The sequence below is a fragment of the Pseudorasbora parva genome, chromosome 20 (assembly GCF_024679245.1).
Source record: "Pseudorasbora parva isolate DD20220531a chromosome 20, ASM2467924v1, whole genome shotgun sequence".
Lineage (NCBI taxonomy): Eukaryota > Metazoa > Chordata > Actinopteri > Cypriniformes > Gobionidae > Pseudorasbora > Pseudorasbora parva.
In genome coordinates, this window is record NC_090191.1 from 11,162,952 (window position 1) to 11,235,040 (window position 72,089).

At 39.3% G+C, this 72,089-nt stretch overlaps 2 protein-coding genes and 1 pseudogene across 2 annotated transcripts in view; all 3 read right to left on the reverse strand.

Moving 5' to 3' along the window:
- Nucleotides 1-27,973: 27,973 nt before the first annotated feature.
- On the reverse strand, nt 27,974-49,145 carry LOC137049278 (uncharacterized; annotated as a pseudogene).
- On the reverse strand, nt 31,014-34,795 carry LOC137049918 (uncharacterized). The gene is made up of 5 exons (XM_067428664.1): nt 34,650-34,795; nt 32,830-32,866; nt 31,362-32,675; nt 31,222-31,279; nt 31,014-31,132 (listed from the first exon to the last, which is right to left on the reverse strand). Exons 1-5 carry the CDS (start codon nt 34,793-34,795, stop codon nt 31,014-31,016), a joined length of 1,674 nt encoding a protein of 557 aa, XP_067284765.1.
- Nucleotides 49,146-67,347: 18,202 nt separating the features above from the next.
- The window catches only part of LOC137049251 (zinc finger protein 595-like), an 11,121-nt gene continuing 6,379 nt past the window's right edge, over nt 67,348-72,089 (reverse strand). The window contains exons 2-3 of the mRNA XM_067427744.1: nt 71,903-72,043; nt 67,348-69,382 (exon numbers count right to left, since the gene is read on the reverse strand). Of these exons, the coding sequence (XP_067283845.1) occupies nt 67,854-69,382; nt 71,903-71,987 (1,614 nt within the window). The 5' untranslated portion in view covers nt 71,988-72,043 and the 3' untranslated portion in view covers nt 67,348-67,853. The remainder of the gene's footprint in view (nt 69,383-71,902; nt 72,044-72,089) is intronic.

Here is a 72,089-nt window from a genome sequence, read left to right on the forward strand (position 1 = left end):
TAATACAGCGCCTGCCCCCGTGGCACTGGCATCCACTTGCAGTTTGAATGTTTTTTCAAAGTTAGGGGCAGCGAGCACCGGAGCGTTACACAACTGGTCCTTTGCTGCCTCAAAAGCTAGCGAACAGTTACTGTCCCAGACGAACATTCGCTTACTACTTAAAAGATCAGTGAGTGGGGATACTACTGCGGAAAAGTTTCTGCAGAACCCGCGGTAGTAGCCTGTCATTCCAAAAAACCGTGTAGCTCTCGTTTATTGCTGGGGGTAGGGAGCTGTAGGATCGCCTCCACTTTGGCCTCAACAGGTCTCACACATCCCTGTCCCACTTGTTTTCCCAAATAAGTGACTACAGCTTTACCGAACTCACATTTGGCAGCATTCAAAGTTAGCGAGGCTGTAGCCAACTTCCTGAACACATTTTCCAGTGTTTTCACATGCTCTTCCCAGGAATTTGAATAGACAACCACATCATCAATGTAGACGTCGCAATTTCTGACTCCTGCAGGACTTTCTGCATCAGGCGTTGGCAGCCTGTTAGGTAGGCAAGACTGTTAGGCAAGTCCTTCAGAATCATTGAATTTTTAAGCTTTCCACCGGAGCTTGCAGGGACCTTGTCTACCAAGCCATCCTCAGCAAGACAATAACTGGCACTAGAGACAGTAGCTGCGGGGGCAACCCTTGCAGTAGTGGAAGAGGTTGTCTCTTGACGTTTTAAATAACGTTTCAACATATTAACATGACAGACACGTTTGCGTCTCTGTCTGTCAGGAGTGGCAATCACATAGTTAGTGTCACTCAGTTTTTGTATAACTGTATATGGCCCGAAGAACTTTGCAGCAAACACAGAGCCCGGAATTGGCAGAAGGACCAGAACCTGATCACCAGGTCGGAACTCACGGTCAACACTCTTCTTATCAAAGCGGGACTTCATTTTTACTTGAGTAGCACCCAAATGCTTTTGTGCAATGTTCCAGGCAGCATGCAAACGCTTCCTAAAAGAACTGACATATTCTGCCACTGGTCTAGGTGAATTACTCACAGACAATAGCTGCTCACTCAGCATCTTCAAGGGCCCGCGAATCGTGTGGCCAAACACAAGGTCAGCAGGACTAAACCCAGTTGATTCCTGCACAGACTCACGGGTGGCAAACAGAAGAAAAGGAAGTCCCTCATCCCAGTCTCTTCCAGTTTCAACACAGTATGCACGTATCATTGCTTTTAGGGTCTGATGATAGCGTTCCAGGGCACCTTGTGATTCAGGATGGTATGCAGTTGACATCCGGTGCGACACGCCCAATGCACCCAATGTTTGTGTGAACTTCTTCGAAGTAAAGTTCGACCCTTGGTCTGTTTGGATTTCTTTGGGCAACCCAAAGGTGGTGCAAAACTTTACAAGAGCTTTGATTACAGCTGGGGACTTAATTGTGTGTAGGGGAACTGCCTCAGGGAACCTAGTTGCGGTGCACATTATAGTAAGTACATACTGGTAACCACTTTTGGTTTTGGGAAGGGGGCCTACACAGTCTAATACCAACCGCTCAAATGGTTCAGCCATAACTGGCACGGGATGTAGAGGAGCAACAGGGATTTTCTGATTTGGCTTGCCAGACCTTTGACATATAGGGCAAGTTCGGCAAAACTCTGCTACTGAAGACTTGCAACCGGGCCAGAAGAAATACTTGGTTACCTGGTGAAAAGTTTTATTGACCCCTAAATGTCCTGCAAGTAGATTTTCGTGGGCAAGCTTCAGAACCTGTGGGCGATAATCAGCAGGGAGAACTATTTGATGAACTTCACGGCAATCAGAATCATCATCCTCTGGCTTCCATTTCCTCATTAATACTCCACTATCATAGTAATAGCCAATTCTCCTATCAGGACCATTTTTACCGCTGAGGGCTGCCTCAACACAAGGAACAAGGGATAGGTCTGTCTTTTGTGCAGCAACTAACTGATCTCTATCAACACTAAGAGTCTCATGGGGGCTGTTTACCTCCATCCGCTCCCTAAGCTCAGGCTTTATTGTTAAGTCACATTGGAGAGGTTCAGAGGAGATTTGGAAGAACGAGTCGGTAAGACTTACAACATCTTCAAACTTTTTGGACTGTGCTCGAGTGACTGCACACACAGGAAAGGTAGATGAGAACTCTTGGGAAATAGTACAAGTTTCATCAGTTTCACCCTTATTTGTCACGACCGGTCTTGGGAAAACTTGACCACCTGCTAAATCATTTCCTAACACGAGACCTACGCCATCAAATGGTAACTGTTCACGCACTCCCAGATTAACTAATCCATTCACAAGATCAGAATTTAAGTGTACCTGATGGAGAGGAACACTATCACACCCCATCTCAATACCACAAATTAAAACATTTGTGCCCGTGTATGAATTTTGTGAGAAGGGTAGTACCTCTTTTAAAATGAAGGATTGCGCCGAGCCGGTATCTCGCAAGATCACGACAGGCTGATGTGCAGTGTCAGACAAGGAAACAGAGCCAGGAAAGAGAAACGGTTGCATAGACTCATTCTTATCCATAGCCATTGCGTGCACCAAAGCAGTTTTTTTACTTTTGGCTTCAGCATTTTTCTTTTTCCAGGCCTGACACTCCGCAATCAGATGTCCTTGATCAAGACAGTAAAAACAGGAACGTCCATCTCTTCCCATGGAAGAGACAGGTTTCCTATCTCGATTACCATTACTTTTCAACATGTGCACAGGCACACGTGAAAAACCTTGCGCCGTATTTCTACTAGCAGGCGGCATGTTTGACGAACGGTTAAATGGAAAAACATTTCGGTGCGTCAAAACAAATTCGTCCGCCACTACAGCAGCATCTGACAACGGCGTTACTTTATGCTCATTTAGGTGAACAACGATACCCTCCGGAAGACATCTTTTAAAATCCTCCAGTAAGATTAACTCTTGCACCTGCTCAAAAGTAGTAACCTTACTGGAGAGACACCTTCTCAAACAATACTCTTTTCTCTCTGGAAAACTCTACATAAGTCTGTCTCTCTGACTTTGCATGTCCTCTGAACTTTTGGCGATACGCTTCCGGGACGAGCTCATATGCGCGCAGAACAGCGGCTTTGACCATGTCATAATCGAGGGACTGTTCAATGGGCAATGACGCACAGATTTCTTGAGCTTTACCTGTTAAACTACACTGTAGTAACAGTGCCCACAATCAGTCGGCCATTTAAGCTTACCTGCGATGCGTTCGAAAGCAACAAAGTATGCGTCAACCTCTGACTCTCGGAAGGGAGGCACAAGTTTGATGTATTTACTAACATCAAACCCGTGAGCATCTCCTTCCCTACTTGAGGTAGCCGGCGTAGCAGGAGTAGACGTAGGAGAAGAAACAGAAGCAGAGTGAGGTCTAGAGCGTGGAGGAGGAATAGGTTGTCGTCTCACCTCCTCAGATTTTAATTTCAACGTGTGAATTTTAACATCTCTATCACTTTCCGCCTCTACTACTCTGAGCTTTAAACGTAAATTTTCATTTTCCTGCTGCTTTATGTCAAGATCTAATTCTTTAAGACGGATGGCTAAGGCCGGATCAAAGTTAGTACTTTCAATGGTATCAAAACCAGAAACAACCTCCTCAGGCATTGTCTTTCATAACTGCAGGGTTGTTCTTCCACCTCTGGTAAGATACCATTGTAGACAAGCTGCTCAAACAGTAAATCCTTAATTATCTGCTTTCTTTCTTCTTTCGGGACATCTATATTAAAGAAATCTGCAATCGAAATCAGATCCTTCTTCCTACACTTTTGGAAGACCTCTGTGGTAGGTGCTAGCGTAAATGCCAATAAATCAAACTCCATTTTTACTACCACAGAGACTCTCCCCTTCACCTAAAGCAAAGACAGAGAGAACACGTTTTTAAGAGAGAAAAGAGAAATTGTACTCACCAAATCAACGTAGTCGTTTCTAAAAACGAACGGACGAGCCCCCACTTGTTACGACCCCCTCTTTTCTAGGGGTTGGTCAGGGGAAGTAACAAAGAAAATTAATTATTAATAATAAAATTAAAGGGTAACACTTCAGTCTCCTGTCCCAGAGTGAAGGAATTCACAACTCGAGTCTGCTAAATTGCAGAAAAAGTAGGAATTTATTTACAACAAAAGAAACAGAAATTAACAGAGAAATCTTTGGGAGCACTGGCTCAGGGGAGAGCAAGGCCTAAAATAACAAACAAAACGATCACTAACTAATTTTTGGGGCAACTAACTTACCTAAATACTCAAAAGAAAAGGGGAAAATAAACAACATAAAACTTCCCTTACCTCCTTAACTATACCAAAAACAGGGATGAAATGGTAGTCAACAAAAAAGGCACTCTCCCCCTACGCTTCCCTTTTAGGTTTACAACAATCTTTAACAGGAAACAAAAATAATTGAGACAAAAAAGATAAAAGTCTTGATCACCACTGTACACTTAGCCACTTGCTAACTTAACACAGGAAAATCTCAACCTCTTACCCCACAATTACACCATGTTCAGTCTGGACCAGGAGAGAAGTGCGTTCCACCGCAGCACACCTCCAAATGGCCTTATAAGCTCCACTCTCAGCCGCAAACACGCTGGCATAACGAGCTCCAGGTGTACGTCATCCTGCCGGTGAGGAGCCGAGAGAGGAGAGAGAGAGAGAGAGACACACGGCCACAAGGCATTACAATATCTCACCACACAGGTATATTCACAACTGAATAAAAACAAAGCACCTATTGAAAAATTACGTCCAAGGACGTAACAAAAGGCCAAGGACACAAAAGTGCTTGTAGTTGGAGAAACCCACATATGTAGTGTCCTTCCTCCACGTCTTTATTGAAGTCTTTCATTTATTTTTCAGCCATCATGAGGAGATAATTTGCCGTTATTTGTGGGTCTGTAAATAAGGGGTATTTTTCCACATTGTGGTTTTAAGTAACCATTCTGCGGTTTTAAGTTATGCCGAGTCACACTGCACGATTTTCCTAAACTCGGATCATTCAGTCACTGCTGTGTTCACGCTGCACGATGGATCAGTGACAGGAGGTTTCACACTCCATGACTTCACCAAATTCATGAATCACGACAACTCTCTTCGGAGTCCAAACTACGTTTCACAACCAAACACACAAGAAAACAACGCGAGATCACGCGTGCGTCAAACCAGAGTTCTCACACAAGATTTGAATTATTAAATATGATAAACCGCAGAAAGCTTGCAATCCAAATTATTTTCGCTGATTTGCAGAGAAATAGAAAAAAAAAGATAATGGCAGAGGAAATGGTTGGGGAGACAAAGGGTGCAAGGACTAAAACTAACTTACTCAAAGAGTGCAGCAGATAGGCTACTCGAAAGATTACAATCCAAAAGTAGGCTATATTTTAAAGTTGATTTAAGCCACTTCTTTTGTCAGTTATTAATATTATTGTAATATACTAATATACATTGTATTGTGTTATTACTATACTATACGATTTGATTTCCAAAACACAGGAATAGTCAATGATGCATCAGAGTAAACCCAGCAAACATTTGGACGTTTAAAGACCGTTGAAAAGACGTCAATCCGACACGTCCCGTCACGGTTGAAAAATAGTTCCAAAATGAAAGTTGAACCGACGTCTTTGACGTCATCTGGCCGTGAACTGCACGTCTCTTCTGCGCGTCCCTGGACGTCTAAATGCGACGTCTTCTGGCTGTTTAAATGTGTTGCTGCATAATTTACGTGTATTTATAAGCCTGTATATATTTATATATACTTTATATATAAAATAATCACACACCCAGTATGTAACATCGTGAAAGGCAATCAGTTATGACGTGAGGTTTAACACATCTAGGCAAAGGTTCTAAAAAGGTCCAAAATCGGTCCAGTCAGACCTGAACGTCCATACAACGTTTTAACCACGTGTACTTTGCAAATAACACATTTGACATAACAAAAAAGAAGTTGTGATTTAGCACAATTTTATTTCTTGAACACCAACAATTTCTCTTTAATATTTTATTAATGTTGAACATCTGTTAACCAAAATTAAAACCAAACAAAATACTGAATTACTATATGATGAGATAAAATGAGAATTTTTATTTTTGGATTTTCTTTGTATCCACCCCCCCCAGCTCTTCCTGGGGCATGCTTCAGGTGTTCAGCCATTGCTGCATCAATTTCACAGTCTGTAGCATTTGGGCTCCACCTCTTCACAGCATCTGAGGGAATAGAATCAATTTCTTTTAAAAATATATTACATAAAAAAATTGAGGTAAATGACGTGCGCTTATTTAAAAAATATTTGTATTATCTAGAGCTAAATAAAAATAAATCATGGAACAAGATGAATGAATCAAATGAAACATTAGAAAAAGGTAATCAACATACATTACATGTAATTATATTGTATAATAGATGTTCAGCTTTAAATGGGTGTTAGATCAGTTGGGGGAAAACAGCATTTGCACCCTGCCTCTTTAATAAAACTGTGGTGCCCCTGAGAAACACCCTTAACTAGTTGTGTAACTGAGAAAGTGAACAGGACATTTTTCATAAAGACAGGTGGGCTGTGATGTTCCCTGAATATATGAAGGATACCAATAAAAATTACATCAATATACAAGGAACAAGAGATTTGTTTAGACTGGCATTTGCCGCAAATTACCTTGAATTACACAATATAAAGGTGTAGCTTTAAATGCCTTCTTTTCGAGCTGGCCACCGCCCCTCATATTGAATTTCCCCATCAAAGCATTTGACATCATTCTGTAAAAAAAAAAAAAAATGTAGGATTACTTCACCGTAGGAAAAAAAAGTCACAAAAAAATCACGATTAATAGTAATGGGCAGTGTAGCAATTGCATGCAATGTTAAAACATACACTTTCACAACTACTCGTCATCTAACAAGTGCTTTGAACTTTGTCCTTATACATATCCACAGTTATGGTAATGAATATATATTTTCCTGAAATATTATGCAGCAATACACTACATAGTTCAAACAATTAAAGGGAAATGCATGCCTGTTCATAACTTTGTTTACACAATCTCTCACAGACGACCCACCAACTCTGGACAGTTGCTGGACCTAAATGTGAAAATTTAAATAATTATAATATTTTATATATATATATATATATATATATATATATATATATATATATATATATATATATATATATATATATATATATATATATATAAAACATACATACATACACATTTTTTGTCACAACTTACGCAGATTGACCGTTTATCCACATCTTTGATGTGTTCTTCAAAGAGTTTTAAGTCACTCTCTAAATCCATTTTTTTAAGAGTCGTTGTAGACCTGCCAGGGTCCAGAATGGCAGCCATTTCCTTAAGCTGGTCTTTTAAATCGAACAACATCGAAAACACCTTCCTTTGGAATTCTTAAAGAAAAATTAGATTACTATGTACACACATGGAAACATTTTATGATGTAAAAAAATTCATACTAACAATATAAGTACACCTCAACAAAAAAAAAATCCATGTCATGGGACCTTTAAAGGCATTTTATTTTACTGGTCAGTATTTTAAAACCAACACATATATTATTTCTTACTTGTGGTTGACATGGGGTAGGCACTCTTTGAGGGTCTGCCACCTATTTCAAAATGAGAGGGAGGATTGTAAATGTTAATTCAATTTTGGATAGGACAACCCCATGGCTGGAACAGACCATTAACATACATACCCTCACTTCTGTGCTCACACCTCGATGCAGCTGTTAAGATGTAAAACAACATTAGGAAATGAGGTTCTTAATTTCTCAGGATCATCATATAGATAATGTGATTCAAAGGTGATTTAATGAGTAGAAAGTTCAAAAGAACAGCATTTATCTGAAATAAAGCCTTTGCAACATTATAAATGTCTGTGCTGTCACTTGTTGAATAAATGTATTTAAATTCTTTAAGCCCCCCCAATCTTACAGACCCAAAACTTCCGAAAGTTTTGAATGTGACAAAAGCTTTCTATTTCAGATAAATACTGCTCTTTTGAACTTTCTATTTATCAAGGATTCCTAAAATAATGTTTTACAGAGCAGTTTTCTACACTGATAATAATGATAAATGTTTGTAGATCATCAAATCTTCATATGATAGTGAATTCTGAAGGATCACGTGACACAGAAGACTGGAATAATGATAAATTCAGCTTTGATCACAGGAATAAAGCACACTGTAAAATTGAAAAATAAGCTGTAAATAATGCAAAATAATTTTTCACAATATTATAGCTTTTTTGATTTTCTTTTTATAAATTCTGCCTGGAAGAGCAGAAGAGACTTTTCACATTTTCCAAATTTTTGAATGGTAGTCTATATTAAGCTGTGCTGTCACTAAGGTAGAATCTGTTTAAAATGAGATGTGAATAAAGTTCTCACATACAGTGGGGCGTCCTCTGGGGCCGGGGCGTTAGTGAAGAATTCGGGACAGGAGATAATACTGAATAGAAGTTAAAAACAAGTGTTAAAAAGAAATACATCAAAGTTATTTAAGGTAAGAAAGGACACATTAATGAATGAACACCATAACTGTACGATTACCAAAAATCCATAACTGGTGGATGGCATTAAACAAGAAAACAATACTATGCCTCTTTCAGTTCTCCCAGATGGCCTGGAGAATGATTCATGAATTCTCCGTCTAGCAGATGGCTGTTCGTTTTGTGACCCTGCGAGACAAATTGGGCCTTAAAATGCAGCTTCATTAAGTATAATAAATATATACACACACATTATATATTCTATATTTTGTAACTAATAAATCCGATTCAGAGAAATGTATATCCTTATACGACAAGCTTGTCAGTAAGGTAGAATCTGTTTAAAATGAGATGCGACTAAAATCTTCACATACAGTCGGGCGTCCTCTGGGGCTGGCGCTGGGGCTGGCGCTGGGGCGTCCTCTGGGGCTGGCGCTGGGGCGTCCTCTGGGGCTGGCGCTGGGGCGTCCTCTGGGGCTGGCGCTGGGGCGTCCTCTGGGGCTGGCGCTGGGGCGTCCTCTGGGGCTGGCGCTGGGGCGTCCGCTGGGGCTGGGGCGTCCTCTGGGGCTGGGGCTGGCGCTGGGGCGTCCTCTGGGGCTGGGGCTGGCGCTGGGGCGTCCTCTGGGGCTGGCGCTGGCGCTGGGGCGTCCGCTGGGGCTGGCGCTGGGGCGTCCGCTGGGGCTGGCGCTGGGGCGTCCTCTGGCGCTGGGGCGTCCTCTGGCGCTGGGGCGTCCTCTGGTACTGGGGCGTCAAACCAGAATTTGGGACTGGAGACACTATTATATAGACATTAAAAACAAAATGTGTGAAAAAATAGGTAATTAAGGTAAGAAAGGACACATTAATGAATGAACACCATAACTGTACGATTACCAAAAATCCATAACTGGTGGATGGCATTAAACAAGAAAACAATACTATGCCTCTTTCAGTTCTCCCAGATGGCCTGGAGAATGATTCATGAATTCTCCGTCTAGCAGATGGCTGTTCGTTTTGTGACCCTGCGAGACAAATTCCAACTTGCTTGTTATTTCATTAAGTACAATAAACATACACAAGCAATTTATAAAAGAAACAAAACAACAAACATTTTATTGTAATTCGATACAATTCACATTGAACTGTTATAGTAGTGTAAAATAAATAGTTTTTTAAATCAAAGTTTTGGGATATTACGTTGATATTCAGGCAAAACACACGTTTACCTCCAAATGAGAATGACTCAAAAAGTGTATACACTTTGGAACCAAGCAATGTGTTTGTAAAGTGTGGGTATGCGCCAAAAAAAAAAAGTATCATTAGCACATACGTCTCGTAGTGTCGTTGCTTAATCTATGGTATGGATCATACACTCTACCTTGATACAGATGTTCACTGTCACAAAGTCTGCTATCACCTGTGTAAACAAAAGTGTAATATCAAAATATATAAAAGTCCATTGAAAACATGATTCTTTTTCATAGTATTAAGCAAAGCAGTCAAAAACATACTTAATGTAAAAATTAGGTGTTGGGCATGTCTCATCCAAGTGTGTTGGACACACAACTTGATCTTTAGCAAAAACAAGAACATGAGACAAATTAGAACAAATGTGTAGACTTTTTAAACCATATCTACGTTATATCTATCTACAGTTTACCATACCTTCTCTTTTTTTTTTGAAGAATGTGCAACATTTTCATGTGGTTTGTGTTGACCTTCAACTGCAAAAGAAATAAAACTGTAATTAATAATATTAACCCCCCCAAATAACTCCAATTTGTTTAAGTATATTCAAACTGAGGCATTTACCTGGCTTGGGTTTGGGATAGTTAAATTTGGGAGGAGGATCTGGGTAGTTCACAGTCCTTTTATCAGCTTCTTTTTTTGGGGGGGGGTTGTACTTTTCCTTTGTACATTAAAAATCAAAAATGTTAATCCAACACTTATGCAGAGCATTTAATAAAGAACAGTATTTAACATTTTACATGTGCAATGATTACACAATCAAATCCTTCTAATTACATGCCAAATAACTTCTTCCTTTGAAAGCCCTAATTTTGAAGGGCCATAATTAAAATTTTACAAAGGGACTATTTATGATTAGGCTAAAGAAACAGTAACATAATAAAAGTTGTTAACTCACGTTTTTTGACTGGCAGGAGACTTTGACTGTGCTGGGTTGAGTCAATGTCAGTCTCATCACTGTCGTTTTGGATGTCTAAGTCTAAATTGAATAAAATAGAAAAAAGTTTGTGTGACAGTTTCAGGTTCACAAATGAAAGACAGTGCAAGACTGCCTTAACAAATGATAATCTAAAGCCGTTTTGTAAGGCCCAAATAATTATGTACCATTAACAAAGTCATGGAAGACTTTCCTCTTTCTCCTTCTTTTTGTTTTGCCCTGATTGTCCATTACCTACAAGAAAAAACAGGAAAAAGTTTAAATTTCAGCACACAAATTCTGTCCATTTATTCCAATAGTATAAAAGCAATCGGACAATTTTGCATCATACATGGTAGTAATCGTATATACAAAAAAGGTTAATTGTTATATGAATTACACCCAAGTCAGATCATGCTGGCCACCGTTAACCACAAGATTAAAACCATCAGGTGGATTTAATGTTATCTCTAATTAGTGTTAGGTGCCTTTTCAAATCTTACTGGAGTAAGAGTAATAATAATAATAATAATGCGTTCGATTTATATAGCGCTTTTCAAGGCACTCAATTACAGTGTCAGTTAATAACAGTGAAAGTATTATTTAAAAAAAAAAATTATTACCAAGTCTAGTCATTCTGGTTTGTGCAGCAGAGGGAATATAGCGAAACCCTGCTTGTAAGGAAGACACACAGCCTTTTTGTAGACGCTTTCTCGGTTTGTCAGTATTCGCTTTGCCATTGTAAAGTCACTGCTGACAAACATAATGTTGAAGAGCTTTGAGTTGCATGGCTTTTCAAAAAGACAGTCACAGTCAGTTTCCCTAAACACATCCATCCTTAGTGTTCCATCGCTTCGTTTCTCCTGAATAAATCCCACTGCATTATCCATTAGGAACACACAGTTGTCAGGCATCTTTGCTGTTAGCTTAGTTTTACTTCGGGATTGTCTGGCATGTGTTTCAGTACTTTGCCTTTCAGCAAGTCTCTTTGTGACTTGCACTAGCGGTTGTTTGCCACTTCTCACCATTTTTTTGATAACCTGCAAGTGGTTCTCAAACGGGAAACAAGAAATATCGTTCAGTGAGCTGTGGAAGTTTGCAGCATCATCTGACAAGTGTTTGATTGAGTGAATGTTATATGTTGGAAAGGTGGGTCCATAAAAATCCACAGATGTATCCACAAAATGCTCAAGAATGTTGTGTGCATATCCCAGATAGGACTCCCTCTTTTCATCGGATTCATCCAAAAGAATGCTCATACCAACACTCAGACAAAGAAAGTGGTGGAACTGGTCATTAGGAAGCACATCCTTCAAGATTAATGGTCCTGTGTAAAGCATGAACTGACGTAGCTCAGTAGCTTTCCACCTATCCAAGTCTTCCATACTTCTTGGCTGTCTTGAAAACTCTGCGGGCAAAGCTCGTTTCAACTGAGTAATGTTCGCTTGTACTTGCTCTCTCTGAGCCTTACTCAGTCGACAGATAACTGGGCCACACCACAAGTATGTCAACAGCCTTTTCATGGCACCAAGACAAACTAGGTGCATGTAATCAAGGGGGAACTGATTCACACACAAAATACCAGCTCTAACAAGAGGTGATATTTGTTTTTGATGGTCAATGTATCCAGCTCGGTTGAATACCTCATCTGTTCTACCTTCCGAAGGACCCTTCGTTAAGTAAACTACCCTCCTTTCGATCATTTGTGCTACTGCAACACATCGCTCACATCCATTGAGACTATTGTGACTTTTTATACATTTTAAAAATGACCTGGCTTGTGCGTCACAGATGACCGCCTTCACTGAAACTGTGTGAACCACATTCTCGAACGAAACACCATTTTGGATGAGCGGTTGCAACTCCTCCAAGAAATCTTCTAAAAACTCCTCAACAGGGTCAGGCTTGCTGGACCCATAAAAGAGAGCTACAATAAATGGCTGACAGTTTGGAATTTGACCAAGAATGGGCCAGAAACACATTTTGCTTGATTTGAACAATGGCACACCATCCACATTAAAACACAGTTCAACTTTCCCTGGCAGTGTCTCTTTTGAAATTTGTTCAAGAAGGTAACGCTCAATCCCATAATAAATATACTGGCCATTGCATTTATTTTGAACTGGCACTCCTTGCGGTGTATCAAGAAGGGTTCTAGCATCTTTGGGAAGTCTATGGCCATAGCGTCTGAGCACACAAAGCAGCTCATTTAGTGCCTTGTGGGTCTGATTTGTAGCAGTAGCCCAACTAGCCAAGTCTACATGGAGAGAAGGCATTTCATCTGTTGAACGTGAAGACTCATCGAACTGCTCACACTCTGTTTCAGTAGAATCTGTAGTAGAATCGTGTTCATCAGTATCATCCATAACGGACACTGCTACTGTGCTGATAGAAGAACTACAGCCCTCAAATGGATGTAATTCGTCATTTGTTGATCCCTCCGCGAGTAGACTGCCCTCCCCCGCCAAGGATGGCTCCACTGACCCCTCGGATTCAGAACTGCTGCCATGTTCCACTAAGGCATCAACCCTTGCCCTTCGTCGTCTCCACTTCTTTTGGTACTCAGATGACATGTTTAGCAATTCTAAAATTACAAAATATTTTTAAGCAGTTAACATTACTAAAAACATACATGTTCATATCCAGCTAAACACTTAATTTACTATAATTTACTATAATTTACTTCCTGAAAGAACCTCTAAAAAGTCTGCGTTACCAAGTTACAATAATGACTTTAACATTAAACATCATTGTCATTAAACATACTATGGTATACCCCTTGTATAAGTTTAAAGTAACTTTTAGCTTACTAGCTAATAATAGCCAAGCTAAATTTTAGATGACAAAATGGGCATCATTTCTTTCGGTTACTTCGTGTCAAACAAGTAAAACTCAATCACGTTACTGTAATAATACACAATGTACTTACCCAGCAGTAGATATTTAACACAAATTAGTCACTAACTCCCCCTCAATTTCTCGTGGTTCCTCCTCGTTCAACGTGCCAGTGTGGGGAGACCGCGCTTAACACCAAATCTTCTTCTTCTTATGTTTTTATTAGTTGTTGTAAAATCAGCTTATAGGTCCTTTACTATGTCCTTTACCGCCACCTACTGGACAGGAGTGTGGATCAGAAGATTTAACTCGCAAGATCAATCTATCCTAACGCAAGATTTTGTAATATCTCGAGATGTATTTTTTCCTGTTTTTTTCAATAGTTTGTTACTACAGCTTGGCAGCACACATAGTTTTGGCAAGCAATCTACTTCCAACTCAGACATAAATGGTGACCGGATATATATCTGTTTTACATGTGCATACATTCCATAAAAACAATAAAAACTGATTAAAATAATGACTAAAATGCATTAGCGTTGCAATCAATTAATTGTACTGGGCACTTTGTGATTATAATTTATTTAAACAAAATAAATATAAATCTTATATTGTATTGCATAAAGAATTCTCTTCTTTTTCTACAATTCGTCTTGACTATAGACGTGTCCGGGACGTCGGTGGACGTAGATTCACAACCTGACTATAGACGTGTAAAGGACGTCTATTCACAACCTCTTAAAAACGTGGGGCAGAATTAAATTAATCGTTGCAGTATTTACCATGCAAGTTGTACACACAGCTTTTGCATATTTCACAAGGATTTCATAACGGGTCAGGATGGACTATAATTGCACGTGTAAAAGACGTCGCCAGGTGACGTCCTCTCACAACCGAATCACAACAGGGTGTATATTGAACTACACGGAGCTAAAAGTCAAAGTAATAATTATACATAGAACTCCAGAGAACTGTAGACATGAACAAACGTATCTGAATACATTTTTAAGAAATGTTTCTGTATTACACATTTTTACTGATTCATGCCGTCCTACCGCGACTATTTTTGGCCAGGGACACGACGTTGCCGTCGGACCAATGTTTGCTGGGAACTCTCATTGAACATTAATGTGTGTAAGTCAGCTTGCTTGTGCTTTATGATAACACCTGGCAAAAGTCAGCCCTTATTTCTGTAGAGACGTGATACTTCAACCTTGGAAACTTCTGATCATCATTCAAGACAAGTATTGTGTTTAGGTGGTATTTTGTTAATTCAGTGTGTTAATGTTTGTTGCCTTTTACCCCTCATGATTTCATCTTGATATATGTACTTCAATTTACTTGTTGCCATCATATTGTCCCTCGTGCGAACATGTCTTGCTGTGTAGCATACATGTGTTCTAAGAGACAAATCTGTTCTTCCGAGTTAGGCTTTTCAACTAGTATAATGCAAGAATATGATTATTTGAATCATAATTACAAAGGCCTAAGCAGAGGTGTAAAGAGTAACACTACCTGAAAACCATACTTAAATTTAAAACTACAGATACCTTACAATAAAAAATAATCAATTACAAGTCACCAATTCAACTACAACTTGAGTAAAAGTCGAGTATCTTATTTCAACAGTATTTAAGTATTTTACTGATGCACGTAGTCCACGACAGCTGAGGGACATGCAAGTGACTTAAGACCCGCAGGTCAAAGATACTATTGATTTGTAAGATGAGAAATCATGTTTGTTTTTTAAAATCAAAATAAATCAGAATGTGATATGCTATTTTTCCCCAGGCTTTACAGAGGCATCATCCACTGCCCTCCAATCCCATGTGGTAAGGAGCCATCATAAAGCATGCTGAATATGTTGAAGGGAAATTCCATGGGTATGTTGATGTTGATGACTCTTTGCCACATTGCCAGCTATAGCCAAGGATGCATTGGTCCTTATAGTTGTAGCTGTTAATGGATCTTGGAAAATTGATTTGGCTTGCTTTCTCCTTGATGGGTTAAGCAGGCTAGAGAGAGCAAATGTTATCACAGTGTCTTTACAAGCTTCATGACATTTGATTGGAAAAACAGTGCATGTTTTTTTTCCTGACATTTGATAGTGAAAGTATGTCTACTTGAAATGTTTACTGTGTTTTGATAATAAATATTGAATCATTTGGTTACCAAAAATGTATTTATAGAAAACCAGTAACACAAATAAAAAAAGTAATAATAATAAATAAAATTCCTATCCCCACTCTAGCTAAAAGAGAGAGGGAGTGGCTGGCTAGAGTGATGCATACATGGCACTGCGGGTAAAAAGAGCAGTGACTATTACACTATTACTATAACAGTGTTATGTCTACCAATGTGATAATGTATTAAACTAAAGACAAAAAGGCACACACACAATCTTCAACCGTTTCATATTTAAAACATGATGAGAGGTTTAATCCAGGATCTTCCCTACTGGATTAAGACTCAAGCCTTCATCTAAATTATTTTATCTAAAAAATATCCTTACCCATAGTAGATAAATTAACTTTGTCCCTAAGAAACAGTTGAGGCTTGTTAAATACAATTTGAGGGTTGTGCACGATACCCCACTGAATTCCCAAAACAAAGGTAGCCATGACATTGTTCACCTATTTATAAGACTTGTCAATTTTGCCCGGGAGGCCCGATCTCCACTGACGTCTCTTTGTGATGTCAGACAGTACGATGATCATCTGAGGGAAATGCTAATAGAAATGTTGCAGATCCTACTTCATTGTTGCAGCGAGATCGATGCTCTTCCTGTATCTCAAGTCGTTCCCGCCGCAGTGAATCAAGCAGGACATCCTGGGCTGCTCTTCCTCTAAGGTGGTGGCTTTCAAACCTGTCCTGGAGGCACCCCAGCCCTGTACCTTTTGTATGTCTCTCTTATCAGACACACCCAATTTAGTTCTTGCAGTCTCTGCTATCAAGGTGATGAGTTGAATCAGGTGTGATAAATGAGGGAGACACAAAATGTTCAGGGCTGGGGTGCCTCCAGTAGTGATGGCGAAGTGAAGCTTTCTGAACCAGTGAAGCTTTCAGCACAGTTGTATCAGAAAAAGGTTCATTACTCGAAGCTTTTCAAGTCAGAGCTCAACGAGGACCTCTGCTGGTGAAAGTGAGGGAAAGCGCTGTGTCGCAAAATGTTTTGCAACCTACACATTATCTAGAAGCAAAAAGTGAATTAATGGATTGATTAATAAATTAACCAATATATTATATATGACATTATGTGACACAATCTGTTCCATTGCATACTCCTAGTAACTTAAACCAATAAAGATATGATTTTGTATTGTGAATGTGAATATTTTTCCTGTTTGTAAACAAATAAAACTCACGAATAAAGGAAGTATGCTAAATAAATGCATGCACACAAGGAAAAACAAACACACTTTCACATGATTATAGAAGGATAAGCCTATACTTGTCTCTAATGTATGAAGTCATAGGCTAGTGTGGATTAAATAAATAAATAGATAAATATATGCGGCAGAACAAAAGCCAAATAAATTATCAACCTTATTGGGCGAAATCAAATGAAAGTGTTCCCACATTTCAGAACGCCCTCTCTTTGCAACAGGGTCCATAACAAACTCGCGCAATACAAAAAACCCGCTCAATGCAACGCAATACACCTCACAGGCACGCTGTGTGTCGCGCATTTTTAAACCTTTCTGAATCAGTCACGTGGGTGTTTGTGAAACGAAGCTTCGGACGTCATTGGTCACGTGGTTTTGATAGAACGAATCAAGCATCGATACAAAGCTTCACAGAAAATAGTTTCATTTTTTTGATACACGCTTCGGAGCTTTGGTGTCACTGTTAACATCACTAGCCTCCAGTACAGTTTTGAAAACCACTGCGCTAAGGGACTGTTAGAAGAAGGGAAAGAGTCTCTGCCATCGAAGTCCACCATAGCCAAACAAGTGAACCTTGGCTGCTAGGCCAAGATTGGTCCTATGGCAGAGGTGTCCAACTCTGCTCCCTGCATTTTTGTCAAAAGCGGTTTACTGAATAACTTGTTATATGACATCCCTTATGAAAAACAACTATTGGAATCTTGTAGTATTTTGGGACCAAATATTATAGTAATCCTAGCGACCAACAACCACGAAAAGGAGAAAAATAAAACATGCCATCCCCAAAGCCTCTGCTTCACAGCAGTTGCAGTTCCTGTCTATGCTGGCTGAAAGGTCTGATGTGGTGGCACTGAAAAACTTCCGGGATTTTTCTACATCATCAAAAAAACCATGGTGTTTTAGCCAGGAGAAGATAACCGAGGCAGAGGTGGAACTGGTGGAGAGGAATACAATCAGCCAGGAAAAAGACACAGTAACTATTCGGTATGATTGTCCCGTGTATTTCAATTCGAGCAAAGGCAATAGGTGTGTTCGACATCGGCTGCGGCTGGATGGATGCGATTGGCGAGAGTAGCCGAGTGCAGGCGGGGAGGAGCTGCAAACGGAGACGTGAAGTCGGACAATAGGCTTGTTTGAGATGCGCCTTGCCTCGCCTGAAATAAAGGCGAGACTAGGCGGCTGCAGTGAGGGGAGGAGTGAAAAGTTCAGGCAAGCCGGACAGTTCTCTCTTGTCGTAGTGGATCAGACACCTGCGAGATCAGTTGCGGATATCGCGGGATTCACACTTGTGCGCTCTGTTCCTGATAAACTGGATGTAATTTAAGTTCTGTTGCTTTTATATGAAAATAAATATTACGAACAAGACACCCACATTTTTTGTTATTTATTTCCTTTCGAAAGGCCTGTTTATCAAGCATTTTTATTTTAATTACACACATGTTTTTATATATTTTTATTAATATGATAATCACATAACCCACAGAAAGCTCGCACTGTCTGAGAGTTTGGGAATATTCACACAATTTATACACATAAAACATGATATCAGTGTTTTAAAATCAAATATTTTAAAAAGCAACCTTACATCACGGTTGTTTAAACCAATAAGCATTAAGCTGTGTCGTCAGCAAGTCGTTTCCCATCATGCTTTTGCTCCGCGCAGTCGGTGGAGAGCAACTGCGCTCGACTGCAGAATCCGACACATCCGCCTCGCCATCGCGAGAGATTTTTGACATACGTCAGCATGACATCAGAGCAAGGCGGACCGCCCTCGGACACATTTCTAACCGGCATGCATCTCGCGCTGATCACAGGTGATCGGTTCTGCGTAGATTTTGCTCATCTCAAACAAGCCTAATTTCTGCTTCCCGTGGTGACGCTTGCACTGCGTTTGCAAACTTTATCACAGCTGAAGTTAAATAAATGCAATATTTCTCAAATACACAGATGTTTCAAATGACATTTTCATTCAATACTTTATGTACTGTTTAATAAAGCGTCTATTTGGACAAGATTAATGTTCAACATATAAACATACACTATCAATGAAGTGTTGTCAACGGTTTTTATCAGTTTTAGTTTGATAAACATGATGGTATAACATCGCGGCTACACGAAAAGGTTTTACTGTTACAAATAAATAATTTGTGAGCATTAGCATAACGTAAGGTTTTAGAATAAACACGAAACGCACGTGAAGGCTGTCATGCGGTGAATCGGCCAATCATGGATCAGCTGTGTCGTAATCAGAGCTCTTGCATCCACCTGCAGTCCCCCTTGAGAATCTGCAGCGGCTGCATCAGCCGGCTGCTCTCGAATCGCTCTCGCTGTACTTTGTTGACATACGTCACATTCACGTGCTGTCGGCGCTGTCTCAAGTCGGACAACATTTCTAACCGGCATGCACTGCTTCAAGTCAGCCGCCGATCGGTCTGCGCATCGCTAGGTGAAGTTGAACAAGCCTATCGTTTTCCCCCACGGACTAAATTCACATCATGTGACGGGGCGTTCCCGGACCAAACATCTGTATTATGCCCGAGAAGGAGCTGTTCGTATTTAGATGAGCACTTTAAAAAAAACAACCTTTCACACACTGAGATGTTTACGCTGTAAGAATTTACAGGGATTCAGATACAAAAACGTTGACTCGTTAGGTAATGTTTTCTCCTTGAAATAATTTTCTGTTGATTCAGAGGAATTTGTGAGAATTCCAATATGGCGACGCAGTGACTTCACATGTTGTCACGTCACATGCAAATTCAATAAAAGTAAACTTAGTACACTACATTATAGTAAACTACAGGTAAGATAGCTAAATTAAAACATGCAGTTTACACTGCAAAAAAAAATCTTATTTTACTTGTTTAAGCAAAATGCACTTATTTTAGATTTTGTTCCCCCACCATTAAACAAGAATAAACAACTTACATAATTCTGCTTATCTAGTAAATGCATCTCGATTTAAGAATTTTTTTAAATAATTTTACTGGAAACAAGACAAAATTACTATGTAAGATAAGCCCTTTTTGCATAACTTTGTTCTAGACAGCTATAGTTATAGGAGTAATTTTAGATAAGTTATATGCCTGAATTATGTTGCTACCTGCTTCATTTACATTTACATTTAATCATTTAGCAGATGCTTTTATCCAAAGCGACTTACAAAAAAGGGGAGAGCAATAGAAGCAACGAAACAAACAAGGCCAACAACCTGTAAGAGCTGTAAGAAATTTCAATAATTAGCACAGTACACAATTATTTTTTTTTTTTTTAAATAGACATCTACAACAAAAACTCACGTACGCAAAATGCCGAACACTGGATTTTGATAGCTATGATAACTATGATAACACTAATTTGATAGCTATGATAACACTAATGAAGCTATGCTTCATTAGTGTTATTACGCTAAATTAGTTTTCATTACATAAAGGTGTCCTGTCGTGACTGATCATACAAGCGATGTGCTTTAGCATTATTATAGGGCAATTCAGTTTAGTGACGCTTATTCGGTATTCTTGTAATATTAAAATCATTGGAATAACAGACTTCCAATTACACTTCCTGTGATCAAAAACATGTTCTTTATCTCCAGATGATATATTTTGGCATCATTAACCCATCCTGAGGTGAAGTAGTGGTAGGCTTCGGTGCTTTGAAATGCCTTGAGAGCTTCGCCGGTGTATGGAGAGGGATTGTGGACGAGGTATATATAAATATCAGCAAACGTCAAATTTGACAAGTTTTTACTAGACTTCAGTGGAGTAAGCAGGTCGTTTGGCAGTAAATAAGGATCTAATCCTAAAGTATCTATTTTCTTTAAATACCGTTGCTTGTCTTCGGTGGTGAGGTGTGCTATTTTGGTGTGTGACATCTTTCCGATCACCAAGCAGAGGGCTACGCAAAAGTCCTAAAAGACTAATAATTAATGATCGTTCTGTGACATGGCGGCTGACGTTATCATTATTTTTTTGCTATAATGTCTGTGAGCCGAGTCTGACCACCAAAACTTTAAAATTAGACAAGACGGTTCCTTTATATTATTTTTAAAGTCATACAGTCTCTGTGGAAGCTCAGGTTGCCATAGAAACATGACACGGAGCAACCTAATATGAGCTTTTTTTGCGCAATTTGAGCATCATAGAAAACATTTATGTGACAATTGACCTGAGATATTGTTGCTGATTTGAAATTAGTATTTGAATATGTGCGCTTAATTGCATTAAATCTGCCCGCTTTGCTTATTTCTGAGGCGCGCAAGTCCTACAGAATCAACTACCGTATTTTCTAAAATAAAAGCCTGTAGTCAATTAAACACCGGGCCTCTGATAGTGGCTGGGGGCGTGGTCAGCATGAATAAATAAAGGCCGGTCTCAAATAAAGGCTGGGGGGAAATGTGTGGATAATCTCCTAAATCCCTTTTATTTAATGTGCATTCAAGTTCATCATAATGTTCAGTATAGAGTTGTCCCGGCTGACCGTGACTGACATCATGCAACCATCCTTATGCCACACACCCGTTCTTGCGAGTGCAACACACACTAATCCTATAGTAGTCTCTTCTATAGGCTAGTTAACCTAAAAACTATGTAGGGATGGCTCTGTAAATTAAATTGAACTGATGCATTTATGCCATTTTAAATAGGCTACTGTAGTCTATGAGAGATGCGACGTCTGTGAAAATACCATGTCAGGCAGGCTACACAAATATTTATATATATTTTTTTAAATATTATATTTATTGTAGTATTTTCAGATTTACATACATATGGACAATACAATCACATGACAGAAAAAAAACACTGCACACCGAAGAAAAAGAAAAGAAAAAAGGAAACCCAACAGACGACAACAACAACTCTCCTTCAGTTAGATTCACATTTGCAGTTAACAACAATGCCAGACACAAGCAGGGGAAGATTTTAGTCCAGCATGATATGGAGGTGGAAATGTTGTAATAATAAGTTTAAGGGGAGTGACAACAAAAAAAGAGAACATTTCGATTAAAATTTTAAACTTTGGACTCCAAAAAGCTTCAAATGTATCAATTTTACCAGAGATACTGTATCGGTCTTTCCACATGCAGAGTGGAGGAACGTTCTGACAACCAGATCTTGAAAAGTGGCTTGGAATTTTTCTTCCAAACACAAAGTATAGTTTTTTTTGGGCAATAATCATACCATACTGTATAGGCAATCGAGGACCATGATTAAGACGCTGCAGGGAAGCTGACCAGCCAAGAATGGCAGTCGCAGGATCTACTGGAAGCTCACACGAATAAGCTTCAAAAGTACATATAGGTGTGTTTAATCACAATTGAAACCCAGGACCAGACTTGGGAATCCCTGTGCGGTGTTTACATTCTATATACATTTAGTAGTGAGATCATAAAAAATAATAAAGATATGTTTGGGTTTGGTGTCTTACAACAATAATTAACTTGTACATTATATACTTGTATATTAACTTTTTTCTGTGAGTGGGATAATGAGTGAGCATATGTTTGAAGAAATTTGAATCTTTTATACTTGTATATGTTTGAGTATGTATTTACAAAAGCCCAACCAGGGACTGCTGCACATCAGTTGCTGTACTTGTATTGTAACTATGTTGGACTGCATTGTCCCTGTTAAAGAAACAAATAAATATCAAATATAAGCAATTATATTAAATGTCTTGAATTTACTGAAATAAATTCAATTATAAAAAATTTTATAAATACATTATACACAAAAAAGCTGTTTGGAGTATGAATTCTTGTTGTCTACAGATATGTAAATGTACGATTGATTTGAGGATGCTTTCCATAAAAAAAAAAATATTATAAAGAAAACATTTATTTTTTTGCAAATAATTCAAAAAAGGCAAGATACTGTTTATCCCTTTCCCTGATCTCTCTCTCTCTCCTTTCCTCCCTCTCAACAGCTTCCTGGTGCCTTCTTTCTTCAGTTTCTCTGGCCTCTCATTCCCGTCTTTCCTCTCGTCTTTCTCTCTCTCTCTCTCTCTCTGATCCTCCTTCACCTCCATTTCCCGCCATCGTCTTTCCTCCCTCTCTGTAGCTTTTCGCTCTCTCACAGCCTCTCTGTCTTCCATCTCTCGGATTAGGTCCTCGATTTTTTTTTCTCTTTTGACTCGTTTTTCTTTACACAAACATTTGTCCTTGTACACAGTTAAAGCAATGCTTTTCAAGAAAACAATGTTTAACAAATCTTCAGATGTGTCCATATGCCGCCTTCATGTGCTCTCGGAATTATCGTAAATACGAGTTTCCTAGGTAAAAATTGGTCATGAACGCCCTCCCATCCCATAAACACGACTTTAGAAGTGGTAATGATCAAATTTCCGATAGCACGTGAAGGCAGCATTAATGAAGCACGACTGTCGGGTTAGCTATATGAAAATGTTATGTTTTATAGCTACTTAATATATGTTTTAATTAAAACCTACAGTTTCCTCCTCGGTTGTTAAATAAGTGCATTTAAATGTAAATACAATTAACAGCGGTTCAGTTTTGTTGTACTTACACTTGAAAACAGCTTCGTCTCTGTCGTCTGCCATGTTCGAAAATGACGATTCCCTATGGCCTCATGGGATATTAAAGTGTCCATAGAATGCACACTTCAGAATCTGGGCGAATGCAGTAGTCCATCTGGGGATTTCTCGCCTACTGTTTTATAAATACTGAGGTTTTCGGACATACTACTCCATTCACGTACCGTTTTCTCCTATTATATAGTAGGTATGTATGCATATTCGGACGCAATTTAAATACACACACGTCCGAATCTCGCGAGAATTAGCCTGGTAATTCTCGCCCACTCTTTAATGAATACTGAGGATTCGGATATACTATTCGCTCACCTACTGCTTTTTCCGTACTATATAGTAGGGAATTATGCGGTTCCGAACACAGCCACGGTTAAATGCAGGAACTAAACAGGCACAGGTGGAGAAAGATTAACTAATCAGGGACTAACGAGAACAGGTGCAGACATGACAACTTGTATGCACTGTGACTGGACTGATAATAAACAAACATTTTATTACTAACATTTACAAAGGTTATTGCTCCCTGTTTGTTTGTGTTAGTTAAATCTACACTGTGTAACTTTTTTAGTTTATTCTTAGCTAAAACACTTAGTTCTTTCAAAAATATATGTGCTCATTAATGTATATTTACTTCTTTCAAGTAATAAATAGGGGTGTAACGATTCGTTTGAACAACGATTCGATTCGTATCACGATTTGAGGTTGTCGATACGATTTAAGGACAATATTGGTTAATTTAGAATGATATGATCCGAAACGATTCAGTGACTTGAAATCGATTCAGTAACTTTTTAGCCAAAAATTTAAATCAGTGTGACTGTTTAATTTCATTCGAATCGAATCGTTGTTAAAACGAATCGTTACACCCCTACTAATAAAGTATTCTCGTAAGTTTATAATTTACCATTGAAAATACATACGGGTGAGGGGTTCGAATGCCAGTCGCCATGTTGCCCCTCCATCTTGAAAGTACATTATCCAAAGAGGGACATACCCATAAATTCAAGCTTCGACTTTCGCGTTTTAAGACTCGATGGCACCGTGTCGAATGTGAAGAGGGGGATTGCTGTGTTAATCTTGGACTAAATTGGCCACTGTAGGCGTTAAAACGAAATCGGAATTGAGAGGAACAGAAACTAATATTCACTGGATGGTCATATACATTTTCACCGCTAGATGGGGGAAAATATCACACAGTGTAGCTTTAAGGCATTAGCAAATGATACCTTATTTGTAAAATGTTACCAAATTCAATTGCCTAACAAAAATTTAAATAATATGCATAAATAATGCAAACAAGTCATTTGACAACATTGTTTAGCTCCATATAAAGAATCAAAATGCATGTGACATGAAACGGTTTTAATCAAACCATATGTTGATAAATATTTGAGGACAATAAAAGTGGTAGATATTAATAATAACGCTTCAGTGTTTAAAAAAAAAGTTTCAATATTACAGTAATAGTAAACATCTTTAATAGTAGTCTAGTCTATCAAACAACATTGCTGTTTGAGAGTGTGTGCTGAAGAGAATAGTGCTTAGGTTAATTAACTAAACTAAACACATCATATATGAGAACAATCAGATATTTATGGCCAATTCTTAGACTATGGGCACTTTCATGTCCTTTGATCATATTTTATAAAAAAAAAATCATTTTGAAAAATTCTCACTTTCATAGTTAAATTTACAATGAAAGTACTTTAGGAACTTTTTACTGGTAGTCTATTCACCTTATTCCACCCCGCCCACTTTTAAACCGTCGCTCTTCCGCATTTTGTCATCCGACTTCCGGTAAACTCACACAGCACATCCGGTAGCAGAAGTTCGAATATTGTTTATAGCTAGCTAGCGTCAAAATGACGGATAAAGTTAACTTCTTAAATGTTTTAAATTGGGAGCACGGAGAAAACTTTCTACGACGATCAGATGGTCTCATGTTGTCTCATCCATCTTTAATTGGTAACGTGGGTAGATGATATGAAAAAGTGGCCAGAGGTAACATATGGGGACATATTTAATTATTTTGTCCTGTCTGAAGGAGTTGATGGGGCAACAATGAAAAATTATAAAAGTACTGAGGCCTACCAATATTTACATAGTGGTAAAGTTGGTCGTGTACTGTTACACAGTGAGGGCGACTTCGTCTTTTTAAAAGCAAATGTGCATCCCAGTCAGTCGAGCAGTCCAAACCACTCACCGTGGGTGCTAGGTAATAACCAAGGATCGGTAGAGACTACTGGATGTTCATGCATCGCTGGTTTGGGGAGGTCGTGTAGTCACGCAGCCTCGATATTATGGAAGGTAAGAATATCACACACTATTTATTATTATTATTATTATTATATCTGGCAAAGTTCGTGTTGTTAACATAAGTATGTATACATTATAATATATTATAAATGTATAAACTTAAGTATATTAACATGTTTGTGATATATACACAGCTGCGGACCTGATGACCATCTGCAGGCTAAGTATCTTGTCAAATCTCTTATTATACAGTGGAGTAAGGTAAGTGAATGCACTCAAAAAATATTTCAGTCTAAATTTTGGTTTTATGTATTTTAAATTAAGTCAAATCATCCATCCATTTGAATTAACTAGTTTTAACATAAGCAAATTAATAAACTTAATGTTATTTAATATTTGTTATTATGATTTTCATTACATAATGATCTCATTCGAGCAGTGTTGTGACATATGGATGATACGAATATTGTACTTAAATTTAGACTGATTTTTTTTTTAGTGTTGAGTCCAGGTAAGTATATGCAAAAGGTAAGGTAAAGGTAAGATTTGGTAGGCGTAAATTAAAGTGTAACATTAAGTCTAATCATGCTATCACCTGATATAAGGAATAAGGTAGGTAAAAATCAAGTGTAATAATAATAATGAATGATTTTTAAATAAGACGACTGTGAAAGGTTTGTAATTTATTTTAAGTATACAAACTCATCAGTAAATATGTTGGGTCTCAGGTTGAAAATGCTGTGTCCAGTGGGCTCACTGGCATTGCCTGCACAGATGAGCAGCGGCTCTGGAATATGGGGACCCAGAGGAACCTCTGCCCGAAGCGGCTAATGGACATCACCTTTTCCCACCACAGAGCTACTGATGTGCTGCTGACTCCAGAGGTAATGCCCACCAATGTCCCTCTGCCTCCTACTCCTTCATTTTGCACCCAGAGTGAGCTCAGAGAGGGACTCAAACATCTTCGACTGCCTGTGTCAAGCCTTCTACACAAATGTATGAGTGCTGCTCAGGGACAGGAGCCAGAACAGCCTGCATCATCACCACACGCTGACCATGATGGCACCAGCTTCTGCCAGAGGTGTACATTTTTTTATGAGAGATTTGTAGCCATTGATCCCAACAAATGCACAGCATTGGAGCGTGTAACGCTTGAGCAGAGTTCCTCTCATTTGTGGCATGACTCTCGTAAAATTAGAATCACTGCGAGCACTGCAAAGAAGGTCCCCATCAGAGGCAACCCTCAGACCTTTGTCAGAGAGCATCTCTACCCAAGGTTCCATGGGAATGCTGCAACTCACCATGGCTTAGAAAGCGAGGCGTCTGCCTTACAGTGGCTAGAGGGTTGTGGATTTACTGTCAGCCGCAGAGGCACAGTTGTGTGTAAAAGTGAGCCCTGGCTGTCAGCAAGCCCCGATGGAGTTTTGAACTCAGAGGAACTGCTGGAGATCAAATGCCCTCTCCTTAAGTGTGATGAGTCTCTGGAGGACCTGTACAAAAGTCAGAGGTATGATTTGAAGATGGTGGATGGGACACCTCAGCTGCAGCCAAATGGTCCACGGGGCTTCTATGTGCAGGTGCAGCTTACCATGTTCTGTACAGGGCTGAGGGCCTGTAAGCTGCTCATCTGGGTTCCATCACAGCAAGTTCTGCTAGAAGACCCATACAGTGAGCAATTCTGTGCCAAGACTGTTGGTAGACTAAAAGCCTTTTATTTTAAGTATATGCTCCCTTATGTTTCAGATGAGTTTCAGGCAGGCCGCCTGATGCTTTCCACTAGATACTTGCCGCTTTGTAAATAAGCAGGAATGGGAATAATTAGGGTCTAAGGATAGGATAGTAGATAATTGGGGTGGGATGTAGATGAGGACTGGAACTATTTTAAATCAGTTTTAAATCAGTTGTGTTAAACATGATAATATAATTTAATAAGTTGTATAAAATCAGTTGTAAGAAGTGTATGTTGTTTTCAGAAGCTAAAGATGCTTTCTACTGACCTTCATGTAGAGGTAATATTTCACCATTTAATGTTCATATTTAATAAACTTGGCATAATAAAAATAAATTTGTAAACTTGGCATTCCTTATTCCTTCAAATCAAATTAATTCCTTTAAGTTGAATGGGTAATCTACAGAGCTCACATTATATGGTTTTATAAGAAATTACTGACAGCTAACATCTGGCCACATTGTAAAGAGTTATAATAAAATAAAAATTCACGGCAGGTAATATCTGGTCACATTGCAACAGTTTATTATTAATTATTCACAGCAGGTAATATCTGGTCACATTGCAACAGTTTATTACTAATTATTTACAGCAGGTAACATTTATAAAAATAACTACTTGCACTAATTACACTGATAAGTTAAAGCAAAACCAGTTAAATGTATCAACAATTATTCATCGTCTAAATAAGAAATGATGTCGCTTCGAAGGTTACACAGGGCTGCACAAATTCTCAGAATTTTATCAATTTTAGGGGTGAGATTAATTGGTATTGTTTGAGAAAGGATTTTGAAGTTTTTTAGTCTGCATATGACCCGCTCAACATGGACACGTACATTGGCGATGCGCCTAACGTAGACTAACCATGTTCCGTACACAACGATGTTCCGTACAGATGACCTTTTACCGCCAATCGCTGAATAAATACTTCCTGGTCATACATAAACTATATATCTGTGTCATCGTCATTTCTCCCTCTTTCATCTCCATTTACGACAGAGAACCCCCCGCCATTTGTTCCCGTGATATTACCGTAAGTTTGCTACGAGCGCCCACTGCCGTTGAAAATGCATGGTGGGCAAGCAAACACGTCAGACTGCAGCTTGGTGGGGAGACAACTAGCGCAGGGAAATTGTACATTTCGATTTAAATTATGCTTCTTACAGTATTACAATCTTTATTAAATGAATATTATGTTATCACAGAGTTTTAAATATATTACCCTTTGTTGAATAATTGCTTTGAAATGGGAATTTTGAAACGTCAATATCGGGCGATGACCGCTTGGCGCCAGTCTCAGTCAGAGACAGGTTTGCCCATCATCCTGCATGCAGTGAGTGTTTATATTCATACAGGGTCCATTAAGTTAACGTTAAGTTACATTAATGGAATACTTTAACATTTTAAATTTTCTTTATATATATATATATATATATATATATATATATATATATATATATATATAACGTTAAATTAGTTAGTAAATAATCTAACACAAGTTAACTCAATTGATGAGTTCATTGCCAACTTTTAATTAAAAAAAAGCAACATTACGTTAACTTAACTTAAACACAATGATAGAATATTCACAAAAATTATTTAATAAGATTCCATACATCATTTGACTAGACATGTGCCGATTTTCGATAATGCGATTTATCACGATAATTAATATGCACGATATTGTTATCGTGGGCACTTTAAAATATCGTAAATAATTATTTATTAACAATTTATATTTTTTTTATAATGCACTGAAGAATACTTTGCCCATCAACCGTATAAATGCTCAACACCGCTGTATTCTGCATCAAAGGGACACTCGCTCAGATATAAACAAGCCCAACCTGCGTTTGCACATGACTGAACCGGTGAAGGAGACGCGCTGCTGAAGTGCCGCTCAGTGACAGCAGAGGGCGCTGATGAACTGCAGAATGGAGCGGTTACCCCGGAAACCAGCAAACAAACAAAAAACTGCATGTAGTTTTTAAAACAGCCATTCGTTTTTGTAATCTCAATGTTGTTCATCACAGCGCCACATACTTAAATAAATTAGTTATAATGCAATGTGTTACTTTTTATTTGACCCAGAAACAGTATAACTGATATCTAAAATCTGCAGTTGACATTTTAAGATGTTGAAAATACATCCACAATAACCACATTTGAACTAAAATGTATACTTCTAGAGACATCCTGGACGTCGATATTGGACGTCCAAAAGACGTCATGAAAAGATGTCATAAATACGTTCATTCTGGCTCCTTAAGGGACGTCTGGTCAACGTGCAACAAATACGTCGAAATGACGTCATAAAAACTTTCATTCTGGCTCTAATAGGGACGTCCGTTCAACGTCCGATAATGACGTCTTTTGGACGTCCCTTTGCTCAGTGAGATATATTTTGTTCAGTTGAGTACTTACAATATCCCAAATGTTTCCAACTATTTGTAAAATTGTGAGAAAATTGCTATTTCAACTAAGGACCAGGATGTTTCAGCATAGCGTCTCAGCGAGTCGCCTGTCAATCACGTCATATCTGCGCTACCCTCGGTTTTATTCTGCAGAAGCACTTTTCTCTTAGCAGTGTGAACATGTCACAGCAGTGCCGAGCGAACGCACAGAGTAACGTCATAAAATAATTTTAAACACACTTAAATGTCTCTAATATGATAAACAGAGCTGCTCTATCTAATCATGACCAGAAAAAGTGGAAGTGCGGGCACCCGGCGACTGTGTTCCGTCCCATCATAATAAAAGTTCCGGTACTCGCGAGCCGTGTGTTTGTATAACAATCACTCCAGCGGCCGTGCTCAGCTCCACATTACTCTGTCCAGCTCTACTTTACACTACAGTAACATTAATAACTGCATCCATCAACATGATTTCTGCCCGAGCCCTATTTTCCACCTGCTGTGAGGTGAAGACCACATGTCCCAAGATACTGCGCTCACACTTGGCATCATCAAACTACACCTTTGTTTAGAATAGGCGCCCTCCAGTGGACGGAAATTTGCATAGTGCACCTTTAATTCGATCAACAATTAATCGTTAACATCTCGAATATTGTGGGCTCTTCATCTTTTACCATTCCTCTAAGCTTTTGCCATTCCTCAACACTTTTATACAGAGAGCCCCACCGATTCCCAGAATGATTTTCATTTGGATTCTGCATAAACGTGGCCCGACTCTTACAAATCATAGGATGCTGCGATTCTGCTGTAACATGCAATAAAGACACCGTTGTAAATTGTACATAGAGAATTTATACTTGGTGCCTTCCTTAACGCTGGGTTATTTAGGAAACTGAACAGGGTAATCTTACCCTCACAACCAGAAACACTTCTTCAGTGACATTGTTGATTTTGTGGACTAAAAACAAAATGAAAACGCGGCAGAATATATATTTAAAGAATTCTCTTTCACCGCTATAAAAGTTTACCAAACTATGATGACTTCTGCTTCTGAGAAACCCAAAAATGTGAAAAGCGTCTTTAAACCGATCCAGGAAAATCAATCGTCATACAACAAGATCTGGGTTACCTCCTGACTACCTGAAGGTGACAATCTTTCCATGTTTCAAGTTGTGTTATTTATTTCTATTAATTTATAGCATCCACTGATAAGCAAACTGCAGGGGAGATCCAGCAATGTCCTTCAGGTAGGGCAGCACCAGCCTCTCAAATGATTTCATGACCACAGAGGTGAGGTTCATGCACCAGCGGGCTAAAATCAGCCACGATACTTAATTTTCAGGAAGAAGGAAATCATCCGCCCTAAAAATGACGACTTCTTTTTGGCTTCTTGAGCTGCACTTTCCTCAGTATCACCTTTGCTCTTGCTGTCCTTTTTGGACCTGAAGGGATTCTTCATCTTCAAAAAAACGACACTCATGATTAAAACAGAATTCATTTCAGTAAGTAAATACAGGTATTAAGTACAGAAGAGAAATTACCTTTATAGAGATGTTTGACTTTATCATCTTTAACTTGTTTTTGAAGGTCAGTTTTGGCAGATCCTCCTGAACTGACACAGCCTGACTGTGCATTTCAATCGGTGCTAACTGTTCAGTCAGTGGAAATTTCTTTGCCAGCAATTCAAAAACTTGACTGACCACCAATTCTGTCAGATGATCCACCACTGTCGGATTGAAATCTTCTTCATTGACGATTAAGGGTATCACTGGAGTATTTTCAGGGAGTTTCACAGGTTGGGGGAATCTGGAGGACACAAAAAGACGCTGCACGAGTTCCTCCACAAAATAATGGAGAAAATGTTTAGCACTCATTCTGATCTCCTCCGAGACTTTCCCTGGCCGCGGCATCTCACATCTCAGGACGCAGTTCATTAAATCTTTGAGCCTTTGGTGCAGACGTTCTGATGCTGCGTAACTGATGTCCTCCCCTCTGAAGTGACCGTTGCACTTTGACATATAAAGAGTGGTCATCAGTGAGTCAAACAAGGTGACGGTCTTTAGCCTGTCACTGTCTGAGGGTTGATCTGACTCCAGTAGGACAAGTAACAGTCTACCCATATATGACTGAAAAGTCGGCCGCAGAACTGGGACAGGCTCACTTTTCAATGTCCTGGACGCTGCAGTAGGATTCGTTGACCATGCCCTAATGACATCCTCCACAATGTAGTCGATTACATTGCTTGTGGTCTCAAACGGAAGGCTCGTTCTGAGCACGCACGGGAGTTTGCCCTCTATTGCCGCAAGGACCGTGCCAATTGCTGTTGTGGCCACTGCACGGGAGATGTTGCAATGCAAAAGACTCAGCTTTTGGATGACCCCACTGATCAGTAATTCTCCAATATTAGTGCAGGAATCATCCGGACAGAAGTAAAGAAAGCATGGTGATGAGGATGGGTTGATCTTCAGAACATTGTTGCGCATCACCACATTCACCCAATGACAAACTTCCTCCACCACAATGCCAGCGAGTTCAGAGGAACGGCAATTGTCTTCACCCAGAGAGTCGCTGAAATCGCATTCACCACTGCTGAGGAGACCATCCACCGTGATCCCAAAAAGAGTTTCAAGTGGATACGTATATGGAAACTCTTCCGTCTTCAGGATCACTGGTCTTTCTGATGCGTCCTTCTGAAGATCCTCAGTGGATGCGGATGTTGATGGTCTGTTTGAGTTCACAACTGCAGATGGATCCATGTCTACTATACTTGATAGTTTTGGGATTAAATCAGTTGCAGTTGTGGTGGCTGATGTTGCAATTGAAGTCAGCATTTCATAGATTTGCTGTCTGGAGAACTGTGTGGGAATAAAAGCTTAATTAGTTTGATCTAATGATGTGAGCTGTTTTTTTGTTTGTTTTTTTTTAAATTAAAACCTGCACATCGTTTGCTTTGTTCCAAAACATGGACATACAGTTTTATAGTGTATTCATATGCAAAAGTAGACTTACCGGGTAGCTCAGTGCCACCTGTATCACTTCCAAATTCCTGAAGAACATACAAAACAGTTAATATAATATAAGATGTGAAGTTTGATGACAAACTTTGATGTTGGCTTGACAAAGTCTTGTCTGAGAAGTAAACAAAATGTAAATATTCTAATACATGTTTAACACATTGCTAACATGTTTCTATCATGAATTAGCTCATTTCTAGCATGTTTACCATGAATTATGTTGTTAGCATGTATTAAAATGTTTATAGCACGATCCTAGTAGCATGAATAAGCATATTGCTAGCATGTTTTCAAACTTTTTAAAATGTTTTTTGTGTAATTGTTTATATTAGGCATTATGGTTACACTTTATTTTGATTATCCCCCATGCATGTTCTTTAGCCGATTATGCCTAATCAGCCAACAATGAACATGGTCATGTAAACGTGGTAACCCATTCTTTTATGTCGGAGTAAGGTTATAAACGGGTTACACATAAACCGGTCAGAACAGGTAGTTTTTTGCCTCTTACCCTGATTTTGTGCGGCATGTAAACTCATTAACCTGCTTTCTTTTGGGCTTATTAAAGTGCGCATGTGTGATAGGTGACAAAAAACGCAAACTTAGAGCAGATGTAAATGCATCCAGCGAGTGTTTTGCATGAAATAAGGACATATATCACAAACGCAGACTCTTTTAAAACCCAGAAAATTGTAAAGATGTGTTCTCATCTCATACAGCAGAAGTAGAAGAGGTTTAATTAAAAACGCTGCATCTGTAACTGAATGAGGGATAATATGAGCCGTAAATCTCCCACTGACACGGTGCACGGTTTATTTAACATCACTACTGACGTAACATTTGGAATACTCTGAGTCAGATATGGACATAAATATTTTTGACGTCACTACAAGAAAATAGCCAGGTTTATTAATAAAGTCATGTAAACTTGGTTTACTTGCATTGTCACTGGTTTTGCTCATCCTCATCTGTAAATGCTACTAATTCACGCGAGTATTTCCCTTTTTGCCAGAGTAAAGTTCTGTCGATGTAGCATACTTTGTCAAAATAGCATACCGGAAGTTGAGTTTTATAGTGGGATCTGTCAATTTAGCCTACTTTGTCAAAACTGCATACAGCGCTTCATAGAAAATGAAGTGTTGGGGTATTCTTTTTAGTTATTTTTCACACTAACCAGCATACCCCTCATAACCTATTTCTGTGTATCTTACTAAAAGAAAATAAATTATAAAAGCATTCATTGTTTATAGACTGGTTGAATTTTTTTTTTAATACAAATTTCAAATAGGTACTATTTGTACAATACTTTATGACTCCACTTGCTAAAAATAATAAATTGAAAATGTCAGTCAACATTTCTTGTGATTGTACAGGGCATGCAATTAGATAATGTGTATATGTAATACACCAACACTTACCGCTTGTATAATTTGTATTAATTCAAGATAAGCTAATGCTGTTGCTCGCTTTCCTTTAACTCGTGTTCATTAATAATCATTTTCAAAGACACCCTTTACGTTTATGCCCCCAATGCTGCCGTTTTAGCTGAGGGGGGCTCTGGGCATTAACTGTAATAACTCCGCATTGCAAGCACCAATTCGGTTCTTTTTTTTTCTATAGACTGTACTCACAAAGATATAACGATCAAGATAAACTTAAAAATTCGCCGGAGTTGTCCTTTAGAAGGGGGAAAAATCTGGGCTTTTTTAGGTCATATCGCCCAGCCCTACAATTACACTAAAACTATAGTAAAATAAGGTTCATCATTAGAATATAACAGAATTACAAATGAATAAATAAATAAAAAAGACATACTGCTCAGTCAGATTCCACAAGAAGTTGCCGATGATTGGTTGAAAAGTGATATCCTCCAGCTGTGGTACAGAGAGTTTAGCAGCTAAGCCCACCGCAAAGGCCAGTTCTCTGTAATGGTCTGATTGAACTCCAGTATTACAAGCCATTGTAAACTATTATCAAACACCAAGTACAGTAGAAGAATGCTGTGGATACACTTTACGTCGAGACTGCAGAAAGCGGTGTGTTCCAGGACGCCTGCAGCTTCAGTTATAGTGTGTGCTGACTGTGACATCATAATAGAGAGATTAGCACTGTTGAACATTCTAATGGAATGATGAAGAAATGTGGGCTGCACTACTGCAAATGCTTATGTGTGTAGGGGTGGGCGATATAGCCTCAAAATTATATCAAGATATTTTAGGAATATTTGTGATAACGATATTTATGACGATATAGCAAAAAATATATGGCAATGTTTTATTGGTTATTGCAGCTGGTAGACAGCAGCATTTATTATTGCAAATAAAATTAAAGGCATTGTTTATCCTTTTCCAATGAGCTAATATCAATGATGAGAGAATATTTAATTCAAAGTGTAACTCTACTGACATAAGGTACAAGTTACTAGTGTTTTCACTGGAAATCTTTAAAAAAAAAAAAAAAAAAAAATCTTGGATATTTGTTAACCAAACCGGAGCCTGCTTGCTGCTGTCCCGTGCTGATGGGAAATCCAGAGTAATTTAAAATTACTACTGTTATTGTGTCACAAAACGTTGTTAAGACTTTTTCAGGTGAGAATGTAGTTGTTTAAAGCTTAAATCAGTGGTTTATTTATTAAGAGAGCACCTATTTGAAAATCTTATCCACCGTTTTTTGAGTTATGAGATCCAGTCGATCAGCGGCGCTCAGCGCTCATTAACCCCGGCGAGACCAGCCGTTCCTTGGCTAGTCCTTTTGGCGTTTGCCGCTGGGTCTGATGTCTCTGAAGTGGTTAAACATGAGAGAATTTGTCTTGTGTAGAATCAGACTGAACATGTTTTGATTTCAGAATGCACACTTTTGAAACATCCTCCCTCACATCTCCCCCTCCCTCTTTCCCTTTCTGTCAATGGGGGGAAGGGGTAGATGTGAGGGTGGATGTTTCAGCCGGGACTTTTTACTGCGCCGAGTCGAAGTACTCTCAGAAGTGCTATTCTGCCATACAATATAGTTCTCCTTTTTAATCCGCTTAGAAAAGCGCCACATTTTATTTTGTGTCACCATACTGGATCGTTCAACTATTCGTGTAACTGTATTTAAATAGGGAAAACGTAGAGGTGTTTGGTCCCTTCTAACTTTATCTCTGTTTGGTACCATAGTGAATGAACTAGACTTAGTAGGTTAAAATAAATGCTATCAGAATGTCCCAGCGTGTTCGAGCGATTAAGTGCACACACTGAGACGAGAGGTATCAACTTGTTTTAGTTAAGGGAATAACAATTTAGGCCATCCTTAAAAATATTTTTGTTTTCCCGTAACCCGACCGACCCTGTCAATTTAGGGCCGACTCAATTTTCATTTTTTTTTTCCTTTTAGTCCAAACCGACTTGCCGGTTGTAAATTTGCTTTAAGACCGACCAATTTCTTTTTTTACTCTTCAAACAACTAATATAAAGTAATAAAATAATATGAATTATATTTTAGTAAGTATAATAAATATATAAATTGCCTGGGCCTATATACAAACAAAGGCTATGTTCTTTCTTTTAAAGAAAAACCTGTGACGTCATCTATGGAAGTCACACTATGGCCTGTGCGTATTAAAGCCCTGTCGGAGCTTTCGCCGCATTGTGTGACAGGAGTCAGGACCATGGACACGTTACACACACCAGGCAAGTTCACTGCAGAGGGGAGGGCTTTGGGGGTTTGAGCCCCTGCCCTTTTTGAAAATTAATCAAAAGTGCCCCTCTCAACATTCATCATTACTATATTGTGGCTAATAAAACAGAATTTTAATTTTAATTAATATAACAACGTGTACAAAACAGTAACAAATGGCGGAAAAGCCGTTTATCTTGTCTCTGTCAGTTTGAAATGTTGTTGTCATAACGCGTTGCTATGGGTAGCGTGTGTTTTGATCGACTACGAGCAGGCTTCACTGCAACAGCGATAATAAAAGAAAATACGTGGGCAAAACGGTCTATCTTTGTAAACTGTGTTCAGTGCATGCGAGTGCAGCCGTATGACCAGTCATTTTCGCCATTATCACCCGGGTATATTCGCCAGAAGACGCGAATGAGAGCTCTCTGCAGTGTGATCAGTCTCTGCGCTCGTCCAAAAGCACGCGCACACACGGACAAATTTGCGCAGCGTGCAAATATTGAGTTATCTTTCAAGTCTTGCGCTTGAACGGATAAACTCACACAAAAAGTATGTCAACATGTCGATCTTGATGAGTATCCAAGCAGACATAGTCTGTATATGCCTTAAGAGAACTGTATACAGTCGAAAAGACGATGCATATCCCTGTATTAGGTCTTAAAGGGGCAGTAGCCTTTACTGCTGTCTGTTTAATGTCAAACAAAAGATAAGGACATCACTCACTGCTCTTGATTGAATAGGTCTTGTAAGTTTAATAAGGATTAATTTTTAATTGAAACAGTTAAATGTGCAGTTACTTTACATTCTAAAAAAACTGTTAGACCTACCTGAAAAATTTGAAAAGCATTGTTTATTTTATTAGTATCTTTGCTCAATAGTATTTATTTGTGCTGCTGCTTGTATTTAAGTTTTTTGTTCTTATTTGAGAATAAAAAAAGAGCTAAAATACGTGAGAAACCCAGAAAAAAGGGAGGGTTGACAGCTATGAGTCAATGACAGCTAGCTGGTGGTTGGAACCGTTTCATAATGAATGCACCTAAAATTAGGTGTTTTAGGTGTTAAAATTAGAGAGAAGTAGAGAGAGAGGGGGGGGGGAGGGGGGTAAATAATAAAGTTATTAGAAAAAAATAAAAAATAGAAGATAGAAGGGGAGGGGGAGATTATATTCTTATTTAATTAATAATTAATAATAATAACAACAATACTATTATTATTATTATTATTATTATCATTATTATCATCACCATCAATGATGATTGTTCCAGCTACCATCCTCTGCCCTAGTGTTTGTGGCTATTGACATGTGAATATGAAGAAATGTGTGGATCTGACGTTGTGATTTGGATCTCAGGGAGAGAGTGTCAGGACTGTAAGTAGGTGATGAAGGGTGACCAAAGGGAGGGTGAATCTTGAGTATTGATTAATTTTGGAGATGATATAGTGTCCATTGATATATAATCTGTTAACAAGTTTTTCCAGTGAGTAATATGTATATTGTTCCTTGATTTCCAGTTCATGAGTATTGTTTTCTTGGCGATAGTCAATGCTACTAGCAGTGTTTTATTGCACGAGGTGCTTAAGTTGATTGTGGTAGTATCACCAAGAATACACAGGGAAGGGGTTGCTGGGATGTGACAGCCAAAGATAGAAGAGAGTGATTCTGTGACACTTACCCAAAAACGGCTGACTGGAGTGGTTTATTTATTAAGAGAGCGCCTATTTGAAAATCTTATCCACCGTTTTTTTAGTTATGAGATCCAGTCGATCAGCGGCGCTCAGCGCTCATTAACCCCGGCGAGACCAGCCGTTCCTTGGCTAGTCCTTTTGGCGTTTGCCGCTGGGTCTGATGTCTCTGAAGTGGTTAAACATGAGAGAATTTGTCTTGTGTAGAATCAGACCGAACATGTTTTGATTTCAGAATGCACACTTTTGAAACATCCTCCCTCCTTTTTTGCTGATTACTTTTTACTACGCCGAGTCGAAGTACTCTCAGAAGTGCTATTCCGCTGTACAATATACTTCTCCTTCTTAATCCGCTTAGAAAAGCGCCACGTTTTGTTTTGTCACCATACTTGATCGTTCAACTATTTGTGTAACTGTATTTAAATAGGGAAAACGTAGAGGTGTTTGGTCCCTTCTAACTTTATCTCTGTTTGGTACCATAGTGAATGAACTAGACTTAGTAGGTTAAAATAAATGCTATCAGAATGTCCCAGCGTGTTCGAGCGATTAAGTGCACACACTGAGACGAGGGGTATCAACTCGTTTCATCACTTCGACATGATTCGGTTTATGGACTATTGTATGCGACTAAACCTTAACAGTAGCAAGCAAAACGGTTTTGCACGTCAGACTAGTGTAACATTATACATAAAACAACAATGGAGTAACCGTTAACACATTTGAATGACGAAGCACGCGATCGTGTCGTTAGATCAGCATAGACATTTGAAGCAGTTTTACTCACCGTCTGCTTCCAAAGCAGGACTGAACCTTTATCGCTGGGACCGCTCCATCATAAACACACTTCTTTGGTATGATTTGGTGAAGTCCTGTGACAGCAGTGGAGATCCACTTTGCGACGCAACTGAAGCGATGTTGTGAAGTTTCCCGTCATTTCTGCGTTCAAATCGGTTCAAATGCAGCGCTGCCTCCCCGGAATGCTGTGCTGAAGCATTGAAGTCGCTTGATGTCACCGATAGGAATGAAGTGGAGCACGGCACGGACTATAACGACATAAGTGTTGACGTACGAGTGGATCTGCAGCTGAGCAAGTATTTATGGGCGTGCATTTCCTCTCTCGCTGAGACACGTTCAGGTACAAAATACATTTGAAAAAGTGTCCCTACCCGATTCTGGCGTGCGTCTTTCAGTGTGTTGGCAGACATTCACAGACAGTGTGCACTTTATTGGTGAATGACAAGAGGCTGCTTTTGCATATTTTATCTTTTTTTTTTTGTCTCATCCCTCTTACAGCTGCAGTAATGAAATGGAGCAAGGAGGCAACAGAGGAGCTGATTAAAAAACATGTTTCGGAGCACCTGAAACATGCTCCAACAAGGAAGGGAGGAGGAGGAGGACCCACTCAAATATATTTAAAAAAAATTTTTTTTTATAGATTATTATGTATGTTTTTTTATGTTATGTAAGATGTTTTAGCCTACAGGTTTTTTTCTTTCATTATTTACATTTAATACTTAAAGACTTAATAGGCTATTTATTTTCAAATTTAAACATTTTTATGTTTTAATCTGGACTACAACCCTAATAATTAGAACTGTTCTAATTATTTGTTACTGTTCAGTAAAACTTTGAGACATCCGACTTCATTAGTTAACATGTTAATTCATTATTACCAAACTGACAAAGAATGATTAATTCTTTATAATTATTTTTCAATGTTAATTTCTTAGTTACTTTTTAATAACATTAAAATCAAAATCAAAATAACTTTTTTAATGGACCTAAGATAAAACTAACAATGATCAGTATTTCTTAACTAACAAAAACATTATACTTTCTGTACCAAATGTAGCTATTGCTCAATCTTAGTGAATGCATTAACTAATGAGACCTTATTGTAATTTGTAAGCCTACCTGTTGTTCTTTATAGCCTAATCCTTTTGCACTTAAATCTGTTTGAAAATTGTACTTTTACAGCTCTGAAAAAAATCAAGAGACCACATAACATTGATTTCTCAATGAGGGGTCTCTTTTTTTTTTCCAGAGCTGTATATATTTTTGGTGCATTATTGTATTTAAACATTCAGTTATTTTTGTTCTTACAAAAATAGTTCTTAAAGCTGTTATGCTATGGCAACACTTTTTTGCAACTTATTTCAATATCGTGATAATATCGTATATCGTGATAAAACTTCATCAATTAATCGCAACATGAAAAATTGATATCGGCACATGCCTACATTTGACATTTTATACATAAATTTAACGTTATATAATTACAAAATTATTTGAAGTTAATGATGCCTGCTTAAGTTGAAATATAACAGTTAACGTTAATGTTATTGTAATATTTTATTTCAAAGGAAAGTCAGTAGAAAGATGTCAGGGAGGAAAAAACTATATACAAAGGAAATGCTAGACCAGGCAGTTGAGGAAGTGAGGGCAGGAGATAGTTTGAGGGCAACAGCCCAAAAATATAGCATTCCCCACACCACTCTGCAGGACTATATAAAAAAAATACTCTCACAACCCTCATCCCAATTCGGCCCTGACTCCTGCAGAGGAAGAGGCCCTCATTTCATTCATTTTCTGGATGGCCGATCATGGGTTCCCAATTACCCGCTCCCTGGTCAAAGTGCTTGCTGTTGGCATCATTAAGGAGAGTGGCAGATCCCAGACGACGACAGTGAACCTGGAGAAGGGGCCGAGTGATGTTTGGTGGTCCAGGTTTAAGGCCCGCCATCCTGAGCTGACATCACACACAGCAGATTCCCTGGACTGAGCCAGAGTGCATGGCAGTACACCACAGGCCATTGAGGGGTTCTTTAAGTTATATGAGGCCCTCTACAACCTGCATGGTCTGGAGGACAAGCCCCACCTCATTTATAACTGTGACGAGACTGGCTTTGGGGACAAGCCTCAGTCTAGGGAAAAGGTCCTGTGCCAGACTGGGAGAAAGCACATATACCAGCAGCAGCAGACGACCAGGGAGCATATCACAGCAGAGGTGTGGACTCGAGTCATGTGACTTGGACTCGAGTCAGACTCGAGTCATGAATTTGATGACTTTGGACTCGACTTGACAAAATGTACAAAGACTTGCAACTCGACTTGGACTTTAACATCAATGACTCGTGACTTCACTTGGACTTGAGCCTTATGACTCGAGAAGACTTGCTACTTTTTGGCAATTTTTCTTTCACACGGCTGCGCTGCTCTCAGTGAAAAAAGCTGCACCTGTATGCATGCAGAGAGCACGAGCGCTGCCAGCACGACATCCAATCACTGTAGTCCCACGTTGGTTTGATTCGACAGTATCCATAGCTACCAAGTCCGCGTATAACACGTGACTTATTTGGGCTTCTTTCTTTGGCAAGTCGCGGTAAAAAATCTCGAGTTGCGGGTCGCGGTTGTTTGGGCTTATTTGAAAAAATGTGGTTGCTTGTTAGGAAAATATGACAAGCAACTTCGTTTCTTTACATTTATGGTCGCTGTTTTGTCCAAATACATTGCCTGACACTGTCTTCTCACAGCTAATAGACATAGTGCACCTATACAAGTGCTGTATTCATTCGTCCTCATACATCCCGCCTCCTTCCCCTCTTTGAAGAAAAATCGCGTTCAACGTGCAGGCATGTGATGTGATGTTATAAATGTAATGATAGTTCGTAGACGTAAATAGACGAATACATTTTATTTTTATTTTTTTACAAACAATGCAACCAGCAAAGATATACAGAGATGGAGAGGAAACAGGGAGGTAAGCCACCTAATTTTAAAATTATTTTTTATAATGTAGGCTATTTATTATGACTTATTATTTGGCTATTATAAAAATAAAAATAAATAATAAAAAAGTATAGGCTACTAATAATAACAGTAGGTATGGTTCGAATGTATATTATAAACATGTCTCTATATTGCAGCGTTCTCAGTGTTTTCCTGGGCACCAACTCCCAATCATAGACTGTAAAAAAAAGTGCATAATAATCCTAAATAGTAGCTGTGACATTAGTAATTTTCAATACTTTTTAGAACAGATTGCACATTGAGATGCAGGGCTTATCCTTTTTACGGTTTATAGTGTGCATGTTCACCACTGCTCCTTATATGTGTGCAATAACTCCGACTGGAGTTACCATAATCCTTCACGTCACTTTTTCTCTTTTTCCATCTCCAAACCTCTTCTGTTCACAGTCTTGCAACTTGAAGAATTTTGTAAAATCCCATCTGTATTTGCTTTTTAAATTCGAGGGCCCTATCTTGCACCCAGCGCAATTGACTTTGTACACCGACCCATGTGTCATTCCTATTTTGCACCCGCGCAAAGCACGCTTTTCCCTCCACAGAAGCACGTCGCTAAACTAGTGAATGAACTTGCGCTCCCTGGGCGGTTCAGCACAAAAAAGGAGGCGTGTTCCGGCGCAAACAATCCCTGGAGCTATTTTGCTGTTCCATTAAACAGTTGCGCCACTGACCAGAAAAAAACCTAGTCTAAAGTCAGTGGCGCGTCGCGCGTTGTTCATTATGCTATTTTAAGGGCGCATGCTTGACCATATAATGTATAGCGTACACAACGCGCATACACTTTGCTCATGAAATCTACACAGATGCAGCAGTTATTTTTGCAAATCATAAATTGTTACACTAAAAAATCTAGCTTACAAATTATTCAGGCTTTTTGTAGTAATTAAGGATCAGACCTGTTTGCCCAGTAGTGGCAAGACATATATGTATATAAGGACATCTGACAAATTGGTTTGTCCGTCAAGAACCAGGAAAAAAAATCGACTGAAAAAATAAAATACTGTTTTACCGACGCCTGTTTGACCGACGCTATTTTGGGTGGGTTTCTCCCATCCCCATACAACACAACTTCTCTGTCTTTCACTCCCTTACGAAAGGAAAATATATTTACCAATATAATACTTGAAATATATTTTAATATATTGTAAATATATGGAATAATATATTGATGGTATTATAAAATATATTATATATTCATGTAATATATTGCAAAATATAGGCTACAAATGATTGCCGCTTTCAATATATTGCAATATATTGAAAGATATAAATATTAATTCCCATATATGTTAATATATTTCCTAATGTATTGCATGAAATTTTCCAATATACTGCAATATATTTTTGTTTCGTAAGGGCTGCTCTTACAAGAACATGAGTCTCGTCGGCTGTGAACCGCTCCTGGCGTGCGCCTGGTAAATACGCCATAATAATAGCGACCCATAATGGAACTTGCACAGCTGCTTTTAAAGGGAATGTTGGATGCCGCTCTGATTGGTTTATTCACGTTACGCCCAAACCACACCTATGAATAATGAAGCTACTTCAGACCAACCCATTTTAGATTTGCGCCGGGCGCAAGAGCCATTTATCCCGCCGGGAAAATAACAACAGCGCCGAGACCCGCCCACAAAGTTACTTGCGCTTCGCGCTTTGACACTTGCGTTTCAGATCGTTAAAATAGGGCCCCAAGAGATTTCAATTTAATATGTTGCAGGCTCATTTATTGATAAATTATTGATCATAAATTATACTGATGATAATAAATAATATAATAGTATTGGACTTGTTTTGGGCCCCCCACCCCTCTAGGTATTCTTCATACCTGAGAAGAATATGAAACAGATGTCAGAAAATCCCTTATAGCCTCACATGTTGTATTTGAAACTACTCTTTACTCATATCAGTGTTGTTGTGTCAATATTCATTGTCTATTATACACTACGGTATACGATAATATTTCAGTTTCAGGGTATGCAATATTAAGAATATTTTCACTGCTTCAAAAGTCATAAGAAAGCCCTTTCCCTCAAGAAACTGAAGTCATGTGCTTTATAGCAGTGATTTTCAAAATGGGGACAGGGACCTCTGGGTGCCGCGAGGGGATGGGGGGGCATGCTGGCATAAAAAAGTATAGCAAAACAAAATAATTGAATTAATTAAATTATTAAAGTAAACCAAATTAAACCAAAAATAAGCTAAACAATATTCCCACAATGGCGCTAAGTTTAGGCTAAAAGGACCCATATCTATTTGAAAATTAAACTGTTTTGCAATATAAGGTCAACACAATACAGGACTGAAGCTGCTGGGCATTGTTCTAGTGCAATAGGCTTTTGAAATACAAGCATTTTCTGTGAAAATTTACATTTTCTGTTTTTGTTACTGTATTTGCTTAATGTCATTGTATAAAAAGTAAAAAGAGGTTTAAATAAATACAAATCTTACAGACATACATGATTTGTATAATTTTTTTATTTCTGTGGTAAGATGACTTGAAGTGACTCGAAACTAAAATGGTAGGACTTTGGACTCGACTTGAGACTTGTTGGCTTTGACTTCTGACTCGACTCGAGACTTGCTTCATCTTTGACTCGACTTGACTCGGGACTCGAGGGCAAAGACTTGAGACTTACTTGTGACTTGCATAACAATGACTTTGTCCCACCTCTGTATCACAGTGCACTGCTGTGTGAATGCAGCCGGGGACAGCATTCCACCTTTCATCATTTACCCCGGCTGCCTTCCAAGCAGTGCATATAGGCTGGATGGACCCCCCAACGCTCTCTATGGAATCCAGGAGAAAGGATATATGGATGTGGAGCTTTTTCTGAAATGGCTCCAGCATTTCATAAAGTATGCTCCTGTGGACAGACCGCTTGTGTTAATAATGGACCAACATGAAACGCATGTCTCAAAAAATGTAATCATGTGTTGTAGAGAGAATCAAATTGAGATCTTATGCTTACCTGCCCACACCACACACATCCTACAGCCCCTGGATATTGCAGTCTTCAATCCGCTGAAGAGTGCTTTCTCCACCAAGGCTTCCAGGATGGGTCTGGTTCGTGGGGATCTTGTTGTGGGAAAGAAACAGTTTTCGTCTCTCCTAAAAAACGTCTACGCCACCGCTGTCACATCCCAGAACATCAAGGCTGGGTTCCGCAAGGCTGGGATCTTTCCTCTGTTTAGGGGTGCTGTGGACACAACCCAGGTAATTTTAACATTAATACAATGATAATTCATCCTTTAAGCTATTTTATATTTCTTTTCAACTGTGATATTGAGTTTTTCATGTTTCACTTTCTTAGGTGGTAAGAGTGCTCCCATCTGCCACACCATCCAGCACTCAAACCACACCATCCAGCGTTCCCATCACTCCTTCAGCCACACCATCCAGCGTTCCCATCACTGCTTCAGCCACACCATCCAGCACTCACACCACACCATCCAGCGTTCCCGTCACTCCCTCCACCACTCAAACACCTTGCCCCACCTGTAATAGAGTGGCTCCCAAAAATTACCTGGTGGCAGCAGGTATAATCCCGGAGAGTCTGGCAAATGTCTTAATGAGTCCAGCCCTGGAGAGGAATGAGAAGGTGAGGCGTCGAATTCCGTTGCCAGCCCGCGTCATCACCAGTGACCAGTACTACAACCTGCTGGTAGAGAAAGAGGCTGAGGTGAAAGAGAAGGAAGAAAAGAAAAGAAAGCGCAAAGAAGAAAGAGGAAAAAAGACAAGCCCAGGAGGCCAAAAGGCAACGCATTCAAGCACCTCCTCCGACTGAAGATGGTGGAGAACACTGTGCTCTCTGCCATAGAGTGGTCCCACCTGGCTCAGGAGATGAGGACATCGATGAATGGGTCCAGTGTGAGTTGTGCCATTTGTGGTTTCACTTGGAGTGTGCTGGTGTGAAGGAAGTGCCAGACACTGACTGGCATTGCCATAAATGTTGTCTGTCCACATAAAAACACGCCACACACACACAATGTAACTAGTATATAATTTCTAGTTAAGGTATTTTTTTAATCAGTTTAGTGTAAACGTTTAATGTAAATAATTGTAAACACACACACACACACACACAATGACACAATGTAAGTTAAATACAGTAGAATAAGTTATAGATATGATATTGTTTTATAATCAGTTTGGTGTTGACGTTAAATGTAAATAGTTGTAAACGCGAGCACACACACACACACTTTTTTATGGTTTGAAATTCTCACATTTGTTATTGTAAATCAATAAATATGTTTAAATCAATGCAAACTGTTTGCCCTTCTTTTGTCTTTATTCATTAACAGTTCACATGTTTCATAATTAACATCACGACACAATCAGGCCTAACTCGCATGGTCTTCTAGCTTATTAAAACAGCAATAAACTTACATGTTAACCAAATAAAAAGGTACTCACCTTCATTATTCTTTAAATAATGTTTCCTTCAAATAAAAAGCCCAAAATTGATCCGTTAGTTGTCTAATTTCCACGGTGAAATCAAGTAATGCGCTCTGTACGGAACATCATTGTAAGCCTGTACGGAACACCGTTAACACTCACCATCTTCCGTACACGTGCGGAGGAGGTACTTTTCCCCACTTTTCTCAAATACTATTGGTCCAAAAGACATCAATCAAAGTGTGGGCTATCCAATGGGTATTCACCCTGGGAATGCTCACACAAACATGCTTGTCTGACTCTCAACTGCAGAGGAGTGGGCGTTGGCGTGCGGCGAATAGCGAAAAGTGTACGGAACATGGTTAGTCTACGTTAGTGCTGGTGGTGTCTTCTTCAGAGAGTTGCATGCCTCTCTTGGTGAATGCTGGAATGACAAGTTTCACCTTCCTTTCATTGAGGAGATCGGTAATGGTGAAGCCTCTGTCTGCCATTACTTCATCGCCTGGACAAAGGTATTCCAGGAACCCAGAATTTGCAGTTATGAATTTATCACTGCACCTTCCTCCATATGCTGGTGAGATGAACATGATCAGTCCACATGGTGCAATGGAGACCAGGTATTTGAGAGTGTTTTGGCCATAGTAATGGCTGTAGGACTCATCTCTAGAGTCAAGGTTGCGTGGCTTTTGAAGGGGTGTCTCTGAACAGTCGATTATGCATGTTGTATTTGGGAACTGTTGCCTGGATTGCCTCCCTGGGAAGCCATGGTATGTAACAACTCATGTTCTCCTCTAAGATGTCAAGCCAACATGAAATCACCTTGCTTACTACGGACTGAGAAACACCAAACCTTTCAGCAATATCACCCTGCAATAGATTAAGACGCAGCTTCATCAGAGTCATCAGAAGCTGATCCCAAGTGTGTAGATGGAAGCTGTTGGTGTATGTACTGGAAAGGTGCTCGGCAACTGAATGAAATGCATCCAATGACAAACATGTATAGAGCTGACAAAGGTGGTCGTTTCTCAGCAGAGTTATGTACAATGGCGCCGGCTCAGCGCTTTGTGTTCCCATATCAGACGTAGGTGGCTTCAGGTTGAGTTGTACTTTTGAAGCGTAATTGTGGTCAAAGACAGATGGGTCCTCCCATTGTGTTTCTGCATCACAATTCAGGGCTATGTGGATGTGATCATCCTCACAGTTGTCCACTGCATCACTGACGCCCAACGATATATCTGGAAATAATATAAAAATATATTTTTTTAACTTAAAAATGAGACGGTATACATAAATGTCATACATAAGTTTTGCAATGTGTGTTATAAAGTTTGTGTGCGCTTGTGACATTTGAGGGACAAAATCTGTAATGCAAATCACAAATCTGTATCCCTCAGTTGTAAATCGCTTTAGATAAAAGCGTCTGCAAAATTAATAAATGTAAATCCAATCACTGTGTGTATCAGTGGAGCTTTGCCGGCATCTAATGGGGAAAATCTGGTACTGCGTTCAAACAAAATGTTTGTTATATTGTATAGCTCTGGAAAATGTAAGTAGACCACTTAACATTATATAAGTAGACCACTTAACATTGAGAAATCACTTTAAGTGATTAAATTAAGAAATCAAATTAAGTCTCTTAATTTTTTCAGAGCTCTGTATGTGTATATATATATGTGTGTGTGTGTGTATATATATATATATATATATATATATATACACATACATACACACACATATATATACTCACACACACACACATATATATATGTGTGATGTACCGGTCTGTTGTGGTGAAGAAGGAGCTGAGCCGTAAGGCAAAGCTCTCGATTTACCGGTCAATCTACGTTCCTACTCTCACCTATGGTCATGAGCTGTGGGTCATGACCGAAAGGACAAGATCCCGGATACAGGCGGCTGAAATGAGCTTTCTCCGCAGGGTGGCTGGGCGCTCCCTTAGAGATAGGGTGAGAAGCTCGGTCACTCGGGAGGAGCTCAGAGTAGAGCCGTTGCTCCTTCACATCGAGAGGAGCCAGCTGAGGTGGCTCGGGCATCTATTTCGGATGCCTCCTGGACGCCTTCCCAGGGAGGTGTTCCGGGCACATCCCACCGGGAGGAGGCCCCGGGGAAGACCCAGGACACGCTGGAGGGATTATGTCTCCAGGCTGGCCTGGGAACGCCTCGGGGTACCCCCGGAGGAGCTGGAGGAAGTGGCCAGAGAGAAGGAAGTCTGGGCGTCTCTGCTTAGACTGTTGCCCCCGCGACCCGGCCCCGGATACGCGGAAGATGATTGATGGATGGATGGATGGATATATATATATATATATATATATATATATACACACACACACACACATATGAGATATCTTGTTTAGGTTTATGACCTTGATTTTCTTACTGGGTTGATTTTCTTTCTGACGTTGTTTTAGCTTACCTGAATCTGACAATCTGTTCAGCACCCAGCGTGACTTCTTTACCGGAACATCGTAGCCGAGCCATTTCTCGGGGTAAGGGTGTTCATCAGTCGGCTTCCCGTCCATAAAATGGTACGAACACACATAAGGGCGCTTGGGTGGGCACTTTAAATTTAGCGCCTTCCGCCATTGCCTGAGGTGCTCCTCATCTTTAGGTGGTGGGTGTAAATTGTAAAGTGCACCACAGCACTCCGACCGCTTCACATTATGTTCATAACATTGTTGCTGCAATTGTTTTCTCCTCTTATTCCAATTGTTATGGCAGCCCCTAACTGAGCATATAATACTCTACATATTTGCATGGATTACGACTAGTATCAGCAAAACGCATGCCAATATTCAATTAATGGCAGACAAACTGCTTCAGCACAAAGTGATCAACCACAGTAAAATTGAAGATTTGGTTGTCTCTCTGTGCTGTTCACCATACACCAAGGAGTGTATGTACAGAGAATGTCCAACTGTGTGGACAAAGAATTGCAGATCTTGGCCTTTGACCCTGGGGCACAGACATTTTGGCACTCATGGAAGTCAAAAGCTGAGGAGAGAGAGAAGAAAAAGAAAGATGGAACTAAAGAGAAAATCACAGTTCATCTCACTGTTGAGGAGAAATAGAAGGCACACTGCATACTTTACTAGAAGACTTTTCAACAGATCTAAAACAAAAACTTGGAAAGCATGTGTATAGCATCAGGCATCAGTATGCAGCTCTCCGTGGCCTAAAGGAAAACTTGAGAGAGGACGAGGTCATTCTGCATATTGATTTTGCTGAGAACTTCCAGTGCAAGTAATAACAGTGAAATCCAGGCGGTACATTTTGGCGATTCGCATCACCAGGTCTCACTCCATACTGGTGTGTCCTACACCAGGAAGGATGTAAAGATATTATGCTCAATCAGCTCTTCTTTTCGCCACGATCCTTCAGCAATATGGGCACATCTAACCAAAGTGCTAACTTACTTGAGAGAACAACATCCCACTGCCACCACACTTCATGTGGTCAGTGACGGACCAGCGACACAATATCGCAAAAAAATAATAATAATGTTTTCCTCCTCACCAATGTTCCTTACAAAATGGGTTGGAAAAGGGTAACCTGGAATTTCTTAGAGGCAGGCCACGGGAAAGGCGCAACTGATGGGATTGAAGCGGTGGTGAAGAGAAGAGCGAATGATCTTATTGCAAGAGGGAAGGACATTACAGATGCACGAGTACTGCTTGAGGAGTCAGTAAACCATTTACCAGTGGTTTTGGCACTGTGAGCAGGTCCCAGGTCGTGCTGAAAAACGAAATCCTCATCTCCATAAAGCTTTTCAGCAGATGGAAGCATGAAGTGCTCCAAAATCTCCTCATAGCTAGCTGCATTGACCCTGCCCTTGATAAAACACAGTGGACCAACACCAGCAGCTGACATGGCACCCCAGACCATCACTGACTGTGGGTACTTGACACTGGACTTCAGGCATTTTCTTCTCCCCAGTCTTCCTCCAGACTCTGGTACCTTGATTTCCGAATGACATGCAAAATTAGCTTTCATCCGAAAAAAGTACTTTGGACCACTGAGCAACAGTCCAGAGCTGCTTCTCTGTAGCCCAAAAATGGCTTGACCTGGGGAATGCGGCACCTGTAGCCCATTTCCTGTGCACGGTGGCTCTGGATGTTTCTACTCCAGACTCAGTCCACTGCTTCCGCAGATCCCACAAGGTCTGGAATCGGACCTTCTCCGCAATCTTCCTCAGAGTCCGGTCACCTCTTCTAGTTGTGCAGCGTTTTTTGCCACACCTTTTCCTTCCCACAGACTTCCCACTGAGGTGCCTTGATACAGCACTCTGGGAACAGCCTATTTGTTCAGAAATTTCTTTCTGTGTCTTACCCTCTCGCTTGAGGGTGTCAATGATGGCCTTTAGGACCAGTCTTACCCATGATTGCGGTTTTGAGTAATGAACCAGGCTGGGAGTTTGTAAAAGCATCAGGAATGTTTTGCAGGTGTTTAGAGTTAATTAGTTGATTCAGATGATTAGGTTAATAGCTCATTTAGAGAACCTTTTCATAATATGCTAATTATTTGAGATGTATTAAGTGTACATGACTGTCCCAGTATAGTTAAAAGCTAAAGACCAGGGCTGCTTTTTCCAAAAGCATCGTAAGCTTAAGTTGATCGTAGGACAATTGGCACCAATGATATCTACGATCAACTTAAGCCTAGTTCAGGCTGCACGATTTTCAAACTCGTCGGGTCAAGGCTGCAACATACTCTGCAAGAACAGAGAAAAAAGTTCTCGCTCCCAGGGCTGTGAGAACAAAATGACGTCAAAATGCCCTTGTTTGAGAGTTCTCGCAGCTTGTTCTCGACACATCGCCTGAGCAGAACTTTTTTCTCGTGGGTGTCCGAGAACTATTGTGTGATTGGTCAGAGATTTAAAGTGGGCGTGGTTAATGTGGAGAAACACAGATGATCGGCACCTGCTTTTCTAGTGAAGTATGAATGTACTGGCCAAAACGAACTTTGTTCTTGTTCTTGCCACCTCAAGAAAACGAACAAATTTCTTTGTTCTTGCAGAATATGTTCCAAGCTTCACTGCTCTTTTCACACTGCATGACTATCTGGGGTATCATTCAGTCACTGCTGTGTTAACACTGCATGACTGAACAAGAGGAAGAATCGCCGACAACTCTCTCTCTCCGTTGTGCAAACTACGTTTCCCAAATCCCAACTACACGTGCGATGTGACAAGTAAACTACGCGAGATCACACGTGCGTCAGACCGGAATTCTCGTGCGAGACTTGGAATTGTTATTACAAATGATAAACTGCACAAAGTTTGCTTCAAATTGTATGTGCGCTGATTTGTGGAGAAGAAGAAAAAAAGATTATGGTGGAGGAAATTGTTGGAGAGACAGAGGGAGCCAAGATTGTGTTCTGCAAAGACAGTTTGAGGCAAATAAACAATTTTGTAATGTGCTGCTGCTGTGGCTGGATGTGCAAATGTTTGGCCTTTGTTTCCGTTTGATAGAATTGTAAATATATCTATGAAAATACTGATATTCTGCTCTATAACTCCTCCCTGAACCCCCCGATGCCATGTATCTCACTCTTTCATTAGCTGCCGGTCATCGCAGATGTAATATTCAGTCAGAACGCAGTTCACACAGCAGGAGTTTCAATCGCCGAGAGGTCCATATATTTTACACGCCAAATATGTCATGGGCGTCGGCGACTCAAATGCGATTCTCTCTGATCGCGTCTTTGATTATTCACACTGTGTGATTGTCACTCGCGTGCACGAGCACCGATTTGCCTATGATCTCGGGGATTTGTCTGCGATTTCACAAAACCACAAAAAAATCGGGCAGTGTGAACTAGGTTTTAGGCTTACGATGCTTTTGGGAAACAGCCCAGTACAATGAAGCGCTTCCGAAAGCACAAGCAAACTTGATTGTGCTTGTCATGAAGGTGTAACTCCATGGACACGCTCTTCCCTCAAGAAATGTGCTAAAAACACAATGTTCTTTTAAAGGGTTAGTTCACCCAAAAATGAAAATGTTATGTTTAACTGCTTACCCCCAGTGCATCCAACATGTAAATGTGTTTGTTTCTTCATTAGAACACAAATGAAGATTTTTAACTCCAACCGTTGCTGTGTGCCAGTCATATAATGGTGTGAATAGCTGACCTTATCGGTAAAAGCTGATGGGAAAACTTGATGAAACTCGTCTGGATATGAGGTAATAAAAATAACATAAATACTGCTCGGTTTCTCACAGAAACCGATTGGTTCGTGTCTTAAGACGTCAATGTGTCATCAGGAGCAGCAGAGTTTTTGTGCAAGTTGTCTAAGCAACTTTTGTCTGTTTGTTTTGCTCTCATTGAATTGTTACCTATTCACATGATTATATGACTGGCACACAGCAAGGGTTGTAGTTAAAAAATCTTAATTTTGTGTTCTACTGAAGAAACAAAGACACCTACATGTTGGATGCACTGGAGTTAAGCAGATAAACATCTAATTTTCATTTTTGGGTGAACTAACCCTTTAAAGATGTGTTCTCATTATAATAGAGACTTGCACTGCATGTTGCACATAACGGTGTTTTCCTTTTCAAAGTGATTCCAATTATATTTTGAGCAATTCAACCTCATCATGGCCGACAGCACGTCTGAAGTGTATCAGCTGAAGGAAATAATTTTATCTAAAGGCTTGAATATATTGGTCGTATTTTCTTATCAGATCAATAAATAATTTATGTTACCATTATCGGCCGATAACGATATAATGCCGATATATCCTGCTTCCCTAATATACAATATATTGCTAAAAGTTATGGGATGTTTGTCTTTACATGAACATGACTTTTAATGACATCCCATTCTTAATCCGTAGGGTAATATAGAGTTGGCCCACCCTTTGCAGCTATAACAGCTTTAATTCTTCTTGGAAGGCTTTCTATAAGGTTTAGGAGTGAATTTATGGGATTGTTGACCATTATTCTATAAGCACATTTGTGAGATCAGGCACTGATGTTGGACGAGAAGGCCTGGCTCACAGTCTCCGCTCTAATTCATCCCAAAGGTGTTAAATTGGGTTGAGTTCAGGACTCTATACAGGCCAGTCAAGTTTACCCACACCAAATGCACATATCACACCATGTCATGAACTTTAACATGTTAAACGATAAACGACAGTACAATTAGAAAAAGTTGCATCTGAACCATGAGACTTATAAAACAATGTCCTTTGGATAGACGAGACAAAAGTGGAGCTGTTTGGCCATAATGCACAGCACAAAGTTTGGTGAAAACCAAAAGAGCAGATCAGAACAAACACCTGACGTTTTATTTTCAAAATTTTAAGACCTGCCAAGCACTAGATGATTTTTTGCGTCTTCTTTCTGACAAAAGCATCTCTCAACTTCCATCTCCCCTTGCATTCATTCTCTGTAAAATACATTTTATATAAACTACAATTGATCTACAGGCCATGTGTACAATTGATGTACTCATAGCCTGTAGAGCCATTGAGAGGTAAATAATGGCATCACAGTTCCCTAGACCAACTAAGGAGAGCCAGTGCCTCAAATTTTTGGGAAAAGTGGAACTTCCCAAATTACCTAGGTGCTATTGATGGGAAACATGTCAACATTGTGTCACCTGCACATTCTGGTAGCTTGATTTTTTAATTACAAGTTACAACTGGCAGATGAAGACTACAGGTTCATATTTGTGAAGTGGAGTTTTGTGAAGTTTTTTTTATTTGCGAAGTGGGTTATAACCAAGCCTGCAGTCTCCCTCTCATTTACTGAAGCTTTCGGGCCTCGATCGCCCCCCGGTGACCGGTCCCAGTATAGCCGCCCCTCTGTGTTTTCTAATGGACGCGAGGCAAACTAAATAATAAAATTACACTTCAAAAATGTTTCCCCAAAGTTAGTTTATGTCACTGAAGGCAGTTATCACGATGATTTCATTTCAGGTGTTCGTTTTTAAAATAAGTTTAGTTTGAGTTAGTTATCTGATGCTATAAAAACGGGGGGTGTGACGTCATGATTGACAGCTGAGACTGACGGCTTCTCTGAGTGAAGTTGTCACTGAGGCACTAACGGACTTTTTTCGAAATTTTTGGGAGCAGATTAGAGCTTTAGCTTTAATTTCTACATTTCCATAACTGTTTATTTCACACCAACATAATTAATTGTTCTGCATCTGCGAGAGTGTGGGCGGGCTTTTGATATCGCGGCTGTACTTCCTGCTCTACTTCCTGCGCTCTACTGCGCAACTCCGGTCCCGAAATCGCTACTGCGCAGACTCGGTCCCAAGATGTCCGCGCCGTGCAAGGCCGCCTGAAAGCTTCAAATCTGCCAAGCGGAAACGGATGATGTCGAGTCGTCCATATTTTTTTACGGTCTATGGTTATAACCGATGATGGAATGTACAATGGTGCTGCTCTCGAAAGTGCCACAGAGGGCAAAACTTTGTCTCTGCAGACTTTCCTTTTTCAGAACCAGGTGTACAAGGACCAATGCCATACACCAGATGCTTAATTTCCACTCAAAACATACAAATCCATCTGAAAATCAGAAGTGGCTGGATGAGGCAAAAGAAAGAGGGGAAGTGCTACCAACTGTTGAAATAGGGGATGCAGAGAAGCTTATGATGTACGTGAAAAGCTTTGCACATTTTTTTGTTTCCCTGAAGGTGAGGAAAGATGGAAGACGGAGGCAGACCCTGATATAGTGCTTTATGTCCCAATGTTTACTTCTTGTAAACATCCCTCCTCCCCGGAGTGCAGCCTCCACTCATTTTTGGAAAAATGTCTTCACTTTACATTTTTAGTTAATATTTTGATTAAGAGGATATTAAGATCCTTTGTGAAAACACAAACAAGAATGCGGTGAGAAATCTGGAGAGGGGTAGGAAATTCACATGGACCGATTATATAACCTTAAGAAAAGAAGTACTTGGGTCTGCTTCTCTACATGGGTGAACTGGTTCTGCGAAAAGTGAGAGACTTCTGGAGAAAGAATACTTTTTCATGTTTCCTTTCCCACTAGTTTGATGTCTAGAGATCATTTTCTAACAATCTCCAGTAATCTCCATATCAGGGATCGAATGGAAAACGCAGTGAATGACAAAAAACGGTGCACAGAGGCATATGACTGTCTGCACAGAGTGCAACCACTCTGGGACATTATGAGGAACCAGTGCATGTCTGTTTACCACCCTAAACAGCACATTTCCGTTGATGAAATGATGGTTGCTACTTAAACCAGGATACCACCAGGCTAGACCATTGACTTCGAAATTTACACAGAAAAGTCCAAAAATCTAATTTGGGAAAGGCCTGTCTTTCGATGTTGTTGCATCACTGGTAAACCGAGACTACCTGGGGTCAGGCTATGTGATTTACTGTGATAATTTCTACACAAGCCCTCTCCTCTTTTAACACCTGTGAAAGCTGGTTTCAGACACCAGTAAGTTCGAGATTAGTTTGAGCAAACTCTGGTTTTTCGGGCTCAAGAAGGTGGATTGGCACCATGGTAACTTACACTAAATGGCTAACCTGCTCAGGAGCAAGTTTTGTTCTGGGTTAGATATAGCAAACCCAAACTGGACCAATCAGCTGCAAGTAAAGATGCAATAAAGCCACACCCCCTGTATCCCTCGTTCGGAATTAAAGCAGTTTATAATAAGAGAACTTTAGAAATAAAATTGTGCATCTTCTGGTGCTAATTATTTATTATATGTACAGTATATGAATTATAATCTTTGAATTCATATGTTCATATAAATAATATACTAACTGACAAGAAGCCAAATAGTAATATAAATATAACACGCATTCATAATTCTTTTAAACATGTATTCATTTGAGCTCTTTGTGAACCTATAATTAATTATAAGGCATATTTCTTTGATTCACATCATGCATTGATATAGTCAGATCATCTTTCAGCTGCCTTCTCAAACTCTCGCCGCAGCAGCAGTGTTTATTCCTGCCTTCTAAACACATTTAATGTCATAATTATTTTCAAAACGATCTCTCAATCTTCAGAAGATAAGTGAATCAAAAGGACGCTGTGACTGGCTGTTTGCCGCACGTCACACTTTCAGTTGCACAGGCTTCAGAGTTGAACGCTATCTGGATTAAACCTGAGATGACAGAGAAAGTTTATACCGAGCTTTGAGAAACGGTTGAACTTGATCTAAACCAGGGTGGATTTATCTGGATTTGTCAACTCTAAACCTACTCTGAAAGTCAGTTTGTTTAGCTAACTACATGAAAGAGGCCTCTGCACCAGCAGGGATTTTGTGCATGTGGGACTTATCGAGAAGGAAGGGCTGGTGTTCGTTTCAACAAGCAAAATGTCTTGGAACAAATGGTCACCAAGAGACTCCATTTGCTGGATCAGATATGATGACCTGTTGTTTGTGAAGTGGGTGGAGACAAGGGAGGTCTCTATGTGCAAAACTGTCCACACAGTGTACAGTGGGGAGACAGTGCTGAGGTGTACTGGCACTTTGGAGATGTTCTCTTCATGGATGAATCCCGGTTTTCACTGTACAGATGGCAGACAGCGTATATGGTGCCATGTGGGTGAGCGGTTTGCTGATGTCAACGTTGTGGATTGAGTGTCCCATGGTGGGTTGGGGCTATGGTATGGGCAGGTGTATGTTATGCGCAACAAACACAGGTTGTATTTATTGATGGCATTTTGAATGCACAGATACAGTGAAGAAATCCTGAGGGCATGTTGTGCCATTTATCCACGACCATCACTTCATGTTGCAGCATGATAGTGCACCCATGTTGCGAGGATCTGTACACAATGCTGAAAACATCCCAATTCTTTCATGGCCAGCATACTTACCGGAAATGTCACCCATTGTGCATGTTTAGGATGCTCTGGATCGGCATGTTCCAGTTCCTGCCAATATCCAGCAAATTCGCACAGCCATTGAAGAGTGGACCAACATTCCACAAGCCACAATCAAACATACTAGAGTCATAATTATGTAATAAAAAGTTGAAATTACAATTTACTAAATTAAAATGATGACTTATTGATGTGACCTGACCCGATAGGAAGAATTGCACATGCATTGAGTAGCCTAGCCTCTTTTAGCTGTGGAGGTGGTCGCTTTCATTGAACCTATTCTGATGTGTTATAATGGAAATATGATCCAGAACACCGCCAATATCAGAATATGGTGTAATTCACAATATCCTTAGAGAACGAGTGTATCTAATAATGACACGTCCATACAATCACCTGAGTGTGGCGCTGTTCTAAGATCATACAGCTCTGGAAAAAATCTCTCAGTTTGAAGTGGTCTCTTAATTTTTTTCCAGAGCTGTATTTCCATAATAACACATCACATGGTTTAATACAAGATTTTGTTTGAGAATTAATTGTCTCTTTCAGTATTAAGGAAGTGCCATCAGTGACACAGAATACAGTGATGTCGACTACATATCAAAAATCAGCTCTGATGAATCAGATGGTAGTTCTTCTTGACATGACATGGTCAAAAGTGCTTTGACAAAAGAATCCTGAAGCACTGTCATCAACTAGACTCAGGAAACGCATAGCAACCAAGTCCAAAATTCTTAACCTTGATGAGAATGAAGCAGACCAACTGGCTGATTTCCTTGGTCACGATATCAAAATCCACAGACAGTATTACAGGTTACCAGAGGGGACACTGCAGCTGGCAAAAAGTAAAGTCCTAATGGCCATGGAGTAAAGAACACTGTCCGACTTCAAAGGAAAGAAACTTGATGACATTGAAAACGGCCAAAATTGTATGCGTATACTTGTACTGTCTGTGTGTATCTGGGCTGTACATATTTGCAAAAAAATATACATAATCATGAGCAATAAACTGTTAATTTTTCAATTAATTATTTAGAGCAATGTGAGGCCCAAGGTGATGTTAAGTGATGAGGACGATTCCGGCGACCTGTCTCAGACAACAACACCAGCAGAGACAGACTGATAGATAGTTGGGCACAGAGAATCATTCTTATCTCCAAAAGTTATTAGATTTTTCACTGTTCTTTTTAAATGATTTTTGTATTTGTCATTAACTGCAATATGCATTTTCATCACAATGTGTTCAGTACTGTTAATATTAAATTAAAGGTTGTCACTTGAGTCCTCAAAGAGTCATTCATTTAGAGTGTGTGTGTCACTAGAGTCCCCAAGAGTCATTTAAGCAGTGTGTCACTATTTTTAATTTGAAGTTTTTTTTTGACATGTTACAGAAACACATTCAAAGAAATAAATTCGTAAAGCCCCAATGAGCAGCCACAGATGACTCCTGAGAAACTCCTGAAGATGTTTCGGGGGTCATGATTAGTTGCAGTCGATGCTAAATGAACTAAAGCAGCGGTTCCCAAACTTTTTTACCTGCGCACCCCCTTCTATGTCCTGAACGGGTTAGCGCACCCCCAATACCCACTTCAACCCCCCCCCCCCCAAAAAAAACCAACAAAGCTTTGTTTTATCGCCATATAAAGACTCATGTTTAATCATGCGCAAATAACCAGAACACGAATGACAATAACAACGTCCCACTTGACTGTTTCCTGATTTCAGCCATGTTTATAATATATTTAATATGGAATGAATAAAACGAGTTGGCACGCATAGAGATGTGACAGTGTGGAAATTACCACCGGTTAATTAACGTGTGACACCAGCATCACCGACTGGGCTTTTAAATCACTAATTCTATCTAACCGAAAGGAACATATGCACACAGCTGCTCCGACATTAATAACGGAGCGGAGCAAAGCGAGTACTTTCAATGAATTCCTATGAAAGTTAAGCTTCCATGAACTGAAACCGCGCCAGTGCGCGCACACTGTGAATGACAGCTCGTCAGTAAGTGCGCGCTCTGTGCAGCCAAGCTGATTTTAGTTTCGAATTAGCGCCGATTCGGGGGCGGGTTGCTTGAACTGTGGGTTCATTAGCCTATTATTCTTAATGAAAAACACAACAATCGCACAATGACAAACTCACTTAAATAGGCACTTTTACATTTCACTTTGAAACCAAATCTTCCGTGATCATCTTGTCTTTTTTTTGTTGTATGGAAAATCTCATTAAAAAAACAGACCGCCATTACATTTTTCCTCTCGCGCACCCCCTGGTGGCAGCTTGCGTACCCCTGGGGGTGCGCGCACCACACTTTGGGAATCCCTGAACTAGAGGATGCAGGCAGTGGCCAGTGAAGTGTTCTCTTACATGAAGTGGTTCTATAGCGCATTATACAAAACTGAAATTATACAAAAATTTCAGATCACATTCACACACATAAGATAACTTACAATTGACTTCAATTTTAGATGTAAAACATTTCTACAGAAGACAAATGTCATCATTCAGCTTAATTAGTTCATCTTTTGGTATATGATAGTCATTAGTCAAATCAACAATAATGTTTCTGAATGTTAATTGTCATTCCCCAACTGAGCAAGCCAAAGTCACTTGATCTCAGACTACAAATAAGACAAAAATGTAGGCTAGCCATTTTAAATGACCTTGAAGAAATGAGAAAACCCAGTTTACTCTCTCACACATGTATCTCTAATCTAGCTCGGTTTCAGTATCCAGTATTGAAACTTTGAATTGTAATAATCTTCTTCTGTGTCTCAACTTATAAGATCATAAATTCCTGAAAGTATACCTTAACCAGAGTCTGTGTATCACCATTGATCATGTGAAACTTTGAGGATTGAGTTTGTATTTGTTCCTGAATGGGACATAAAAATTACTGTCTTTAAGGAAGGCATTCATTGATAAAATCAAGATAAATGTCAAGTGATAAATGCATCATAATATTTAATATATTCTTGATCTGTCAATTCAGCATACTGATGTTTGTCTTGTTTTGAAACAATGTGATTAATCAATGGGCTCATATTCCTTTAAAATAACATGTTGGAATATTCAAGGACTGAGGTCCTCCATCTTTGGTATTAAGAGCAAACATTCAGACTTCAAAAAAGAAATTCAGAATTCTGACATTATAATACTGCAAGAAACATGGAATTTGTCTACTGGCTGTCCAACAGGATTTAGAGAAATAGTTCTACCATCAACTAAACTAAGAGGGGTGACTCAGGAGGGAATGCTGATACGGTACAGAACACAACTCGCAGACTCAATCAAATCTATAAAAATCAGATTTTTTTTTACTTTTGGTTAAAAATCCAAAAAGACTTAGTCTCCATGGACCGTCACACCGGCTGAATCTCCCTATTACAATGAAGAAAGCATTTCCATCCTGCGGGATGAGATCTGCCATTTCTAGAGACAAGAAAATGTGTTAATGTGTGGTGAAGGGGGGATTCTGAAATCCACTGCCGCTTCAATATACCTGTATATATTTATCTCCTAATTAACTTCATAATCACAACTTTAATCAATATTTATCCTATATTATTATAATGATTCTATCCAGTTATGATTTTGCTTTTAGTTTCTTGTTTTCTAAAGTGTATATTTGGTCTCTGAGGAGTGACTGAGGGTCTGGCCTAGAGATGTGTGATGTGTCACTAAACATTGGCAACAAGGTCGTGTGTTTGGATTTTTGAAGTATCACACACCCCTAACATGTCAGGAGTGCAGTAACAGGGTTTGCTCACTTAGCCCGGCTTCCAGATATGAAATAATGGATTTGTCTTTAATTTAACTTATTATATTTTATTCCTTTTATATTTCCTTTTACTGAAACACTAAAGACTCAAGATGAATATTGCCTGTACTATTGTCTGTACCTCTCACTGCGAGAAAGCACATGCTATGAGCATGCTTTGGAGAAATGTTTTGTTTATAATTAGTTAAGATGTGCTCAACCTCAGAGGAAACCAGTATTCTCTGGAGATTGTGTGTGTGTGTGTACCAGATATGTGCAGGCCTAATGTTGGAGATGGACATTTCTGCAGAAAATGCCAGACTTGAAGATGCTTTTCGGTGGCCTATGAGGTCACTGTGATTCTGGTTATGGGGCGACGACTTGTCTACCTAGTTTGGCGATATGTGCTCCTATCTGAAAGTTGCTTACATTGCATTTTATCTGAGTCAATCAGAATGACGTGGATAGACCTTCAAAACGGTATAATTGTTGGGACAATTGTATGTACGATAGGGCAAGGCAACGAGACGGTGAGAGCGGGAGTGCGGCCTACGAACTCCTTGTGAGACTTGAAGCTGGCTTCTGCTTTTGAAACTGCAAACTATTCTAAGTAAAATTTTCTTTTAATTAATTGCAATCCTGACTTCATTTCTTCACTACTGGTCCTGGGTCATAAGCTGTTAACCCCTAACTGGAAATAAACCAGACTTTGTCAACACACAGGGAGAAAAATATATTACAAACACCAGTTACCCTCTGCCCTCATAACACCCAAGAAATAATTATGAAAAATTCACAAACAAAAGTGGGAGGAGCCTACTAGAGCTCTGTCGGTCACTGGGCCTGTATAGTGAACAGGCGCATATGGGGAGACTTTTTGGCTGTTATACCTTTAATTCTTTTCTGGGCAACTGTACTGTATATAATTTAATTACAGACATTGACCCGTGCTTCTCAGAGCATTCACAGTCAGTTCTCCAAAACCTCTGTCAGACCACTGTAAACTTACACTCTAAAACCAATGAATCCCACAGTCAGTCTGTTGGTGCGCGATTTGTTCCACCTACACGATCCGTTCTACGCATGCGTAGTAGACTCTTTAGAAAACGCACATGCGCAAATTATAATTCTGTTTTGCGACGATTTACGACACCGTTCCACACATGCGCATATTTGTACCGCAAGACTTTCATTCCCTCACAGTGAAAGAAAACGGAGTTCACGGAAGAAATGAGAAGTTTGCCCTTTACGATGCCGTTTGGCAATATTTGGTTGACGGGTTAGTGGATGCGGCGTTGAAGAAGAAGGTCTCGCGAATGTGTGCAAATTTCGTTATAAGAGGTAAGTGAGTGCGGGAATTTGAAATAATATTAGCTAGGGCTGGTTACCGAGTTCGATACGTTTTAGGTGCCGACCGAATTGCCTCGATACTATCGAAAAATGAGTTTTTGTCCGGTACCAAAATAGGCATGGGCAGAACTTCAGGCAAGCGCTTTGCCTTCTGGAAGAGGAGGCAGAACAGCTGATGGCAGGCACCTTACCACCTATTTATAGGATTTAATCGACCCCAAATAGTCAAGGTATGGCCAAACTAACCAGACAACCATTTTCACGTATGCAATCTATATAGGTAGTTTTCAAAAACAATTAATATTTTGGAAAAGTGTGTCAATTACTGAATTAAATGTAAAACATTGTATAGATTTATCCAACATGTTACATCGTGTGATATATTCAAAAATAGAAGGTCGTAGCAAACAGTTCAAGTCAAATGTACTCCAATAATGCAATGATCAGAGTAAGATCAGAGTTAATCGCAGTAAGATGTTTACATAACTGGAGCAAACCTCTTCACTCCTACAAGTAGTTTTTATTTTCTGATTATTCACACATAGCCCAATGCAGAGCACAAATGATGAACTCATATACTGTCCACTGTTTTATTTACGTATGTAAAATAAACAGGTTCTTATGGACTTTTTTTCTTATTTTGTGCCGTGATGAAGACAGAAATATTATGTCGGTGCCTGTAACAGTTTTATACACTGCTGTCACTTTATCTGAGCTGTTTCTGGATGAAGGCAGACTGCTGACAGTGAGTCGTGTTGACAGAGTTCAGGGAAACTTCATGAAATCGGTATTAAAATGTTTTTTTTTTATTGGTCATATGTGATATTCTAATTTAGTGTTTACTTTAGATATAACTGTAGTAATCAAAATTAACACACATAATATAAATATTTCGCATAGTGTATAATGAATCTATATAATGTATGAGATTCACGTTTTACATTTGAATTATTGAAATTGACAAACTTCCACAATATTTCTATTGACCTACCTGTATTTACTTAGTGCATGTTATGGTTTATATGAGTTAGCAGATGCTTTTGTCCAAAGAGGCTTACAAATAAAAACGTTCACAAATGTTCACAATCAATTGTCTAATGAAAATATAATAATATACAAACCATAGCTCATAATAACTATTTAATTTATGCTGAAAACATGTCTTTAGGCCCGTTTTGAAAGACCCAAAACATCTTATGTTGTAGTGTAGTCTTAATTTATGGTATTTTACTTCATAGGAGGAACAGGTAGAAGTGGAGGAGCTGCCCCTCACATTGAAACATATATACTAGGCAGAATACATTGTGAGGAACAGTGTTGGGCTTTTCACTGGCCAGGCGCAAGAACCAACATACATATTGATGGATCATGATGACCAAAGGAAAGCATGAAGGGTGCTGGAGTGAATGAAGTGCGATGCCATGGGGCCTTTCATGTGCATTTTTGAAAACATCCAGGACATGGAAACCTTCATGATTATTTGCCAAAACACCCTCAACCTGAGAGTAAATCCTGGAATTTTCCATACCTGGAGGAAGTGGGAGCAGGATTTGCACAGCTGGCTGGGTCAACCAGCTTTCAGCAGGGCAGTTGGTGAAATAGACAGCTGTCATGTCCGAATTAAACCTCCAGCAAGTAACTCCCGCTATTACTTGTTTTCTATAACAAGAAGCCGTTTCATTCCATCCAACTTCAGGCCATCACTGATCGGGGTAAATTCCTTGGATGTCTTTGTGGGATATCCTGGGTCTGTGCATGATGCCAGGGTTTATCCACCTGTAGGCAAGTGCATCCTCGGGGATGATGGCTATTCTTGCCTCATCACACCATACAGAGAGCCTGTACAACACCCGTGCAGGCTCGTTTCAACAGCAAGAACTCCCGTGCACAAAGCATAGTAGAGCGAGCCTTTGGCATGAAGAAGACATGCTGGCGCTCCATTTTCTTCAAGGCCTTAGAGGTGAGACCTGCCTTTGTGCCTGAGGTGGTCACGCACTGCGTTGTTCTTCACATCTTGCTCTTCTCAATGGGGACATCATTGATGCAGAGGATGAGGAAGACCTTGATGGCAGCCCATCTGAACCCCACAATCTTGAAGCAAAAGTGGGAGAACGTGCGGGACAATATGGCTGCTGCGGCGTCTGCACCAAACATCAATGTGTCAGCTCTCCACGAGCATGATTACCTCTGAAACACAGATTAAAACATTTTACAATTCATGTTGTCAGCAATCCTTTTTAGAAAGTGCCTCAGGCACAAATGCTCAATAAAATTGCTTATTTTTTAGTTTATTTCTTATAGGTACTACAATAATCTAAATGCAAACATTTCAGACAATATATATATATATATATATATATATATATATATATATATATATATATATATATATATATATATATATATATATATATAAATAAAATAAGTTTATATATACTTTTTTTATTTTTATATACAAATCATTTCTAGGTATTCAAAATAAAAAAAATACACGAAATAATTCTTTATAAATTATTATTTGTATTTATAATAGATTCAATTTTATTTTTAAATGTTTCTTTTTACACAACTCCAAATTTGTGAATGATCAGAAGATTCTTTAGTGTCATATCTTATTTTTTTGGGAAATTTACTTTCAGAAGACGAAGGAATCTCTCATCTCTTTCCTTTGTCTCCCTCTCTCTCCGTTCCTCTCTCACACTTGCTTCCTGGTGCCATCTGTCTTCTCTCTCGTTCTCGCTGTTCTTCCTTCTCCTCCATTTCTCTCCATCGTCTCTCCTCCCCCTCATTCGCTTCCCGCTCTCTCGCCGCTTCCCTCTCCTCCATCTTTCTAATCAAATCTATCATTTGTTTTGCCCGCTTTCTTCCTCTCGCTGGCTCTGGCGTTGCTGTGGATGAAGAGGCCACAACAACAGGTCAGATGAGGAAATAAGGGCAAGTGGAGTGTAGGAGGGTCTGCCCCAAATTGCCTCTTCCATGGCACTGTACCACTTCCAGGACGCTGCTCTGGGCTCCCGATCCTTTGTGCTCACACCAGTCTGCGGGCATTTCAGATCCTATAAAAACACACAAACATAATACAAATGTAGTGATTTAAACAGCATAATGTTATTTGATGAAATACACTTTTAATCAATTTCTGCAGTAAACTCACGCAAAGCCTTTGATGGCAGCATTCCGCTTTCCAGTGAAGAGGGCTTCATGAGCCACTCTCCGCTGGATAAGCGCAAGTGTGCGCTCATCTGTTCCTGTAACACCAGTCAACATTCACATTACCTCTGTGTTTGTGCGCTCAACACTACATTTACACATTGAGGTAGTTGCTGATGTATTAACTCGCTTTAAATCCAACACAAATGGTCCTCAATTTATCAACAGTACTAATAGACAAATAAAATAACTTTTGTCAAATTACTTTATGTAAATTTTTCATTTACATTATTTACATTTAGCTAATGAGAGCAGTGTTGATAACAATGATTTCTTCATAACAGCAGTCTATTTTATCTTGTGATTGCTCATCTGCAATATTTATCGAAGATTTTCCTGTCAAATGTTAAACAGACTTAGTAAGAGTCTTTAAGGTATGTTTTAGAACGTGTAAATCCACTTTAGAGACGTATGCGTGTCAATGGAGCTCCAGTTAGCTATACATAATATAACGTGCTTTTACAGCACAATCACAACTATACTATACTGTGTCGTCTGTACACCTTCAATAATTCAACAGTTTACTCTACAGCAGCTCAACAAAAGCGCTAACACAAGAAACCATGTTTTTGGTTTGTAATACTCACATTTGAAAACACCCATGTCGCTCTTCTCCACCATGTTTGATAATGATCTGACATATCCTTTTCATGGGCTTCATGGGAAGGCAGGAATAGAAAAGTATCCGAAGATGAGTGCTTCACAATCTGGGCAGAATCGGTAGGCCATCCGGGGATTTCTTTCCTACTCTTTTATGATTACTGAGGTTTTGAACATTCTACTCTTTTCACATGCTGTTTTCTCTTACCACACAGTTGGTAAGTAGGCACATTTGAACGCAACATTAGTATACACACATCCGAATCTCGTGGGAAATAGTCCATACCCTCTGTAGTTCTCACCTACTCTTTTATGAATACTAACGATTCGGACATACTATTCGCTCGCCTAATGCTTTTCCCCTACTATATAGGTAAGTATGCAGTTCTGAACGCAGCCACTGTTCTCTGTGCTATGGTAGACTTCCACATTACTGTAACTCACCCTACATCTGAAAAGGTCAACTACAGTATAGATATGGTACAGTGAGAACATTTACTGTAGAGAAAACTCTGTTCTAGCACAAAATCTCACTACTGAGTATAATTAACCAGTTTTCATTTGCTCATTGAAACAGGTAAATCAAAAATATATTTTACATTTATATAAAAACAAATCAGGACCTATGATAACAGGTGTTTATACCCAGTATGATTTTAGGTTAAAGGAACTGTTTGTAAGGAATGTAAATTTAAATTAATCCTAAAATGGCCCTTATGTCACTAGACATTAACAGGCCAGAATATTGTCATTTAAAAGTTGTTGCAGCCCTCAACTGATGTTGACATGTGTTTTGGACTGAAGCTCCACCCTCCACTTATCAACCAATCACGAAGTCAGTAGTGTTTCAGCATCCGGGTTGCCAGCTCCACTACACACAAACGTTCCTGCTGGATCTTGCAACCTATCTGGCACCCTCGAGTCAGGGGGAGGGGAAAGTGGATACAACGCTCTACAGTCATTAAAAGTGATTGCAGTACCAGTTTTGGCCACAATCTTACATACGCTTCCTTTAAATGAGTAATACATTTTAGACAAACACATTTTACATATATTGCAAGGGACCTATTGCAATAGCCAAGATCAGTTCCGAAACAGTCTAATTAAATACTTTAGTAGATTTAAAAATATAATAATAATAAAATACACTAGACAGACACAGAGAAAATACAGATTTATTTCCCCTCGTATATAGTCAACATCAACTTGCTTTCATTTTGAATCATTTTGGTCTCTTTTTCTTTCTCTGACAGACTGCCACTGGGCATACAACTTGTTGCAAATAATAGTAAGCTGGGTGTGGGCTTACTTCAGCCCCAGCCCATCTGAAAAGAGATGTCATTTTGACACATTAGCCCTCAAGGGACCACCTATGCTCGCCACGAAACCATAAGAATCGCCAGTGTGCACCTCGTCTCCAGAGAAAGCATCTGTGCTTGCCTCATCCTCAGAGAAAGCACTAGTGCCCACCATGTACTCTGAGGAAATCATTATAATGGGTTCACGGACAAACGCCCATGAGAATAAGTTTGCAATGACTCAAAGGGAGCGTGAATTTGGATCCAAAATGCCTGTTATTTAAAGGGGGATCGAGATAATAGCATTTACCCCATCTCAGGCCAAAACCCCATCTTTTTACTTTTTAGTGTACCACAAGCTAATTCTCACACTTAACTGAATGTGGGCCAAATCTGAACAAATTCTCATTTGTGGCGTGAACGCAGCTTTGATTTTAAACAGATGAGCATTTTCCGGTGCCATTTTAAATTGCTGAGCCATTTGAAACTCTTTCCACACAAAGAGCAAGAGTGTGGTTTCACATCGGAATGACCTTTCAGGTGTATCTTTAAGTGTAATGGCAAAATAAATGTTTTATTACACTGTTGACATTTAAATGGCCTTAGTCCAGAGTAAATAGATGGGTGATTTTTTAAATTGTTCCTTTTTCTGAAATTCTTACCACATTTAGAACTCTGCAGTTTCTTTACAGAATGAGTTTGCAAATGTCGTTTCAGGTTTAGTGCAGCCGTGAAGCTCTTACTACACAGTTGGCATGTGTAAGGCTTCTCTGTGGTGTGAAGTCTCATGTGGACTTTAAGAGTTGTGTTTTGTGCAAAACTTTTTCCACATTGAAGGCAGGTGTAAGGCTTCTCTCCAGTGTGAACTCTCATGTGGACATTAAGAGTCGGTTTGTGTGTAAAACGTTTTCCACATTGAGGGCAGATGAAAGGCTTCTCCCCAGTGTGAACTCTCATGTGACTTTCAAGGCTTGCTTTATGACTGAAACTTAGTCCACAGTGTTCGCAGGTGTAAGGCTTTTCTCCAGTGTGAATTCTCATGTGCCCTTTAAGGTTTCCTAGTTGGCGGAAGCTTATTCCACAATGTTCACAGGTGTAAGGCTTTTCTCCAGTGTGAATTTTCATGTGGGTGTTAAGGTATGTTTTCTTTTTAAAACTCTTTCCACACTGTTGGCAGGTTAAAGAGCTCTCTTCAGTGTGAACTCTCATGTGAACGTCAAGGTTGTCTTTTCTGTTAAAACTTTTTCCACACTGCTGGCAGGTGTAAGAGCTTGTGTCAATGTGAATTCTTATGTGGTCTTTAAGGTGTCCTTTTTGACTGAAACTCTTTCCACACTGAGGGCAGGTGTAAGGCTTCTCTCCGGTGTGGACTCTTATGTGCCTGTTAAAGCTTCCTTTCTGAGTGAAACCTTTTCCACAATGTTGGCAGGTGAACGACTTTTCTCCAGTGTGAATTCTCATGTGGTTTTTAAGGCTTCCTTTTTGAGTGAAAGTATTTCCGCACTGTTGGCAGGTGTAAGGCTTCTCTCCGGTGTGAACTCTCATGTGGACTTTAAAGTTTCCATGTTGATTGAAACTCTTTCCACACTGTTGGCAGCTGTAAGGCGTCTCTCCATTGTGAACTCTTATGTGGACTATAAGGTTTCGACGTTGGCTGAAACTTTTTCCACAGTGTTTGCAAGTGAAAGGCTTCTCTCCGGTGTGAATTCTCATGTGGACTGTAAGACTTCCATGTTGATTGAAACTCTTTCCACACTGTTGGCAGATGAAATAACTTTTAGTTCCTGGCTTTTCAGGTCTTTTTTGAGAGGAAGTATTTTCAGTCTGTGAGCAACTAAATGAATTTTTTCCAGATATGAAATCATGTTTCTCATAATGATCTTTCTTTTCCACTTCATCTAGTACTTCACTCCCATCTTTCAGTGCCATCAGGTCTAGAGTAAAAAAAAAAAAATCCTTGTTTTAACACAAATCCTTGTTGATACTAGTTTTATGGCATAAATCAACAAGCATCATGAATGCTTTATCCTACATGCAACTAAGCAGACGAAAGAGGTGTTATACACATACAATATTCTCTCAACTATGTTCAGTTTTTTAGGATCATAGTATCTTTGGGGGTGTGGTGGGGAAGAGAATCAGGGTCAGGGTTTAAGCATTTACTTTTGAGGAGCTGCTAGGCTCCTCGCAATTTAACAATTTGCTGCCCTGAGCGGAAAAGCGCAGATGTCATCGGGTTTTTTTTTCTATTGTGCAATCAAATGACTGGAGAGGCGGGCCTTCCATTGTGGTGACCACAACAACAAAAAATCTGCAGCGCACTTCTCTTTTCTAAATGAAAAACCGTCAACCAAAAAAGGCAGTACAGTGCGGCTCGCGTTTTCGAACCTAAAAAACAAGTAATAAAAAATGTTTTTTTTTTTGACACAAATTATGTGTAACACTACACGTCAAACAATGATATATTATATATATATATATATATATATATATATATATATATATATATATACATACATATATACACACAAGGCGTCAAGCTTGCGTTCTGCGAGTGAGTGACACCTCATGGTTCCATCCCAAAGAGGCATGAAATCATTCACGGACATTTTCCTGGACCGTTCCCACCTGGTGGAATGAACTGCCGATCTCAATTCGTGCTGCTGAGTATGTAGCCATTTTTAAAAAACATCTTAAGACACATCTTTTCCAATTACACCTGGCCAATAAAGAATAGCACTTAACTATCCATTTAAAATAATAATAATAATTTGTTTGTGTACTGTGCTAATTAACTGAGACTTCTTACAGCTCTTACAGGCTGTTGGCCAAATAGCATTTCAACTTCTAAAAAGTATAGAGAAGTGCCTTTCCCTTATACATTTAAAAATGCAGTTTTTCCTCTGCTTGTTTCTCGGCACAAGTTTGGTATTGTTTTAAAACACAGCATTCCAACTTTGTGAATATTCTATAGACAATTAAAAACAAATATGGACGACTGACTTCATTCTCTTCTGCCGGAGAAAAGTGAAGCCTCTGGAGGTCTGAAATATGGAGCTGACATATTGCGCTTATTTGGGATTGAGTTAAAAAAAAAAAAAAACACTTGAAAATTAAATCGTGATAACTACACAAGATGACAGAAACCAATTTAGGAATCATATGAAGTGTAATTTGATTGTTTAGTTAATCTCATGTCCATTAGAATCCATGGAGGGCCAGTGTTAGGACCTATATTTTGACCAGCTGTGGTTGATCGAGGCGTGTAGGCTTCAGTATTTAACAAGAGTGCTGCAGGCCTGGTCTGATCCAATGAAATGTGATTTTCAAACCCATGCTAATGTTAACAAAAGGATTATACTTGCGCTGACTGACAGATCCAAAACATGCGCACAAAGACACCTCAGACAGCGTGTGATCCTGATATACACTGCTTAATATATAGCTGTTAGTTTCATTAATGTTAAGTTTCATTAATGTTAATCAAACAATTGTGGAATCATGAGAGATGTTGAATATGTATTTTTCATATAAACCTTTGGTTTGACATTGATTGTGTGTCAAATTTGGTGTTATTACCAGGAATTTTAAAGCTACATTTTGTATTTGTTTGCCGCAAGAGGTCGCTAACCTCTTCTAAACAATGACAGAGATATAGATTGATGACACATTGAATGAGAATCATGTAATCATGGAACTTGTCATACTGATGGATCTAATAATATTTATGGGTGAGTAAATGCATTCATATTTTTTTTAAATATGACACTGGTATGAAGCAGGTCACAATTACTAATAAGAGACAGATCATATTACTACTTAAACAGGTCAGTTTATTTTACAAATTAAAATTGTGAGGAAATGCAATTCTATACCATCTAAACCGCATGAGTGTGTTGAACATTGTTATTCTGTGTTAGTTTGTTGGCTGTATGAGACCAGCAGTAAGCTACATCAATATTAGAACATCATACTGATGATGTTCTTATTTCATCACGTTGAGCTACATAATATTGATCCCTCAGTTCATTGGTGCCATGGATGGGACCCATGTGGAAATCCGGCACCCAATCATAGCACGTTTTTGCGTTTTCATGTGGTAATATATTTTTCTAAACTGTGCTTGTGTGGACGTGATTGTTTTTTATAACGGAGGAAAAACTCTGGTTATAAAAATACATGTGTACGCATGAAATAAATGTTAAATGTAATGTTTAGGCTACGTCATTATTATTATATTTCCCTAATTTTATGTGTAAAATGCTATAATATTAATCTTCTCAGGTTGAAGCATTAGTATTTGTCTGGTCATGTGATCATCATGTCTGACCCACTCCATGTCAAATAAAACTCCATTAAAATCAGAACACTCAGTAACATTCTTCAATTAATTTCTGTAGAGCTGGACATTTTAATAAGGATCAAATAAGTTCAGCTTTGAGAATGAAACCAACCTGCTTGTTTCTCAGTTTCTTCATCTTTCACTCTGAATGTTTCTTCAATCTTCATATCTTCACTCTGTTCTATAATAAACGCCATTTTTATGATAGTGTCACATGGATCTCAGCGCTTCACCCGGAGTTTTTCTGTTTGTCCTGTTGAAAATGAGAATAATAAACAGAAAGAAAAATGTATCCACAT

Coding starts and splice junctions, on each gene's coding strand:
- LOC137049918 (XM_067428664.1), bottom strand. CDS start 34,795: ATGGCTTGTAATACTGGAGTTCAATCAGACCATTACAGAGAACTGGCC. Junction 32,867..34,649: donor TTGTGGAATCTGACTGAGCA/GTATGTCTTTTT, acceptor TATGTTCTTCAG/GAATTTGGAAGTGATACAGG. Junction 31,280..31,361: donor AGTCAAACATCTCTATAAAG/GTAATTTCTCTT, acceptor GTTTTTTTGAAG/ATGAAGAATCCCTTCAGGTC.